The 72089-nt window shown below is 41.8% G+C and overlaps 1 long non-coding RNA gene across 3 annotated transcripts; it reads left to right on the top strand.

The window, feature by feature from the left end:
• Positions 1-17457: 17457 nt before the first annotated feature.
• On the top strand, positions 17458-63259 carry LOC123328555. 3 transcript variants are annotated; one of them, XR_006543449.2, is made up of 3 exons: positions 17458-18186; positions 56849-57173; positions 61196-63259. It is a non-coding gene; the product is annotated as an uncharacterized LOC123328555 (long non-coding RNA). The 3 variants fall into 3 exon arrangements; XR_006543450.2 differs by lacking the exon at positions 17458-18186 and adding an exon at positions 38411-38568; XR_006543451.2 differs by lacking the exon at positions 17458-18186 and adding an exon at positions 55256-56427.
• Positions 63260-72089: the final 8830 nt, after the last annotated feature.

The raw sequence follows: 72089 nt of genomic DNA, 5'->3' as shown, positions 1-72089 counted from the left end.
ATTCAAACAAAAGAATGCCCCTGAAGTATCTGAAAAGAGGCTTTTAGCACCATTCTTTTGGTGCTCTCAACCAGACGGAAGGTGCAAAAGTTGAAAAAGCAGCCACAACCTCTTTGGAGAAGCGTTTTGTGGATTCAACACAGTGATATTATCGCATCTATTTGTTGGACAAAGGACTTCATTGTATCACAAAATAAAACATGTTTCTCCTTCCACTTCCTGCTTTGTGATGTGTCTTCAAAAGTGAGCTTGCAAAAGAGCAGCCTGGAAACTTGGCAAAGGTGGTTTTTTTGACAAGCGCCTTCCCAAATATCTGATTGAAAGGGTTTTCAGACTGTTTTCCTGGCCTACTGTGCAATTTGCAAACGATCCCCTTTTTTGGTCAGTTGGGGGTGAGGGACTGATGCAAACCATTGAAACTCATTTCTGACATTTATAGACAAACCTCTTCCAAGTTTGTTAGTTTTCAGCACAGGCAGCAACTGAATGGTCTTGCCATCAATTATGGTTTTCATGTCAGGATGCCCAAATATCCTGGACCCCAAATATCTAGTTGCAGGGCTATTTTCTGCTTCTCCTCCCTCCCTCCCATTCCGGATCCCTCATGAACACCCTCCAAAGTCCTGGTAAATTCTAACTAGTGGTTAAATTCTTTATCTTCAAAGTTTGAACAGATTCTCAAGACACTGAAACACTGCATGACCTGAAGATGGAATTCATTCTTAGTAAAAATCTATTAATAGTCAAGGCCACAGATGGAGAGAACAAACTTGGAAACGGGGGCGTGGCAGGGGGAAATGGGAGTGTGATGAACTGCAAGACTGGGATTGACATATATATAATATTGATACTGTGTATAAAATATATTACTAACGAGAACCTACTGTATAGCTCAGGAACTCTATACTCCTTCCCATCCAAAAAAGGAGGATCCAAAAAAGAGAGGATATATGTATACATTTAGCTGATTCACAGCAGAAACTAATACAGCATTGTAAAGCAACTATACTCCAATAAAAATTAATTAAAAAATCTAGGCAAGAAATTCTCCCCAGCCAAGAAATCTGGAGTCAGGATGTAGGGTCAATTTCCCATGAGTGTAAAACTGCATGCTGCTAAGTCGCTTCAGTCGTGTCCGACTCTGTGCGACCCCATAGATGGCAGCCCATCAGTCTCCCCCATCCCTGGGATTCTCCAGGTAAGAATACTGGAGTGGGTTGCCATTTCCTTCTCCAATGCATGAAAGTGAAAAGGGAAAGTGAAGTCGCTCAGTCGTGTCCGACTCCTAGGGACCCCATGGACTGCAGCCTACCAGGCTCCTCTGTCCATGGGATTTTCTAGGCAACAGTACTGGAGTGGGTTGCCATTGCCTTCTCCAGTAAAACTTCGTAGTTTATCTCAAAAAGTTAGATAATGTATGAGTCCATTTACAGAGCATTCTCAAAATGACAAAATTAGAGATAGGTAGCAGATCAGTGGTTGCCAGGGATTAGGTAGGAAGGGTGTGACTCTAAAGGGATTGCATAGAGAATTCCTTTGTGGTGACAGAACAGGTCTGGATCTTAAACAGATCTACACACAGGATAAAAATGTCATGGGAGGCAAGGACATACCACTCCCCACCCCGCCCCCAAAAAAAGTCCATGCAAAGATTGGTGAAATCTGAAGAAAGTTTGTAGTCCTGTTAATTGTATCATCCCAGTGTTAATTTCCTGGTTTTGAGAATGTGCTGTAGATATATAAAATGTCAGTAGGAGCTGGAGGATGGGTACACAGAACCTCCCTATACTCTTTTTACAATTTTTTGTGCATCTATAATTATTTAAAAAGATAAAAAATTTCACCCCAAACTGTATATCATTATAGCATCTATCATGGGAGAGAAGAGATGACCCATCTTAATCTTAGGCGATTAAGAAATGAATGAGGTGAACAACTGAATAAATGAAGGATCTTTTGCATTACATTAGTGGAAATTTAAAAGAATCAGCATAATAGATGACATTTTTTAATACTTGCTATGTGTCAGACACTGTGCTAAGGATTTTAAGCATTATCTCATTTAATCCTCTTAAGGATTTTATGAAAAAAAGATAATTTAAAAGATAATTCTGCATATTTAGTAAAACTGTTGAGAAAAACATGGAAATTATGAATGACTAAAAAAAAATTGGGATATTGACTAAAACTGGTTGGTAGGAAGAGCAATGCTGTCATGGGGTGGGGAGGTGGATGTGTGGAGACAAAACAGAGGTTATATAGATATTTGTTGTATCATTGGTTCTATTTTTATTTTATTTTTAAAAATTGCAGTATGGTTGATCTACAATACTGTGTTAGTTTCTGGCTCAGAACTGTGGGTCACTGTGATCACTGGCCAGGAACCACAGCAGATCCTCACAGAGAGCCCCCTGCTGCTGCTAAGTCACTTCAGTCGTGTCCAACTCTGTGCGACCCCATAGACGGCAGCCTACCAGGCTCCCCCGTCCCTGGGATTCTTCAGGCAAGAACACTGGAGTGGGTTGCCATTTCCTTCTCCAGTGCATGAAAGTGAAAAGTGAAAGTGAAGTTGCTCAGTCATGTCTGACCCTTAGCATGGACTGCAGCCCACCAGGTTCCTCCGTCCATGGGATTTTCCAGGCAAGAGTACTGGAACTATCCATATGACTTCCAAATGAACAGGTGCAGTTGGGAAAATGAAATGGTTTTCCCTGTAAAATCTGGCAGCAGACTCATAAGTCATTAATTCCTCATCAGCCCCTGGCCCCGCATAGACATATAATCAAATCCCAATGATTCATATTGATGAAGGGGGCAAGTGTTCACACTTTCTTGTCCCAGTGCCTTTAGGATGTGGAAAAGAGAGGGAGCCTGGCAAAGGCACCCTAAATGTTAAGAGCTGCAAAGGGTCTCTGACAGCACTGGGCCAGCCACTGAATTCTGCAGATTAAGAAGACAAGTGTGGAGAAGCTAAGACTTATTCTGGAATCACTGCTGATGGTAACTTCAGCCATGGAATTAAAAGACGCTTGCTCCTTGGAAGAAAAGTTATGAACAACCTAGACAGCATAGTAAAAAGCAGAGACGTTGCTTTACCAACAAAGGTCCATCTAGTCAAAGCTATGGTTTTTCCAGTAGTCATGTATGGATGTGAGAGTTGGACTATAAAGAAAGCTGAGCACCAAAGAATTGATGCTTTTGAACTGTGGTGTTGGAGAAGACTCTTGAGAGTCCCTTGGACTGCAAGGAGATCCAACCAGCCAATCTTCAAGGAAATCAGTCCTGAATATTCATTGGAAGGAGTGATGCTGAAACTGAAACTCCAATACTTTGGCCACCTCATGCGAAGAGTTGACTCATTGGAAAAGGCCCTGATGCTGGGAAAGATTGAAGGCAGGAGGAGAAGGGGACGACAGAGGATGAAGTGGTTGGATGGCATCACTGACTCAATGGACATGAGTTTGAGTAAACTCCAGGAGTTGGTGATGGACGGGGATGCCTGGTGTGCTGCAGTCCATGGGGTTGCAAAGAGTTGAACATGACTGAGCAACTAAACTGAACTGAACAGACCTGAGCAGTCTGGATCCCAGAGCCCCAGACTCAGGACTCTCTACTACTCATGATACTTACTGATATTCTCTATCAGGGTTTAAGGGTGCTCACAGAGACATCCACAAAATAGTCAGATGCAAACACATGTGGGACGTTGGGAAAATAAACCAGGAAAACAAGATCAAGCTTGGAGTATAGCTTTTGTTCACTGAGTGCATTTTAAACTCTTTTCACAATACCAGGTGATTTTAGCTGCCTTACCCGTGTATGTCAGTTCTATGGAGAGGACCCAGCAAGTAGTTCCTTTCAAAGTATGTGACAGAACAGGGAAGTTTGGTGCTATTTGATCTTAATTTCTTTTAAAAAATTATAGAGGTAACATGTGACTATTTGGTCCCTGTAAAAGTTTGAACAGTACAGATGTATATAGAATGAAAAATGAAAGCACCCATTCATTTCTTTCCTGGATGCCAGTCTCTTCCCTATGGGAAACCATTGCTAACCATTTGGTTTTTATCATTCAGAATTTTCTCTATGTATTTATATATGGATATAAGACATACTTGTATGTAGTTTAAAAAAGGTAAAAGGATCCAGCTATTCATATTGTTCCGTGATTTGTTTTTTCTCTTGGTGTGTCTTAGACATCTTTCTGCCTGGGTCCATCTGGCCCTGCTTCCATCGTCTTTGTGACCGCATTATAGGACCTTTGTCATAACTGTCTTCAGAGTGATGGCCATTGGACTGAATCCAAATGAACAAGGATCATCGAATATTCTAGTGCTCGTGGCTTGGCGTGGGCCATCTGTGTGTGTTTCATGAAATCAGAAGTAGAAGAACCCATTGTCTGCATGTTTGACCAGATATTGTCAAGGTGGCCACCAAGAAGCCTATGATGAGTTACACTCCTACCCCAGTATATGTTTATCCATTTTTCCACATTCTTTCTAATAAATAAATACTCTCAATCTTTAAAGATTTTGCCATTCTGAGGGAAGAAAGGGTATCATTACATTGCTTTAATATTCACTTCTGTATTTCCTAGTGAGGTTGAATATCCTTTCTTATCTGTCATGTGTGTTTCTTCTGTGAATTACCTAATCATATCTGGTTTCCTTTTTAGAAATATCATTCTTACCAATTTGTAGGCACTGTTTATGAACAGAGAGTGACTTTATTATGGTGCAAATCTTTCTTGTTGGTTTATTGCTTTACTTTAAAGCGTGCTTATGGTGTTGTTTGCCTCAGAGATGCTTTAAATTTGTGAATCATCAAATCGGTAATTTTCCTTTTATGATTCATACATTTTTTGTTTGGCTTTGGAAAACATCCCCCAAATTATAAAGTTATTATTTCAAACTTTCTTCTGACAACTTTTTAGTAGTAAGATCTTTAATCTAACCAGGATTTAATCTTGCATATAGTGTAAGAATCTGACTTTATAACTTCTTCCCAATTGGATAACCATTTGTCCCAAATCATCTATTATGTAGTTCACCCTCTTATGGTCATAATACTAAATTTGCATTTGGTTGTGAACCTGTATTCAATTTCATTGTTTCAGTTCAGTTCAGTTGCTCAGTTGTGTCTGATTCTTTGCCACCCCATGGACTGCAGCAGGCCAGGCTTTCCTGTCCGTCACTACCTCCCAGAGCTTACTCAAACTCATGTCCATCGAGTCAGTGATGTCATCCAACCATCTCATCCTCTGTTGTCCCTTTCTCCTTCTGCCTTCTATCTTTCCCAGCATCAGGGTCTTTTCAAATGAGTCAGTCCTTTGCATCAGGTGGCCAAAGTATTGGAGTTTCAGCTTCAGCATCACTCCTTCCAATGAATATTCAGGACTGATTTCCTTGAAGATTGGCTGGTTGGATCTCCTTGCAGTCCAAGGGACTCTCAAGAGTCTTCTCCAACAGCACAGTTCAAAAGCATCAATTCTTTGGTGCTCAGCTTTCTTTATAGTCCAACTCTCACATCCATACATGACTACCGGAAAAAACCATAGCCTTGACCAGATGGACCTTTGTTGGCAAAGTAATGTCTCTGCTTTTTAATATGCTTTCTAGGTTGGTCATAACTTTTGTTCCAAGGAACAAACGTCTTTTAATATTAGGGCTGCAGTCACTATCTGCAGTGCTTTTGGAGCCCCCCACCCCCCCACCCCCCTGCAAATAAAGTCTCACTGTTTCCATTATTTCCCCATCTATTTGCCATTAAGTGATGGGACCAGATGCCATAATCTTAGTTTTCTGAATGTTGAGCTTTAAGCCAACTTTTTTACTTTCCTCTTTCACTGTCATCAAGAGGCTCTTTAGTTCTTCAGTTTCTGCCATAAGGGTGGTGTCATCTGCATATCTGAGGTTATTGATATTTCTCCCGGCAATCTTGATTCCAGCTTGTGCTTCATCCAGCCTGGCATTTTGCATGATGTACTTTGCATATAAGTTAAATAAGCAGGGTGACAGCTTTGACATACTCCTTTTCCTATTTGGAATCAATCTGTTGTTCCATGTCCAGTTCTAATTGTTGCTTCTTGACCTGCATAAAGATTTCTCAGGAGGCAGGTCAGGTGCTCTGGTATTCCCATCTCTTTAATCACTTTCCACAGTTGGTTGTGATCCACACAGTCAAAGGCTTTGGTGTAGTCAATAAAGTAGAAGTAGATGTTTTTCTGGAACTCTTATGCCTTTCCAATGATCCAACAAATGTTGGCAATTTGATCTCTGGTTCCTCTGCCTTTTCTAAATCCAGCTTGAACACCTGGAAGTTCATGGTTCATGTACTGTTGAAGCCTGGCTTGGAGAATTTTGAGCATTACTTTGTTAGTGTGTGAGATGAGTGCAATTGTGAGGTAGTTTGAACATTCTTTGGCTTTGCCTTTCTTTGGGATTGGAATGAAAACTGACCTTTTCCAATCCTGTGGGCACTGCTGAGTTTTCCAAATTTGCTTGCATATTGAGTGCATCACTTTCACAGCATCATCTTTCAGGATTTGAAATAGCTCAACTGGAATTCTATTACCTCCACTAGCTTTGTTCATAGTGATGCTTTCTAAGGTCCACTTGACTTCACATTCCAGGATGTCTGGCTCTAGGTGAGTGATCACTCCATCGTGATTATCCGGGTTGTGAAGATCTTTTTTGTACAGTTCTTCTGTGTATTCTTGCCACCTCTTCTTAATATCTTCTGCTTCTGTTAGGTCCTACCATTTCTGTCCTTTATCGAGCCCATCTTTGCATGAAATGTTCCCTTGGTATCTCTAATTTTCTTGAAGAGATCTCTAGTCTCTCCCATTCTATTGTTTTCCTCTTTTTTTTTTGCACTGATCACTGAGGAAGGCTTTCTTATCTCTCCTTGCTATTCTTTGGAACTCTGCATTCAAATGTGTATATCCTTCCTTTTCTCCTTTGCCTTTATCTTCTCTTCTTATCTCAGCTATTTTTAAGGCCTCCTTAGACAACCATTTTGGCTTTTTGCATTTTGTTTTCTTGGGGATGGTCTTGATCCCTGCCTCCTGTACAATGTCATGAACCTCCGTCCGTAGTTCTTCGGGCACTCTATCAAATCTAATCCTTTGAATCTATTTGTCACTTCCACTGTATAATCATAAGGGATTTAAGTCATACCTGAATGGTCTAGTGGTTTTCCCTACTTTCTTCAATTTCAGTCTGAACTTGGCAATAAAGAGTTCATGATCTGAGCCACAGTCAGCTCTTGGTCTTGTTTTGTCAGAGTTCTCACAAAACGTGGTCCACTGGAGAAGGGAATGGCAAGCCACTTTAGTATTCTTGCCTTGAGAACCCCATAACAGTATGAAAAGGCAAAAGATAGGACACTAAATAAATTAGTGGAGAAATAACTCCAGGAAGAATTAAGAGATGGAAGCAAAGCAAAACAACACTCATTTGTGGATGCGACTGGTGATGGAAGTAAAGTCTGATGCTGTAAAGAGGAATATTGCATAGGAACCTGGAATTTAGGTCCATGAATCAAGGCAAATTGGAAGTGATTAAACAGGAGATAGCAAGAGTGAACTTCAACATTTTAGGAATCAGCAAACTAAAATGTACTGGAATGGGTGAATTTAACTCAGATGACCGTTATATCTACTACTGCGGGCAGGAATCCCTTAGAAGAAAGGGAGTAGCCATCATGGTCAATAAGAGTCCAAAATGCAGTACTTGGATGCAATCTCAAAAATGACAGAATGATCTCTGTTTGTTTCCAAGGCAAACCATTCAATATTACATTAATCCAAGTCTATGCCCTGACCAGTAATGCTGAAGAAGCTGAAGTTGAACAGTTCTATGAAGACCTACAAGAACTTCTAGAACTAAAACCCCCCAAAGATATCCTTTTCATCATTTAGTATCATGTGAATAACACCCTATAAAATACTGATATTTATCACCTTGATATTTTTGTGCACTTGTTCCTTTATGTGAACTTTAGATACAGCTTTTCAAGTTCCCTTAAAAACACTGTTGATGTTTTAACTGGCATTTCTCTGAGTTTATAAATTAAGTATGAGATAATTGATATTTTATGAAAGTTAGTTTTCCCATTTATCTGGAAAAGCTTTTTTTAGTACTTTAGTAAAATAGTTTTTTTCTGAAGGTTTGTGCATCTCTTTATTTGGTTATTTCTAGCTATTTCATAGTTTTTGTTCCTCTGGACACTTTGAGATTTCATTGTAATTTCTATTAGTTTTTTTTTTTTGAATACAAAGCTAATTTTTTTTTTAATGTTAATCTTGTAATTCACTGCCTTACTGAACTTCCTTATTGTTCTCTATGTTTTTTGGTTTAATTTTTTTGCTTTTAAAAAAATAGCTAATGTCATCTGACAATAACAACTATTTTATCTCTTTTTCTCCAATACTTATTAATTTTATTCACCTTTCTTATCTAATTGCATTGATTTGAACTTCCAGAATAATTGTTGTGTAGCATCTTTCTCTGGTTTGAATTGTAATCAAATGCCTCTACTATTTCACACTGAAGTATGATGTTTTCTGTAACACCTTTTATCAAGTTAAGGAAATTTTATTTACTCAGTAATATAGTAAGTTGCAATAGTAAATGTCCTAAATTTGAACCCTCATTGTAGTTTCTGAATAAGCCCTACATTTTAATGCCATTAAATTCGATGCCAAACCCTACTTGGCAGTTTTAAATGGTTTATTAGTAAATAGAGGCCTAATGGAGAAGGCAATGGCACCCCACTCCAGTACTCTTGCCTGGAAAGTCCCATGGATGGAGGAGCCTGGAAGGCTGAAGTCCATGGGGTCACTGAAGGTCGGACACGACTGAGCGACTTCACTTTCACTTTTCACTTTCATGCATTGGAGAAGGAAATGGCAACCCACTCCAGTGTTCTTGCCTGGAGAATCCCAGGGATGGGGGAGCCTGGTGGGCTGCCATCTATGGGGTCGCACAGAGTCAGACACGACTGAAGCGACTTAGCAGTAGCAGTAATAATAAAAACAGGAAACAGAAAATCAAATGTTTTCAGCAAACATGCTCCTGCTGCTGCTGCTAAGTCGATTCAGTCTTCAGTCATGTCCGACTCTGTGCGACCCCATAGATGGCAACCCACCAGGCTCCCCCATCCCTGGGATTCTCCAGGCAAGAACACTGCAGTGGGTTGCCATTTCCTTCTCCAATGCATGAAAGTGAAAAGTGAAAGTGAAGTCCCTCAGTCATGCCCAACTCTCAGAGACCCCATGGACTTCAGCCTTCCAGGCTCCTCTGTCCATGGGATTTTCCAGGCAAGAGTACTGGAGTGGGGTGCCATTGCCTTCTCCGTTCAACAAACATAGGAGGTGGCAAAAGCATGATAGGCATCTTGCCTTGTTCAAGAGGAGCTTCTATGTATAAATTGTTTTTCAATCTTAAAAAATATTTAATTAAAACATTTTAAATACTTGTGTTTAGCATACATTTAATCTTGAGAAAAGTGGAACTATAACATGTTATTTCCAAACCAGTAGAGCAAAAAAGGAAACAAAAAACTTCTTTAATCAACAAAAGTAAAAGAAGAAGAAAAAAGAAAAACAGCACAATGATAGCTCATAGAAAAAAAGGGTAACAGGAATGAGGATGTTATCAAATAGCAGTAATCAAAATAAAGGTGGTTATATCAAAATAGTCTATTAAGTGTAGTGACACTTAGATTGAGTTAGAGAATAAATTCCAGTTATTTGATGTATACAAGAGTCACACACAATGACAGAGAAACATTGCAAACAAAGGATGGAAACAGTTATATCAGACAACTTATGACCAAAAAAAGATAGAAAGGTCAATATTAATTTCTAAGCAAATTAATTTCCAATTGACAGCCATCTTTTTTCCCTCTTTCCTTTCTCCCTCCTTCCCTTTCTCATTCACCTTCCCTTCACTCTGTCAGCTATCAATTTCCATAGAATGTTTGACAATACTTCATGGCACTATGTAATTTTGGATAAGTGCACATAAACAGACACACTTGATAGCTCGGATGTGTTTTCCTAGCGCAAATGAAATTCCTGTTTCTCTTGGGATCACTACAGTTCTGGTTGGAGGTGTTGGTGCTTCTTTTGGAATGAAGAACAGTTATGGGTCCCAGTGGACTAGACTTCCCTTTTAGGTCAACCAGTAGTTTGTCTTCAGATGAAGGTTACAATTTTCCCTTGGGGTAGCCTACAGTATTTAGGAAATTGCTTTGTTCTGGCCCCAGTACCTACTCTGAGAATCTCCAGTGTCAAAATGTCCATGTTATGGAGCTGTACTTGAGGTCAAAGCCAGCATCTGGCATTCTCCCTGGGCAGGAACACAGTTCTCCACAGTCTCAAAGGGACCCAGGCCTAGTCCTAGACCTTCTGTCCCTACTGCCTCTGATCATATGGTTGTTTACAGTTATTCCTTGGAGGACTTCTCACTGCCTTTATGGAATTCTGAGTTCTTCAGATATGTTTCCACTTGCTTTTTCTAGAAAATTCTCAAGGTTCTGATGTGTTAGTGGCCACTCTCTTGGCTTTTCAGCTCTGCTAAAATTTATTATGTTTGTGCACTTCTCAGTCACATCAATGGAATTTGGAGAATGTGACCAGGCAAACACTTTACTTCAGTCAGCCATTTGAAACCTTCATTTGATCTTCCTCACTCACTTAAATGTGTCTGAGATCATTTTCTGGGAAAACCATCTCCAGAATTTTCTGCTTTGTAATAAAGGGTCAGACAGCTAAAGCTACAGTAGAAAACTCAGTTGTTATCCCCACCCACAAATTAAAATGGCCTTATTGTTCAGAAATAAAAAAGAAGTATAAAAAGAAAATTAAAAAACTCTAAAATCCTAATATCAAACATATTCATGTTAATAATTTGATCTGAATAGTTTTGAGTTGTTTATATATACACAGATATATTTTTCTCCATAAAATGAGGTTGTAGTCTTCAGTACAGCTAATATTTATCATGCAGTTGGTATATATCTCAGACAGTTTGCTGAGATTTTAAAAATTATTTTTAGTTATTTTATTTAGTCAATTTTCTCACTCATCCTTTTAACAGCCCTTCACACTTGAGATTATTCATAGCTCCTCTTTTAATGCTCACTGAGGTAAGTAACTTGCTCATGTTCATCTAAGATCCCCACTTAAAAAAATTTTTTTTGGCTATGTCACACAGCATTTGGGAAGCATTCAGAATCTTAGTTGCTTGACCAGGTATCAAACCTGCAACACTTGCAGTGGAAGTGCAAAGTCTCAACCTCTGGACCACCAGGGGAGTCCCTTGTCTAACACTTTTAAGCCCTACATTCTAGTACTACCATAGGTATTTATATTGTTTTATACGTGTTTTGGAAAACAAATCCATGGATTTCTTTTTATGTAAGTAAAAATGTATCTATATCAGAAATTATAATTCTAATTTATTTTTCCAGAATAAACAGTGCTGTATTGCAGACTATTCACCAAGTTGTATCAAGCACTGATCAGGAGTCAGGCATTGTGTTGGGCACTGATGATAAGCCAGATGCATTCTCTGACAACATTGGGTTTTACATTCTAGTGTGTAAACGCTACACAATTACAAATGATGATACAAAAGACTCTTTAGTTACAAATGTGATCATATACCACTTAAATGTGGAATCTAAAAAAAAGGTACAAATGATTTTGTTACATGATTAAAAAGATTTTATAGCATTAATAAAAATTAAATAATAAAGTTTATTTTACCTTACAAAAAGCTGTCTATGATATGTGCACTTTAAAAACATCTTTAAACTGACTTATGGTTGCATTTTACTGTAACCAGAAAAAATATTCCACATAATATTTTTTGAAATTTGTGATTTGTCTTACAGATAACAACATAATCTTGTTTTTCAAATGTTCTATGCACTCTTTACTATAGTTTTAGCTTATAGTATTATAATCATGACAATTTCATCAGGTCTTCTAGTCATGTTATTAAAATCTTCCATATTGCTTATTAATTTTTTTGTATACAAAATTAATTAATTACCGATAAAGCTGTATTGAACATTCTCATTATAATTCTGGATTTGTTTATTGGTCAAATAAAACTGTACTAATATTTTTTTAAAAGGTATGTGAGAGATACAAGATTCTAGTGTATGCTCAGCTTGAGAGCTTGTCTGACCTGGGAGGTTTGAGCAGCCATCTCTGAAGAACTGACATAGTGGAGAAAAGTTTTGCTATTGCTTGCTGGGTTTTTTTTTGCCTCTATGGTTCAGTCTGTGAGATGGTGTTAAGTAAAATCCAATCCAAGAAGCCTTTGAGAATGATATTAACCTAAGGATGTTCTCACTAAGAATCCCTGGGATTAAGATCTTCTTGCTGTGTTCAAATCATCTGAATGAATTAAACATGTAATTGAAAGGCTCATCGTGTGCTACTCGAATGCTTGGCTGTACTAGAAATAAAATGAAAATGAAATCATTTTCTCTTTCAAATAAATATTATATATTGTGGGCTTCACTGGCTCCATTAGCACTATCCAATTGCACAGAGGCGATTATATTATTTATAACACATGCAGATACTAAGAGGCTCCTTCAACTTAAGGCAGATAAGCACTGTAGGATCATTTCCCTCCTTACTCAACTACCCAGAATTTCTTGTCGCCTTTCTCTAAAACCTATAGACTGGTGATTTTTTCAAGACTCCAGAGCAGGCAGTTATTTCCAAAGGCTGTTTATTTGCTCAAAATAATCCAGCACCATCATGAGACTGGAATGAGAATTCCTTGTACTCTGGTTGGGTCATGATTTTGTTTGCAGGTTACCCTTCTTAAGCACTCAGGGTGTGTTATCAGCAAATAAAATGCCTGTCAAATTAGTCACTGACCCTGCAATATATTCTAAAAATCTGCAAAGGGAATCCAGTTTTAAAAAGTCCATATCATCTTCCTCCACAATATGATAAAAATGGAAAGAATAGATGGCCAACAGGCACATGAAAAAATGTTCACTATCACTAACTATTGGTGAAATGCAAAAAACAAACAGACCCAAACCAACTATAATGAGGTACCACCTCATACCAGGTAGAAGGGCCATCATCGAAAACTTTACATATAACATATGGTAGAGAGGGTGTGAAGAAAAGGAAAACTCCTGCACTATTGGTGGGAATGTAAGTGTTAACAAAGATGAAATTTTACATGAAACCTGAATTTCCAGCTTCTCTGGGAAAATCAGAAAATCTGGAGACACTGGGTCGGCCTCCCATAAGAATACAGTCTTAGGTTTCTTTGTAGCATCTGCCTTCTTCATGTGGGCCTTTGCGCTCAAGTGTTCGAGTCCTCAGCACTCCTGATTGCGTTACTGGCCTTCCTTCCTGTCTGCTCACTGTGAGCGTTTGTGTTTGTAGAATTGAGAGACAGATCATCTTATAGTCTGTTTTTGAGTGTCAAAAGGTGCCTAAAAGTTATTGTTTCTTCCACTCTTATCTTCTAAAATTCAAGTTCAGTTCGCATTATTATAATCTATTTTGCATGTATAGCAGTTATAGTAATGACTGGAATACCTTTTAAAGCTATAAAGTAATACAGTTTAAAATGAACATTAAATCCCAAAACTTATATTTAAGCATCCATCTGTCATGATAAAGATGGAAGAGAAGTCAGCTAACTGTTTAATTAGAGAAAAAAATTCTCTATCTTGCACGAAGCTTTGAAAAAGAAGGCTATCCTTCAATTGTGGACTTAATGCTGACTCTATTTAGGATTTACAAATGGATTTGTTTTGGAAGAGGACTCTTCTTTACCAGAGCCCTTTCTGGAAGAGAATTTAGATTTTGGCATGAATCCATCCTTCTGTGGTTCCTGAGTTGAAACTCAGCTCTTTTGTGTAGCCATGATAAATCATTTGATTTAGGAGAGCCATCAATGAAAGTAGCTGCTATTTACTTTGCTAGCATTAGTAGAATACTAATGTGATGGCTTGGTAAGAGTCTGAAAAGGTAAGAGGAAGAGAAAAAGAATTTTCATATTTACTAAAGATTTAAAACTCAAACCAGAGCAGAATAACTTGTATTTATTTTCATTGACAGTCTGACAGAAGGAGATGTTTTAATTTTTTTTTTTTCACTCAAACTTTAGGATTAAAGAAAGGGGAAGTGATAATCAAGGGAAGCTGTGGAAACAGTATAGAGATGTTTAATAAAATACCAAAAAAAAATTTCTAGATAGGAGAAAGTCATTCCAACTTTGGAGTGAGGCAGAGATAGATGATAAGGAAGACAAGTGAAAACTTGAAGACCTTTTGAAATCTCCAATAGAACTTTAATCAGGGGCTGCAGACCCATAGCAGAAGATCTGAACAAGATTGACTTGAAATTGTGTGTATATTGTATGGTCATTACTTATTACAGCTAATTGGTGTTTACTGTTAGAATTGTGTTCTATGGGTTAATGCAATCTTGACACTCAACCATGGCTCCAGATTATTTCTTTGGCCCTGTTCACTATGATGCAAATCGCAAAAGAGGTTGTCTGCCTCATAGAATAAGTGCCACATAGCAATGCTTTAGCTTCTGACTTTTACATTTAGATTTTACATTTTAGGAGAACTGTTGCAGTCAATATGTGGATACTTGCTGAGAGAGTTTCCAGCAAGGAACCATGGATGTTGATTATAATAATGCTTTTGGTCATTAGAAATCAGCATTGAATGACTAAATCCACTAGGTGCACTATCAATAACAGTCACAGAAAGTCATGGATAGACAGACAATGACACAGATTCTGTCCATGAAACAAGCATATCTTTTTCTTTTTTTAAACTTTTAATTTTTTATTGGGATATAGCCAATTAACAATGCTGTGATAGTTTCAGGTGAAAGGTGAAGGGACTCAGCCGTGTATATACAGGTATACATTCTCTCCCCCCAATCCTCTGCCATCCAGGCTGCCACATAACACTGAGCAGAGATCCATGTGCTATACAATAGGTCCTTGTTGGTTATCCATTTTAAATATAAATCTAACAACAAAAGCCTGTCCCATTGTGGTGGATGCTGTGATGTACTTGCCTTCTTCAGGAATGAAAAGCTTCAATTTCTAGTTTGTGAGACCATTAATAGCAGAAAACCCCCAGTTGACAGCCCCCTCCTGGGTTTGTCTTGGTGGCTACTACTACACCCAAACTACACCCAAAGTTACCATCCTTCCAGGGGCGACACAGATCATATCCAATATCATATCCATGATATCCATCAAAGTCAGGATATAGAAAATTCTCCAAAACCACCTTCATTCTTGAGACTAATTGCAGAATTTGGGCATCTGTAAGACCAGTCTCAAGTTTAACAATTCACTAGAAGGGCTCACAGAACTTCTCGAAAGCTATTATGATCACGGTTACAGTTTATTAGAGAGAAAGGTTTTTTTTTTACAGTTTATTAGAGTGAAATGATTAAAATCATTCAGGATAGAGAATCATGGACAGAGTCCAGAAAAGTTCCATGTATGAAGTTTCCAATCCCCCTCTCTCAGTGGAATTGCAGACAGCACAAAATTCCCTAGCAACAATATGCGACAAAGCACAGGGAGAACTGCCAGACAGGTAAGCGTACCTGAGCCTTTGTGTTCAGAGTTTTTATTGGGACTCCATAACATAGATGTGGTTGACTGCCTACATAGCTGGCATCAGTTTCCAGCTCCTTTTGAGATCACACTGAAACCTTTTAACCCAAAAAACCTACCATAAATCACATTGTGAGACCATCTGCTGTGGCTTAAGGCTCTTAGGTAAACAAAAACTTTTATCAGGCAGGACATTACAAGGGCTTAGTTATGACCTTCCAGGAACCGAGGACCAAGGCAAGATTTCTCTTTGAACCAGGTTAATTTTTTTTTTTTTTTTTTTTTTTTTTACCACACAAGACATAAAGACCCCCTTCCCCAATTTGGGACAATTTTGAAGGTTCCTACTAGTTTCAGATCTCACTGTAGGGTGAGTTGAATCCTCCTTTGAGATTGCAGTGCAGCACAGCTTGTCCCTCTACCCAATCCTGGTTTCCTCTCTTTCCTTCCGTAGTTAAGTTGAGGATCAGCTCTTAATAATTCATTAGCATACTCTTCTCCACCTCAGGGACCACTTCAAAGGGAACCCGATTTGCAACAGTTGCCATCACAAGTGGTCAAGAAAGCAGATGCTGAAGTGAGATTTTAGAGCTAGATCTCTGGCTGCCCTGTTGCTGTTTAGTTGCTAAGCTGTGTCCAACTCTTTGTGACCCCATGGACTATAGCCCGCCAGGCTCCTCTGTCCATGGGATTTCTCAAGGAAGAATGTTAGAGTGGGTTGCCATATAATTCTCCAGGGCATCTTACAACCCAGGGATCGAACCCATGTCTCCTGCTTGGCAGGCGGATTCTTTACTACTGAGCCACCTGGAAAGCCCATGTGGGAGGAGGGTGCCCTCTCCACCCAGATGCTAACAAAAAGCCCATCACCAGTAGAAGGTAGAGAACAAATAATCCCTGGCACAAATAACAACATAGCGGTTCCATAGTTAAAACTTTGACAGTGAATTAGAATTGTATCCTGGTGGAAAAGAATGCAGTTAGGCACTTCCCTAGCAGTCCAGTGGTTAAGAATCATCACTTCCATAGCAGGGAAAGTGGGTTCAATCCCTGGTCAGGGAAATAAGATCTCACGTGCCACAGGCACAACTGAAAAAAGAAGAATGTAGTTACCAGATGTGATTTGATCAATCAGGTGCTGAGAATTATTGGGGTATTAATAACTATAAGATGATGGAATTGTGTGGCTATTGTTAACTGATGCTCTGGAAAAGTATAATAAGAAGCAGGTGATTAATTAGCAATTAAAAGCTAAGTAGGAAATCTAGAGGGCCTTCTTGATATCATACAGAAAGATTTTAATCTCTTTCAGGGGTAAGTGAAGGGAGGCAGCATTAGGGTGACCAACTATCTAGTTTACTTGGGACTTAGGAGGTTCCCAATATGTGGGGATATTCAGTTTTCAAACCAGGAATGCCCAGGCAGACTGGGACAAATTGGTCATCCCAAGTGATACAGAAAATAGACCACACTGAAGACTGCACTGGCAGAAATCAGTGCCACTCTTCGAGACCTACGGAGAAGGCGATGGCACCCCACTCCAGTGCTCTTGCCTGGAAAATCCCATGGACGGAGGAGCCTGGTGGGCTGCAGTCCATGGGGTCACTAAGAGTCGGACATGACTGAGCGACTTTCCTTTCAATTTCCATGCATAGGAGAAAGAAATGGCAACCCACTCCAGTGTTCTTGCCTGGAGAATCCCAGGGACGGGGGAGCCTGGTGGACTGCCGTCTATGGGGTCACACAGAGTCGGACACGACTGAAGTGACTTAGCAGCAGCAGCAGCAGATTCAAGACCTAAAGATGCAGGATGATCCCCATCATATTCCTGTTGTATTCATCAGACTGACTCCTGCAAAATCCAGGAAAATCCTGACGAATGATAGTAGACTACTGGAAACTCACCCAAATAGCAGCTACAATTGCTACTGGGGTATTTTTTGCCGAAGCCAATTGACACAAGCTTGGACACATGGTATGAAGTCATTTATCTGGCAAATTCATTCTTTTCCATTCCTCTTGAAAAGGAGAGGATCAAAGCCAGTTGATATTCACTTTCAGTGGACAACAGTGTACATCTGCAGTCTCACCCTGGCACTATGTTAACTCCTCCAGTCTCTGACATAGTATAGTCAAAAGAGACCTGGGCTGTTTGGTGGAAAGTGTATTGATTAATGTGTGTTCAGTCTACCCTGTTTAGCTGAAAGTCAGATCGTTTTTCTAATGGAGCTGTGGGAAGAGGAAACAGCTGCCTCCCGAGGAATGGGAATTTCCTTCACTGGGAGAGTCCTAGCATAACCAGGTGCTTCTTGTTATGGCCATTGCAGAAAGGAGCCATGTTTCTGATGGAGGGGGTTGGAACCATCAACCATCATATCTTCCGATTTGGAAACAGGGTGAAGAAGACTCAAGTTGGTGACACTGGGATGTAAACTTTGGAAAAATACCTTCAGGTGTTTATTTTTAATCAGAAGCCAAGATTAGATGACCCAAGTCCCCGTCATCTAATGGCATGAACTTAAACAGAGTGGAGAAGGTATGTCTGTCAGAAAAAGAGTTCATTCTTGGAAGTCTGCTTTGAGAACATTTCAGCCTCTTCAGGTTATCTCTTGGTGAATGCTGTTCATAACCTAATGTCATTTGGGCTTTATCTCTTATTCCAGTCACTCCTGTGGGGACCAGGTCAGTAAAGATTTCCAGCAGTGTCATGGGTACAACTCTCAGGCCAGTGCTATGCTCCCCATTGTGCATCTTTTCCTCTGCTGCAGTGTGGAGGTCCTTCAGAAATTGCTTGGCTCTCAAGCATGTGGATGCGGCAACTCTAGACCAATGGGCAATAGGAGCTGGTGGAGCAATGCTTTATCTCTTCCCCCTTGGTGGACAACATGGGCATCACACATGATCCCACACCCAGTCTTATATAACAGGGGCCAACTCAGTAATGCATCCTTATGTTGGCTCTTTCCTGTTCTTTCTTCCTTTCAGCTTGCTTCCAACTTCTGCCTCTTGAGGTCACACCTCTGGATAAACAACTTGCATGCGAGTGTTTGTCTCAGGCTCTGCTTTTGGGGAAATGAGCCTATATTCTGTAACATGATAAGGCATGTGTTATCTACCCAATCAGATGTTACGTAGAAGTATATTGTTAGCATGCAATCTCCACGGTGTGTGTGTGTGTGTGTGTCCTTCTGTGTTCTCACTTGTTTTCTAAGCTACATAAAACAAGGCAAAGGAGGTCAAGTTTTATTTTGAAGAAGACAGACATTTGAGGAATAGCACCAATGAACATTCTTTGGATTGGTCCTTATCGGTTAAGTGCTGTTATAAGTGGTTTATATGCATGATTTTACTTACTTTTTTCACTAAATCCTATGGGGAAGGTGCTATTATTGTTTCTACTCAGAGAAACTGAGGCTGAGGGAATGTTGTCAACTTTCTTTAAGTAGCTTGGCTGGAGAATAGTGAAGCTGGGAGGACATCTGATTCCATTGTCTGATGTCAGAGCAGAACTCTTAAATATGAAAAACCCCAGATGCAAATCAATATTAGGCCTTGTGGGGGTGATGAATGGGGTTTGATTGCCAACATTTAATGGGCAAGTATTAGCACGGGATTGTGTACCAAGCTGATTTTTCTCAGGAGCCTGGAGAGAGTTGCTAGGCTCTGGCAGCAGAGATAGCATTTCTCATTCTCCAGGCAGGTGAGGGTCAGCAAAATGGGGCCATTTGACCTTTTATCTGGCTTTATCTGATTGCTGGAAAAGGGTGAACACTGTGATATTTATTTACGGTTATATATAATGTTTATGATTATTTATGATATTTGTAAATAGATGGCTCTGCCTGGTAATTTATGGCTGTTTCTTGTGCTTTTCATCATAGAGACGGCCTTAAAAATAATTTCAGTTTGTCATTAGAGGACAAATGGTTGGTGTTTGCTATGTCAGTCTTCAAGTAGAAGCGGCTGGTGACACCTGGGAAAGAAAACAAATAGGATTAGGTAATTTACAAAAGTGCTTCATTTTTCAAAACCTTCTCACTTTCCTCACTTCTTTGTGTTATACCAAAATAGAATGTTTGTCTTAATTAGAAGAAACAGGTCATGACTCTGAAGGCAAACAGATCCATTATTCTTCAAGAAATGCTCTAATCCTCCAGCCTGAGGTCAGGCTGTGTGGATAAGGGGTACACTGGGGGAGGGGACTTTTTAAAAAACAACAACTACTGCTGAGCAAATATTTCCTTCTCCCCATGATAATCAGCTTCCAAAGCAACCCACAAATGTCTTTCTGGAGAGTATACATGGAACCCAGACCCCAGGCCCAGTCCTGGTCCACCTGCTCAAGCTGAAGTATTTTCGGTTTAGGCTCCTGTGATGACAGAAGTCATCCACACCGTATCTGTCCCCTGGAATGCGGCTCAGCAAAACCAGTGAAGGTGGGGTTTCCTTGTGATTGACTTTTGTAAAACATACAGTCATTCATACAGTCTCAAGTTTGTAACAGGCATGTAAAATTTTGTCACATGGCATGGAGTTATTTGCATGAACCAACTTTATTAGTTTCCTGGGACTCTGGCCCCAAATGAGAACCACAGTGACAAGAAATATAACTTAGGAGCTCTGTGTCCTTGCTCAGCTTAAGGAGGCTTTCTGAGCATGTACTGGAGTGACAGGTGATTGAAAGATGAGCCAGATACAGGCCATGCCTTCCAGAAGCTCACAGACTAATGGAGGAGCGTGTTAACAAATATACCCCAAATAACTAAAGCCTGAGAGAGAAAGAGTCAAATTTCATCACAGGTCGAGTGCTAGAGGAGCTTAAGAAGGAGCTTATTTCCATCTTAAGGATCCAGGAAGGCTTTGTAGAGTCCTTTGGATTTAACTTGAAGGGAGGATTGGATTTGAACACTCAGAGGTTGGGCTGGGAAGAACTTTCCAGAGGAAGGGTACAGTCTGTGCAAAAGCAGAAGTGAGCAAACATCAGTGTATGTGTGGACAGCAGTCTGAGAGCAGTGCAGAGTCCAAGGAAATGGGGAAAGAGAGTGCAGGGATTGATTTGCCCATTGGATGAGGGATAGTTGAGGAGCCGTGTAGATAAATTAATCCTTTGAGAGCTGGAGCTGTGAACTGTCCAAGGTCACATGGCTGGCAGTTGGCAGTAGGGTGGATTTCAGTCCCAATCTCTTGGTTCTTAGTTCATTAAGATTTTTCTTCCTCTCTTTATATTACAAAGGGTTTCTAAACTTTGCTTTTCTACCAGCTTTGTGAATAGGGTTACTCTTGCTTTTCTTCTACCCTCATTTATCCATTAGGATACCAGCAGGTCTGAGCCAGTAAGGCTTTGGGAACAGGCATGTGTCTGTGTCTGGAGGTATGTGTGTGTGAGAGAGAAGGATTTGCGTACGTGCGCCTCTGCTTGATGTCTCTGTACTGAGGCCAACTGTGAATCACCTTTGGAATTTTGTTAAGTCAACTTGACATGGGCAAAAAGCCAGCACAAAGAATTTTACTTTGCGCTAAAGTGTTTTTATTTCTGGGTCTAGCTGGAGATCAGGAAATGGGGAGTGTTTCATTGACTAGGAAAGCCCTTTTTTGGGTGTTGGCTGTGTACTACTTTAGAGGAGAGATATAGACAGAGAATGAAGAGACCTTAGAGGTCACCTGGCGTAAAGCTTTCCATGACAGCACGTGGCTTCCTCACACAGGCTGGGATGTGCTTCTTAGGGCCAGTCCTTTGGTCAACAAATAGCAATTGAGAGCTTAGTATTTGCCGGACAGGCATGTGGCAAGGAGAGAGTGAGGCCAAACTAGCCAAGTGCCTAGCAAAGTGGAGACACTCAGTTCAGAAATGGTAGTTTCCATGTGGAGGGTGCTTCTGGAGGCTGAGAAACTTGGTGTTCAAGAATATTCGGGTTGGAGAGGGTCAGTTTCCCAGGACTTCAGCTCTGAAGATTCCCTTCTCTCTCAAAGCCCAGGTTTTCAGCTGATATCATCGTTCTTTTACAAACTTAGCAACCCGGAAAAACAGCTGGAATTGCTCCAAAACCCAGAGCCAGTTTTTAATTTTTCTGTTAAACCTTTTCTATGTTTTGAAATTTTTCCTTTGGTGATTATTTTAAATGGAATCACTACTTGTTTTTCCTTTTTCAATTGGTTTTGAATTTAGCATTTCTTTTAGTTTCCCAGTTTATCTGTTCAGTTCAGTTCAGTTCAGTTGCTCAGTCATGTCCAACTCTTTGTGACCCCATGAACTGCAGCACGTCAGGCCTCCCTGTCCATCACCAACTCCCGGAGTCTACCCAAACCCATGTCCATCAAGTCAATGATGCCATCCAACCATCTCATCCTTTGTTGACCGCTTCTCCTCCTGCCCTCAATCTTTCCCAACATCAGGGTCTTTTCAAATGAGTCAGCTCTTTGCATCAGGTGGCCAAAATATTGGGGTTTCAGCTTCAACATCAGTCCTTCCAATGAACACCCTGGACTGATTTCCTTTAGGATGGACTGGGTTGGTTCTGTTACAAAGTACCAGTGAGTGGTTTAAAATGACAGAAATTTATTTTCTCACAGTTCTGGAAGCTTAAGGGGTCATGTCTCTTCCTTGCTTAAATACAGCTTCTGGGGGCTCTTGACAATCCATGAGATTCCTTGGTTTGTAGGTGCATCACTCAAATATTTGCCTTCTTATCACATGGCCTTCTTCCCTGTGTATCTCTGTGGTCACATAGCCATCTTATTAATACAAGAATTCCAGTCATTGGATTTAGGACTCATCCCAATCCAGTCTGAACTCATTTTAACAGAACTAGTTATTTCTACAAAGACTATTTCCAAATAAGGTTGCTTTCTGAGGTCCCACATAGATATCAATTTAAGGTGACATTCTTTAACCCATTTCAGTAATCATAAAGGGATTTTGGGAAAGAAAGAAGGGTCATAGTAAATGATGAATTCACATTATTGTTTTTCTCTTGCTTTTTATCTCTCTGAACTCTAGATTTCCTGAGGTGGCTGTAAAGCTAGGCTCTAAAGAGTTAGGGAGTTGGTGATATAAGATCACTGGCATGTAGGGAATGGGGCCAGGAGGGCAGATGTCCAGGATGGGCAGTGACATTGACTAGTTGGTTTTGACCAAACTTCAGTGATTTACTATGGTTCATTTACCCCTGTCCAGAAGGAGTTAAACAAGAGTTCTGGCATGGCTCTGATCATTTATGACTCATGTAAATTCAAACAAATCAGAAAATCTCTCTGAGCCTATTCCCCACTTGTGAATTAGGAATAACAACAATACTTGCCTATCCTACCTGTGGAGGGTGTGGTAAAGATTGAGGGAAGGGAAACATGAGCGGTCCTTGCCTGCTTACTGATGATCACCTCTATGCATCTAAAGTCAGGGTGACCTTTCAAAAACATACTTCAAATCCTTTTACTTCCTTCTTTTAAACCGTTTAATTACTCCTTAATATTTAGGATAAAGCCCAGACTTGTCAGCATAGCTTAAAAGTCCTGTAGAATCTGGCCCCAACATACATTTTCAGAGCCAGATTTCTCTAGAAGTTCTAAGTTCAGTTCAGTCACTCAGTCGTGTCCGACTCTTTGCAACCCCATGAATTGCAGCATGCCAGGCCTCCCTGTCCCTCACCAACTCCCGGAGTTCATTAAGACTCATGTCCATCCAGTCAGTGATGTCATCCAGCCATCTCATCCTCTGTCATCCCCTTCTCCTCCTGCCCCCAATCCCTCCCAGCATCAGAGTCTTTTCCAATGAGTCAACTCTTTGCATGAGGTGGCCAAAGTACTGGAGTTTCAGCTTTAGCATCATTCCTTCCAAAGAAATCCCAGGGCTGATCTCCTTCAGAATGGACTGGTTGGATCTCCCTGCAATCCAAGGGACTCTCAAGAGTCTTCTCCAACACCACAGTTCAAAAGCATCAATTCTTCGGTGCTCAGCCTTCTTCACAGTCGAACTCTCACATCCATACATGACTACTGGAAAAACCATAGCCTCGACTAGACGGACCTTTGTTGGCAAAGTAATGTCTCTGCTTTTCAATATGCTATCTAGGTTGGTCATAACTTTCCTTCCAAGGAGTAAGCGTCTTTTAATTTCATGGCTGCAGTCACCATCTGCAGTGATTTTGGATCCCCAAAAAATAAAGTCTGACACTGTTTTCCCATCTATTTCCCATGAAGTGATGGGATCGGATGCCATGATCTTTGTTTTCTGAATGTTGAGCTTTAAGCCAACTTTTTCACTCTCCACTTTCACTTTCATCAAGAGGCTTTTGAGTTCCTCTTCACTTTCTGCCATAAGGGTGGTGTCATCTGCATATCTGAGGTTATTGATATTTCTCCCTGCAATCTTGATTCCAGCTTGTGTTTCTTCCAGTCCAGCGTTTCTCATGATGTACTCTCTGCATAGAAGTTAAACAAGCAGGGTGACAGTATACAGCCTTGATGTACTCCTTTTCCTATTTGGAACCAGTCTGTTGTTCCATGTCCAGTTCTAACTGTTGCTTCCTGACCTGCATACAAATTTCTCAAGAGGCAGGTCAGGTGGTCTGGTATTCCCATCTCTTTCAGAATTTTCCACAGTTTATTGTGCTCCACACAGTCAAAGGCTTTGGCATAGTCAATAAAGCAGAAAGAGATGTTTTTCTGGAACTCTCTTGCTTTTTCCATGATCCAGCGGATGTTGGCAATTTGATCTCTGGTTCCTCTGCCTTTTCTAAAACCAGCTTGAACATCTGGAAGTTCATGGTTCACGTATTGCTGAAGCCTGGCTTGGAGAATTTTGAGCATTACTAGAAGTTCTACCTCTTCCCAATTACCCTTCTCTGACTATTCTAGCCCACACCTGAGAGCTCACTTATATCAGTACTTGATTATAATTTGTCTTGAATTATTCTTTGATTCTTTCTTGTTCTTTCATGTAGGAAAATCTAATCAAATGAAATATATCAAAGCACCATCAATAAAAGCAGCAAGCTCTAGCTGGGAAGTGTCACTTGATCAGCTCTTATTTTGGTGTCACATCCTTGCTCTTTCTCTTCATAAGCTTGATCTTGTGGAGCACTACCTGAAAACCATTTCATGGACTTTAGTTCTAAATGGCAGAATTGTTCTCCCTTTCTCAGACAGCATTAAAATTATGTAAAGAGTTAAAAACTAAAAATGTATAAAAACTAAAATTAATAAGTGTGTAAGTGAGTAGTGATGGTTCATAAATCTCAACAAATCTCTAAAAGGCAGAAAACATTTTGAGACTTGGCTAGTAAAACAGAGTGAATAAAGTTTAGCGTACTAATGTGTACTTGGATTTTAGTAAAAGGAAAACACCCATTGCCCAAAAAATCTATCGGGAGGCTCTGTCCGTGAAAGTAGCATTCATGTCAGTAGGACTGAAAATGGAATACAGATTGGAGCTCCATGCAACTGTTGACATCACTCCTGCCATCTTCCCTGTGCAACTCAGAATAGCCCCTTTTCTCAAGATGAACATTCTCTAAAGAAACTGAACACAGTCTTTGGAAGAGGACTAATGTGAGGATTACTGCCCTAGGTCAAAGCTCTCTTCATTATGGAATTGAGGAGTCTCCAGATGTAATGGCAGGTTCCCCCCTGGTTCAAGTAAAGCAAAACCTGCTGGTTGATAAGCCAAACCTTATTCACAGACCTGGTCAGCTGTTCTACTGTTTCCTTCTTAAACATGAAAAGATACTTGATGATTATCAAAGTCTTGAGCAAAGCCAGTAACTTGAAAGGGAATGGCTAAGAGAAACAACAAGAAATAGAAATAATTCAAGAGACAGAGGAGAACTTAAAAAATTAGCTTCTTCACAGGGATTTAAGAAACTTTGGTATTCATAAAACAAAAGAGAATGTTATAAAAAGGAAAAAAGAGATAAAATAAGAAAGAGCTTGTGAAACATAAATGATGATTGCCAACAAAATAAAGATATATATAGATGTAAAGATTGGGAGGGGGAATGAAGGAAATCTCTAAGAACTTAGAGTATAAAAATGAAAAAGAGAAAGAAAGAAAGGGAGGAGAGAAAGAAATAATTAGAAAGAGAATGAAAACTTAGGAGGATTAATACAGGAGTAGTATCCTCTGAATAATACACTGGCTTTAATAGGGGTTTCTGAATTTACAGAGGAAACCAGAGAAGAGGAAATTATTAAATAAATAAGAAAAGAAAATTACCCAGAACAGGAGAAAGATACAAGTCTTCAGATTAAAATGATGTTCTAAGTATTGAGTGCAATAAATTAAAAAAGATCCTCACCAAGACAAACAATCATAAAATTTTGTTTTATTGGAAATAAAGATAAGGTCTTAAAAGTTTCCTGAGAGGAAAAGCAGGCAATTTAGAAAGGAACAAGAGTCAGTGTCTTAGTTTGTTCATGCTAAGTCACTTCAGCTGTGTCTGACTCTTTGCGACCCTGTGGACTGTAGCCCACCAGGTTCCTCTGTCCATGGGATTTTCCAGGCAAGAACACTGGAGTGGCTTGATGTGCCCTCCTCCAGGGAATCTTCTCAACCCAGGGATTGAACTCATGTCTCTTACGTCTACCTGTGTTGGCAGGGAGGTTCTTTACTACTAGTGCCACTTGGGAAGCCCATTGTTCATGCTACTATAACAAAATGCAAGAAACTAGGGTAGCTTATAAAAACAAACATTTATTTCTCACAGTTCTAGAGGCTGGAAGCCCAAGATCAAGGGGCTGGTATGATCACATTTGGTGAGACCCTCTTCCTGGCTCATAGTTGGCCCCTACTCATTGTATTTCCAAAGTGGTGGTAGGGGGCTAAATGCACTAATTCTATTCATTAGGGCTCCAACCCTCATGACTGAAGCAACTCCCAAAGTCTCCACCTCCAAATAATATCACATTGGGCATTCTAATTTCAATATATGAATTTGAGGGAGACACAAACATTTCAGTTCAGTTCAGTTCAGTTCAGTCACTCAGTCGTGTCTGACTCTTTGCGACACCATGAATTGCAGCACGCCAGGCCTCCCTGTCCGTCACCAACACATTACTTACACTGCGTTAAAAAAAGACATATATACACACAAGGAAAACTGCTGGATGACCTTTGAAACTTGCTTTTAGCCCTCAATTTCAATTATAATTAGCTGAAATTTCAGCTCAGCTGAATATAACTGTAATTAAAAATCTCAACTGCCTAATGGCAGACAATTAGCTGGAGCTGTCAGGAGCCAAAAAGAATGATGGGCAGCTTGAAGATTTTGCTGTAAGGCTTGGCAGCAAACTGCCAAGGATTCCCGCTCCCTGATTCTGCCTTCTTGTCTTCTAATCCCAAGGAGACAGCAGGATTTATGGCAGAATCCTTGGCTTTAGACTTCACTGCAGACCTCCTTCAGGTCTTGACTTCACCACTTATTGCCGATGAGACCTTGGACAAATTATTTAACCTTTCTGATATTTTGTCAGCTGCAAAATGGGGATAACACCTGCTTTGAGGTATAATAATAAATATTGAATAAAATAAATAGGTGATGATCACAGCATAGTGCCTGGGACACTGTAGCTATTCGATCAGTGGCAGCTATCAGAGAGAAACAACACTTTTATGGTTAAAACACTATTCTGGAAAAATATAGGGCCTTTCCACTTGATGAAATTTGAAACATTGGTGTGAAGTCTTCTGTTCTAGCCTTTGGAATCCGCTTGTTAGGAATAGCTAATAAGCAACACCTATGTTACCAATCTCACCCATGGCAGACATAGCTCATTGATCTCAGTATTCATTTTTCTTTTTTAAATTGAAGTATAGGTCATTTACAATGTTTTGTTAATTTCAGGTGTACAGCAAAGTGATTCAGTTATACATATATATGTATATACCTGTATTAGTTTTTTTAAAAAATTGAAGTGCAATTGATTTATAATGTGTTAGTTTCAAATATACAGCAAAGTGATTTAGTAACATATATGTATACATATATACATTCTTTCTCAGATTCTTTTCCATTTTAGGTTATTATAAGATATTGAATAATTAAATATGGTTCCCTGTGCTATATAGTAGGTCCTTGTTTTTTAATCTGTTAATCTCAGTATTCTCATTTGCTAGATTTGAATGTGGCTGAAGGATCTTTTTCAGTATAACTTTGAAGATAACCATTAAGAATTAATCAAAATTGGAACTTGAGGTAAAAATCTATTTTTTTTGTCTTTGCTTAGGTAGATAACAGATCTATTAAGATGACCAGTTATCTTTTTTATTTTTATACAATTTTAAAGGCTACTTCGGAGAAGGTAATGGCACCCCACTCCAGTACTCTTGCCTGGAAAATCCCATGGACGGAGGAACCTGGTGGGCTGTAGTCCATGGGGTCGCTAAGAGTCAGACACGACTGAGCGACTTCACTTTCACTTTTCACTTTCATGCGTTGGAGAAGGAAATGGCAACCCACTCCAGTGTTCTTGCCTGGAGAATCCCAGGGACAGGGGAGCCTGGTGGGTTGCCATCTATGGGGTCGCACAGAGTCGGACACTACTGAAGCGACTTAGCAGCAGCAGCAGCAAAGGCTACTTTCCATTTACAGTTATTACAAAATATAGGCTATATTCTCCATGTTGTAGAATACACCCCTGTAGCCTATCATACACCAATGCTTTGTACCTCCCATTCCCTCACCCTTACATTGCCTCCCAACCCTACCCACTGGTAACTGCTAGTTTGCTGTCTGTATCTGTGAGTCAGCTTCTTTTTTTGTTATATTCACCAATTCTTTGTGTTTTTTAGATTCCACATGTAGTGATATCATACAGTATTTGCCTCTCTCTATCTGACTTATTTCACTAGGGCAATGTCCTACAAGTCCATATACATATACACATGTATGTCATTTCCTATATATCTTAGGTCAATTCCATATCCTGGTTATTGTAAATAATGCTGCTATGAACATTGGGGTGCATGTATCTTTTTGAATTAGTGTTTTTTTGATATATACCCAGGAGTAAAATTCCTGAGATCAGTCATCTTGATGACTGGGTGTCCATATGGTCACATGCAGGCAGCAACATGCGTCAGTTTTCTCTGTTGATATACAGTGATTCCCCCATTGGTGCGTGGAGCTTCATGGACAGGGTTGGTGTAGAAGGGCTTCAGTGACCCTGTGGAAGCTAGTATGTTTATCTAAAAGTTCATCATTAGCAGAGTAGGAACCTTGGGGGGATGAGGATAAAGTCCTGATGATTGTAGGATCATTATGGAACTGTTTGGGCTACAAGGGGATACATCACAGGTATGTTCTCAAATGCACTTCATTTCAATGACTGAAACTTTCAGAAACCAACCAAATTCTTAGTTATATTAACTACTTTATTACTGATTCATCAAATGTTTGTGAATTTCTTTGCTGGGCTGCTTGCTTTCCATGCACTCTTCTCTCCAGGAGACTACCTACAGAAGGGGTGGACCAAGCCCTTTAAAGTAGCTGATCCTTAAGTCTATAGAGTAATTTCCCATTCACCCACCCATGATAGCTTCTAAACCATCATACCCAGTTTACAGACACATAATTCCATAAGATTCCATGCAGGGGAGATAGGGTGGGGAGGGAGGGCCTATGGGTGGTGGACTGGTGGAATCTTTTGCAAAGAGTCAAAGCTGCTGCTCCTGAGGTTAGAAGAAGGCATGATTTTGAACTCACAAGAGGATGAGCGCTTTGGGCTTGGGATAGTTGTCCTTCCACTGGTGTTTATTTAAATATTATGTAATGGCTGCCTGGGCTTCTCCGATAGCTCACACGGTAAAGCGTCTGCCTACAGTGCGGTAGACCTGGGTTGGGAAGATCCCTTGGAGAAGGAAATGGCAACCCACTTCAGTATTCATGCCTGGAAAATCCCATGGACCGAGGCTACTGGTAGGCTACAGTGCATGTGGTCGCAAAGAGCTGGACACGACTGAGCGACTTCACTTTCACTTTCAACGGCTGCCTCCTCTTTGCTTTCTCTGAGAGAAAAACAAACACAATCCAAAGTCGGCCCCTGAACCCTGTGACATTAGAACCAGAGAGAGTCTTCAGAGGAGCAAATTTGATCTGTTACAGATAGATCTGAAGCAAAGTGCACTCTGCCCCCAGCACCCCCATCCCCTGCACACATGCCTGCCTGGTTGGTACAAAGGCATACACTGGTGTGTGGTTCTCTTTTGTGCATCTTCTCATTCCTGGCTTTCAGATGGACTGCTCTCCAAAAAGGAAACAACTTGCAAGAGGAAACACACCCACACCATTCCTGTTGGGGCGGGAGGGTTGTGTGTGGGTGGAGAGAAGGAGAGTGTGAAATCCAAAGGATGATTAAGAGAATTTGACAAAGAAAACGACTTTTTCCACCCATTTAACACCCACATTAATCCACTTGGATGATCAAATGCAAAAGACAAAGAGAATTACAACCTTTTCCAGTCCAAGAAATAATAATTATTCAGAGGAAAATCTTGGCAAAATGAATAAACCAAGCAAAAAGAGGAGGGGAGAGAGAGAGAAAGAAGACACACACACACACACACACAGACACACACACACACGTGCACACACACAGAGATGGGAGAGACAGATATTGAAAGAAAAAAAGCCAACAGTTGGGTCTCTGTTTGGGCAGGCTTTATATGTTTCACCCTCTCTCAGTTTAAAAGTAAAAAACAGAAAAGAGTCAAACTGTTTATATGAACCAGCAATGGAAAACTAGTGATTGTGCTAATCCTGATGTCCCCTTTACAGTGGCTCTCTGCCAGTTTCCTGGCAGAAGTCGCAGAGGTCAGCTGAGGAGAGAGTAAATTCTCAAGGCTGTCACGTGGCAGCTGTGTCATTCTATACAAACTGCTCCTATTTATGTGCTGGGTTTTATTTTTAAAAGCTCTGCTGTCCCCTGGTAGAAGGAGGGAGTAGAAGCGGGAAGAGGTAACTTGTGAACAAGGTTAGAAGCAGAAAGTGAAAGGAAGGAGAGAAAGAAAGAGGATGGGTCCAATTTTCTTGGAAAGCATATTGTATTGTTTGGCTTGCCTGGCTCTGTTCCAGGGGCTCAATTGAAAGTGAATTTCTCTTATTGAATTCCATCCAGAGATATCATAACCTCAAAAGGCTACTATTACCCAGAGGGCTTCAGATGGAACCATTTGTGCGTGACTCTTGAAATGCAGGGAGTCAAAATTGTCATTCGACAACACGAGAGCCGTCAGGCCAGCTCCTTTCAGGGTGAGGGGGACTGTTGACATAATCTGGCCTCTGGTCCCCTTCAGAGCGACCAGTTTCTCTGCTTCTCAGGCTGCTTCTTCTTTTTTTTTTTGGCTTGGCAGGTGCAGCAGCAAGAAAACCGGGGAGTTTCACAAAAACGGACGAGAACAACAACAACAAAAAGGCTCAGAGTGATTTAAACATCAAACGCCTACCCCGTGCAGGCAGAATAAGGGGCCACAGGTCACTGTACAGGCCTTCAGGGCCCTTGGGACTAAGTTTATCTTTTTAACCAAAAGAAGCAGTGGAAATATTACAACCCCCCCCCCCCCCCCCCCAACTAGTAGAAAACCAAATACAGTCTCAATAAAGATACTTGAAGAAGAGCAAAGGCTTTGGGAAAGCAAATCAGAGTTGTCTTTCTGGTTTGTATGGATAGTTTTTTTTTTTCCTTCTTTTGAACCAGAACAACAGACAGCTATATGCTGTGATAGTGGTTTCTCAAATATTTCCCATCCTGTCATCTCCCGTTCCTTCTGTTTCTCCATCCCCTCATTCCTCTTTAACTGCCTCCTTCCATTCATGGCAGCTTGGATTCCCTTTTCTTTTCTCCCTTCCTTTCAGCATTAAGTAGTGGGAGTTGCTTTCCGAAGCTTCGCCCTGATAATAAACCTCTTGTGTGGTGACCCCACTTATTCTTAGATACACACAACCTGTTTTGAATGGGGCTATGGAGAGAAACTCAAATAGAATTAACTACTCTTTTCAGAAGTTGCTGAATACAAGCTTTGGTTCTCAAAATCAAGTTTCAATGACTGGTTTCTTTTGAACAAAGTGCAAAGGAATTCAGAATAATAAGTGTAACAAGATGGAGAAAATTTTATTCACCAGTATTCTTGAAGAAAACACCGTAGGCGTTTGGGAGAACTACTTTGATAAGCCACTTCGGCTGGGGATTAAGCCCCCAAAAGATGCTCAAGTAACAAAAGACAGTCACTCCACTGCCTCGGAAGGAGGGTGGGTCCTGTTACTTGGAGAGTCCTTTGTTTTGCTGAATTCGGTGGAGTTTTGCTGAATTCAGTGGGGTTTAGTAAGCCAGCATGGAAGAGGAGGAGGGAAGAACTGGAGGCCTGAGAGAAGAGGAAGTTCGAGTTGCAGGGTGTGGAGGGGAGACAATCTGAGAAAAGGAGAGAGGAGACCGCAAAATGAAATGCCACAGGCTTCACAGCTAGGGTGGGTGGGGGGACTGAGTTTATTTGTTTAATATTTTAATTACAAAATTTTGAAACATATTTAAAAGTAGACAAAATAATATAATGAATCTCCAGGTACCCATCACTATGCATGGACAGTTTCCTTTGCATCTGTATCTTCAATGTACTTCTTCCTCTCTCTCTTTTTCTTTAAATGTACTTTTTTTTTTAAATGCTGGGTGGTCGTCATGGCTGCGTGGGCTGTTCTCTAGTTGCGACGAGTGGGGGCTACTCTCCAGTTGCAGTGCGTGGTCTTCTCCGTGCAGTGGCTTCTCTTGTTGTGGACCTCGGGCTCTAGGGAGCATGGACTTCAGTAGTTGCGAAGTGTGGGCTCAGCAGTTGCGGCTCCCAGGCTCTACAGCACAGGCTCAATAGTTGTGGCACATGGGCTTAGATGCCCCCGGGGTTTGTGGAATCTTCCTGAACCAGGGATCAAATCCGTGTTTCCCACATTGGCAGGCAGATCCTTTACCATTGAACCACCAGGGAAACCCTCGCCTCTCTCTTTTTATTTTGAAGCAAATCCAAGGGGAACTTGGAAGGAAAGAAGTATTTTTTAAAAATTTATTTTATTGAAACATAGTTGATTTATAGTGTTGTGTTACTTTCTGCTGTACAGCAAAGTGATGCAGATTTATACATATATTCTTTTTCATTTTGGTTTATCACAGGATATTAAATATAGATCTGTACTATATAGTAGGACCTTGTTATTTAATCATTCTATACACAATAGTTTGCATTTGCTAACCCCAAACTCCCAATCCGTCCCTCCCCCTTAGTAACCACAAGTCTGTTCTTTATGTCAGTGAGTCTGTTTCTGTTTGGTAGATAAATTCATTTGTGTCATATTTTAGATTCCACATATAAGCGATATCATATGGTATTTGTCTTTCTTGTTCTGACATACTTCACTTAGCATGATCATCTCTAGGTCCATGCATGTTGCTGCAAATGGCATTATTTCAATGGGAAGAAGTATTTAATAGGGATTTTAACACAGCTTGCTGTAGTACGTTCTGCCTCTTGCACAAGCATGTGCCTTGGTCACTATTGTTTATGTGAGTAGATTCATCCTAAAGGAAACCACGGACACACTGTTCTGACTAGGGATTAAGCAAAGCAAAAAGTCACAACACACGTGGACCCAGGACCTGGCTGATGAAGAATTAGCTGAGAGACCTAAGTTGTATAGATATTACAGATTTTGGCTGAAAAGAAAAATGTGATCTAAAAACAAGATGTTAAAATATCTATATACAAGTTTCTTTTAAACTTTTCTACTTGCCACAGATTTTAGACACACTTTCAAGTGTCTATCTACAAAGTGGCTTGATGATGGACAAAGAACACTTGACTGAGAGTTAGACTCTTGTATGACTTAGTTATGAGCTATTGGGCAAATTGCCCATCTCTCCAGGTCCATTGTTTACTCATATCTGCCCTAATTCTCAGTGTTATTTTGATTGTCAAATTTGGGAAATGCAGGTAAAAATGTTTTAAAACATGGTGCTTTATCAATATGAGCTATAGCATTAATGTTATTGAAGAAGGCAGGGCATGATTCTCCCATCAGTGCTCAAAGCCAAAAGGACTCCATCTTTTAGGTTCTCTTAAAGGATTCATGTGTTAGGATCTGAAGTCTTAACAAAAGAGTTAAGTTATTGGTTTTACCGTTAGAATATGCTTTTCTGAATGCCCTCATTTGTTGTTCAGTTGCTCAGTTGTGCTCGACTCTTTGCGACCCCATGGACTGAAGCACACCAGGCTTCCCTGTCCTTTGCCATCTCCCAGAATTTGCTCAAACTCATGTCCATTGAGCTGATGATGACATTGAGTCACTGATGATGTCCTCATTTGATCTTTGATTAAGAAAGTGAGAGTGAAAGTCGCTCAGTTGTGTCTGACTCTTTGAGACTTCATGGACTGTCCATGAAATTCTCCAGGCCAGAATACTGGAGTGGGTAGCCTTTCCCTTCTCCAGGGGATCTTCCCAACCCAGGGATCAAACCCAGATTTCCTGCATTGCAGGCGGATTCTTTACCAGCTGAGCCACAAGGGAAGCCCCTTTGATTAAGAACCATTTCTTAATTTTTGTGTTGTTTACCATCTAGAGAGGCTGGGAGTGTGCAAAAACAGCAAGCCTTGGTACCCTTTGTTTGAATAGTTCTTTTGGTCTCTTTTCTTTTGCATTTTACTATAAGCAGCAAAAAGAAACCTAGAGGCCCCTTTAACATTATGGCTGAGAATCTTCTCAGCTAGATTATCCATTTCATTAGTTACATGTTCTGCTTTCCACAGTACTGCAGGTGACAGTGTTGCTAAATTTTCTACCACCATATCTTAGTAAGGCTCTCCTTTCCCTCACTTTCCTAAAAGAGCTTTTTATTTTCTCTACTAGTAGCCTCCTCACATTCCAAAGTTCTTCAAACAGTGTGTTCAAGGTACTTTAAGCTCTCACTAACAATCTATTCAGAATTTGATAGCTTCGTAGCTTCTGATCACTCTCTGGATCCTTCTTGTCACTCCCCTATTTGAGATTTTTGTTGCAGCTGAAATTCATTTCCAGGTGCCAAAATATGTATTAGTTATTAAGGCTGAGTAACAAATCATCAAACTTAGCAGGTTAGAATAATAAACTTTTATTACCTTGCAGTTCCTGTGGGTCAGGAATCTGGGAGCAGCCTATGTGGGTGCTTCTGGTCCATGGTTTCTCACAAGGCTGTAATCAAGGTGTCAGAAGGGCTGCAGTCACCTGAGGGTCCACCCAGGCCAGAGCACCAATCCCTGCTATGTGGGCCGTAGTGCGGCTCACAACGTGGTGGTTAACCTTCCTCAGAACAAGTGATCTAAGAGCACGAGAGAGAGGTACCTTACCGCCTCTTATGACCTGGTCTCGGTCACACAGTGTCGCTTTTTCCTTATTCTAGGCATTAGGAGTAAGTCATATAGTCCAACCCATACTCAATGAGAGTATGCACAGAAGCATGAACTGCTGGAGGTCATGACCATTTGCGGGCCGTCTTGGACACTGGTGACCACATCTATTGATACTATAAGCTGGTTACTACAGTCAGGTCATGTGATCTCCTGGAGACACCCACAGTGAATGAGATGTTATCCTTGTCTCTAAGGAACTCTGAAGGAAGTTCAAGTTGTGGGGGATACAGGGAAGTAAACTGGAAGTGTCACAAGTACCATGACAAAGATACAGGGAATCTGTGAGCAATGCGGCAAGGTGGCCTAACCTAGACCAGAAATGAAGGTTCCTGTGTGGGTGAGAAAGAGGGTTCTGTGGGGGAGAATCAGGGAAAAGTAGGGACAGAAGATAGAAGACCCTGAACACCAGGCCAGGGGTTTTAAACCATGCTCGGTGAGTGATAAGGAGACACTGAGGTCTTTGGAGTCAAGATTGTTTGAATCTAGATAATAGACGGTCAGGTCTTCCCAGGTCGGACACAACAGAAACGACTTAGCACTCATGCAATAGAGGATCAATTCCCTCCCTGCCATCTTCGTTTCTTAAAAACATAATGCTGAAACAGGTTCCTTCCTGCCTACATTTGGAAGGACCCAGGAAGAGAAGGATCTAGAATGTAGACCTCAGGACTCAGAGTTCTGTGAGCCCCAGTCAGACCATGGGCTCTGTGTAACAGGTACTGAGTCCTACTCAGGGAAAATACTCTCATAGGCTCAGTATTTTCACTGCTCATCTGATTACTGTTTAGCATCTTGTCTGATTAATGGAGCTTGCAGATGTTTGGCAGGAGAAGTTAATCAGCTATTAATCACCATAGAGTTTCTCTGTAGCTTTTCTGGAAGAGTATCCGTGTTCTAATTGAAATTGTAGTTGTTTCCTGAACTTGGGTGCAGAGAAGGGCCAGAGGTAGACAGTCGTGGGTCTCTTGTTGGGAAGGTTTGGCACAGGTACCTTGGGGTTTTTTTGGCTGCTGTTAGAAGAAGGTAACTTATTTTCCCAAGCTCATGGGTGTCTAAAGAAGGCAGCCTTCAACTAGAAGAGAAGAAAAACATGGGCCATGTGGTTCTCTGTGATGAACCACAAATTGAGCACTTCATACGGTCCTAGCTCTAGCTCTGCATCTATGCAGCCACACCACGCTGGACAGATGTTTTAACTTCTTGGGACTCAATTCTCTTATCTTTAAAATCAGACATTTTGGGAATTTCCAAAACCTGTTTCTGTAGACCACATGTCCCAATGGCTGCTTTAATGAACACAGAATTCCCAGTTAAATGAGTTTGGAAACTCTATATACTACATATGACTCTCGGAGAGTCATGACAGACACCAGTTTAACGAAGAGTGAAAATGTTGTGGCCAAAGGCCAAATAACAAAACAAAAATATGTTTCACCTAGCACGTACCCAAACGCTTTTGATCACAGAACCCTTTGTTCATTAAACATCTAGAAACACCAGCAGATTGTGTTCCTGACTCTGTTTTTCTGGTTTCTGATTCAATTTCATTACCAGCTTTCAGTTTTCTCTCCAGAAATATTCTTGTGGGCTCTTTACTGGCAAACTTCATAACCAACCCACCTGCTTCTCAGCCTTAAGATGGTCTCCTGGATTATAAACTGAGGCTCACATCTGATTTCCCTCCCCTACTGCTAACCTGTGGTGACAGGGGCTTGGGACCATGTCTCTAGTCTGCTCAGCTCCCACCCTGCCATCCATTCCTTTGTGTGGTAGCAGAATACCATTTGGCCAGGATTACCTTTTATTGTATAAAAAGGACAGTGTAATTTGGTGAAAGCTGGATATGAAGATTATTTGAAAAGTTAGCCTTGTGACTTTTGAGGATCAAATTCTGATTTTTAAATGACATCCTCATCTTGTGAGTTCATTGTTTGATTCAAGATACATTGACTGCCATAACTCTACCATTCTACAAAAAGAACACATTTATTTCTGTGAGTTAGCACAATATTAGACTTTAGGGGGTCTTACTCTTTTCCTTTGGATACTACTTGTCATCTTGGAATTTATTGTTTCAATCTAAAGCAATACTGTAGGCTTGCGGCTGGAATATGCCTTTTCAGAGACTGAATGTAAATTGCCAGAATGAGGCAGCAATCTATGTAACTGTTAAGTCCTATTAGTCATGTTAAAGACCATTGATTTTGTGAGAAATTAGCTAAAACTATAGAGATCCATGTGAAGTCAAAGGTTTGCAGAAATATCCAGTGGCTCATCTTCTTTGCTAACTTTCATGATGAATTTTAGGACACGAATTCTCAAGGAGGAGGAAGAGATTAAGGAATTATCCAAGTCTTAGGTAACAGTATCTGGTTACTAATTTTGATTCAAGCCAGTTCTGAGTCATTTATAATTCTTGATAAATATGGTGGAGCTGGATGTCCAATTACTTTTTGAGCAAGAAAAGTCTGTTTGATCATAGGCATAAAATCTACCTAAGCATGCATTGTGACTGGTTCATATTCTTAAACCAAATTTATTATTGACTTGGTTATATGTACTAAGAAATAAAACTGATGACCATACCATAATGAGATTATCTGTTAACCAGCACCCCACAACTTTATATTCACATCTCTTATATTTTTGCTGTTTTTCTGAGTCATCAGGATTCCCTGAGCCCACTGTTTGCATGCATACTTCTGAGGCCAGGTTTCTTTTTGGTATTGAAATATTAATGTAATAAAAATTTTTTAACACTATTGGAAAAACTGTAGGGGAAACAAAAATTCCTTCTACCCTTCTGGGTTCTGTGACTGGCCTAGAAATGAAACTGACATATGAGAGGGAAACAGGAGAAAAGTATACAAATTTACTTAATCTTTTCACATGTAAGTGGGATTCTTCAGAGGGAAAGTGAGGACCCAAAGTAGCTGTCAGGCTCCAAAGCTTACCAGTGAGTGATAAATTATAGGGATGTGACAAGACAAAGAGGTTTGGACCAGAAGGAGTAAGGGTGGAACAATGATCAGGAAATATATGGGGAGGAACTAATGGAAGATATAGGTTGTTACAGGAGATTTTTTTGGTAGATCCATTTCAGCATGGACTCTCAGTCTTTGGTGATAAGGATGTTTTCTTCTGGGTTCAGGGCATACCAGAGCCTTTCCTGCATCTGCTGTTTCTCAAGTGCCTCAAAATAATCAAGATGCCTAAGTGGCATATTTTGAGGATGGTGGGCAAGTTCCAAACCCCTTCGAAATCCCACTTTATGCCAAATGGTAGATAAACTCATTGACCTGGACTGTCTTCTTGAGCTCTGCAGAAGTCACTGGCTTGTCAGCATGGATGCTTACCACAGTTATTGCATCTTCATGAGACTCTCATAGAATCTGATAAAGGATTTGGGCCAGATTGTCTCTGAGTTCCCCTGTAGCTCTACCATTTTGCAACTCTGAAAAGAAGAAATACCAAAAACTACTTTACTTCATTTCCAGAAAGCAGGTAAGAAATTGGCCTTAATGTGATAACATAAATGATTAAATTAAAACTTCTCTTGAAAATAGCAGTTTCAAGGTCCTCTTGTCTAATTGCTGTGTCTTGAGCATCCATTTGAAATGGTCTCTTGCCCTGGTATTTCTTGTAGCAAAGTTGTCCCTGTTATCAAGGGCTTTGGTATCATGCCACACTTGGGTTCAAATTCCATCTTACTGGCTTTGTGACTTACAGCTGGCCTCTTAACCTACCAGAGCCCCAGTTTGCTCCTCTGTAGGAGGAAGTGGACAGCTCTGGCATTTGCCTCCCAGGGTTGCTGGGAAGATTAAATGAGTCAATCTGTGCAAAGAGTGAGCGACTTCACTTTCACTTTTCACTTTCATGCATTGGAGAAGGAAATGGCAACCCACTCCAGTGTTCTTGCCTGGAGAATCCCAGGGACGGGGGAGCCTGGTGGGCTGCCGTCTGTGGGGTCTCACAGAGTCGGACACGACTGCAGCGACTTAGCAGCAGCAGCAGCAGTGCAAAGAGTGCAGCCTAGTGCTTGATACAGCGATGCTCAAATTCCTGATTTGGGGACCACAGAGCCTCTGTCTTTACCCTTTGTTGTGTGGAAACTTAGTTTGCATTTTGTTCAGGTTGGCTGCTCCGGATTGGTTCCCCTCTGGAGCCTTGAGTCCCCATCCTTGTCATTGTCCTAAGCCTCTGCCATAGCTTCTTCCACTATCCACCGTCTACACACTTGCACACATTCACATGTTCCTTTTGCTCCTCACAAACCCTCCTATTGCTTCTTGAAGGTAGAAAAACTCTCCTGATTATCCTGAAAGCATTTTTCTCCCAAGTACTGGTTACCAGTCCTTCTCCCTGATGAGACTGTGCTTTTCCCAAGAACTGAAGTTTGAACAATTGGGACGGGCTTGGCTTCATTCCGTCTCTCCTTTTAGGAAGCATGGAGGTGATGTGAAGGCAACTCTCATTTGTGGATACTGTGGCCCAGAGAGGGATGATCTATGTCAAGAATGCATGGATGGATGGAATGTATAATGTCTAGAGTCAGCTTCATACAATATCTGGAGTTAGCTTCTCTGGTGGCTCAGATGGTAAAGAATCTGCCTGCAATGCAGGACACCTGGGTTTGATACCTGGGGGAGGGGAGGAAGATCCCCTTTAGAAGAGAACGGCTACACTTTCCAGTATTCTTGCCTGGAGAATTCCATGCATAGAGGTACCTTGTGGGCTACAGTCCATGAAGTCGCAGAGTCAGACACTACTGAGCCACTCACTAACACTTCCACTTTTAGAGTCAGCATAACTCATACTGATATGTATTTTTTTTTTTTTCCTAAATCAAGAGTTTGGTCCAGAGATTTTAATTTTTTTTTTTTTTTTAATTTGAGGCTGTTCAGTGCCAAGCAGATATCACTGGGGTGGTGATACTATCAGAAAAATATCTTTCTTCCATAGCTGGGATTGCATGTGCATGCTCAGTCGCTCAGTTGTGTCCTATGCTTTGTGACTCCACAAATTGTAGCCTGCCACGCACCTCTGTCTATGGGATTTTCCAGGCAAGAACACTGGAGTGGGTTGTTATTTCCTCCTCCAGGGGGTCTTTCCAACCCAGGGATTGAACCTGTGTCTTCTGTGTTTCTTGTAGTGGCAGGCAGATTCTTTACCACTGAGCCACCTGGGAAGCCCTTACTTGGGATTGCTATGCTATGCTAAGTCACTTCAGTCGTGTCCGATTCTGTGTGACCCCATAGACGGCAGCCCACCAGGCTCCCCTGTCCCTGGGATTCTCCAGGCAAGAACACTGGAGTGGGTTGCCATTTCCTTCTCCAATGCATGAAAGTGAAAAGTGAAAGGGAAGTCGTTCAGTTGTGTCCGACTCTTCACGACCCCATGGACTGCAGCCTACCAGGCTCCTCTGTCCATGGGATTTTCCAGGCAAGAGTACTGGAGTGGAGTGCCATTGCCTTGGGATTAGGTGAACCATTTTTTTCACTAAGGGAGCACAGAGAAGTGGAAGATCAAAGCACCTCCATGCTGAGTCCTTTTATATGGACCACGGCCTCCCTGGCCCTGGTAAGAGCTGGATAATGTCTCTGCTGATACCTAAGCCAGAGGATCTCAGGCACTGGGATTTTATTACTGAGCAAAATAGGCATCACACAAATTTGGCAGTTAACAGTTAATTTTGCCAGTAAGGATATTTACAAAAAAACAAAAGCAAACTGAGAAAGCAAATTTTAATTTAGAATCACAGTCACTTCACAAAAGAAAGAACTTCTTAATATCAAAAGTAAGACAAACATAATAGCACTCTCCTTTAACTTGAATAAATTTAGCCTTATAAAGAATTGATTACAGTGTCCTTATTTTTTAAAATATGCCCTGAACTGGGAAAAAGGTTGGTACGAACTAGCACCTGTCCATGGCCTCATGTTTGAGGCATGCAAGGACACCAATAAGTGCAAGGAAGAAAATGATTGAGATGAAATGAATAAATTAAACAGAAGTTCCACTGTGTCTTTTAGATAAAGTAGTATTCAAACTTTCATCTTGTTATATTTTGAGTCTCCAGTTCTTATTGCTTGATTAAAATATTTCGGAATAATGCATTTAAAATAGTGAGATAAATTCATTTTCCATTGACAAAAAGGCCAGTGGCTTTTCTTCACTTTATAGTAGGATGATTTGCTCAGAACGCAGTTGGCCTCTGCAGTCCTTATTCAGAGAGTTCTTGCCCATAGCCTGCTGGTCCCATCTGCATGCTAATCATTTCTGTAATTGTTCTCCCCAGCTCCCGTCAAACCTGGTAGGAGGCAGCTCTGAAATTAACTAAGGTTTGCAGGGTGGGGCCATGCCAGTTGGGGGCCGGGTCACGTGGGCATTGTGGAGCTGTCTGACTCTCCACTGCACTCTGCCCTATGACCCCATAATGGAGAATTCTGGTCAGTGTGCAGGTAAAATAGCCTTGATTGTAACACAGAGCTCATGGTGCAGGTCAGCCAGGGGTTATTATTGTCAAAATGGAACAAGAGAAGTTTAATTTTGTCTTATGTTTAGAGGAAAGTAGGAGCGATGCTAGTGACCAGGCAGCTGGTTGTTGGGTTATATATTGATATTTAGATTGTATGCCATAAAATGCTTCTCTCTATGAGGGTCACTAACATGCTGAGAGGAAGGAGAAGGGGGAGAGAGAGAGAATAAGAATGTTCCTAATTTTAACCAAAAATCTGAACACAAGGGGAAGAGCAATTGTTGTATTTACTCATGTATTATAAAGTGAGACAGCTCCAAGGAAACACAGACATCTCCAAGGAACCACAGATATCTCTTATTCTTACTCTCAATTTCTCCAAAATGGACTAAAGATTCAGGGAAGTTTAATGACTTGCCCAAGGTCATACCCTTGGAACAGGGTATGCGTGCTAAGTTGCTTCAGTCGTGTCTGACTCTTTTTGACCCTATGAATTGTAGCCCACCAGGCTCCTCTGTCCATGGGATTATCCAGGCAAGAATACTGAGTACCGTGCCCTCCTCCAGGGGATCTTCCTAACCCAGGGAAGAAACCCATGTCTCTTATGTCTCCTGCACTGGCAGGTGAGTTCTTTACCACTGGCACCATCTGGGAAGCCCCTGAAACAGGGTATAGAGCTGCACTACCCAAGATGTTTGGAGAAGGCGATGGCACCCCACTCCAGTACTCTTGCCTGGAAAATCCCATGGATGGAGGAGCCTGGTAGGCTGCAGTCCATGGGGTTGTGAAGAGTCGGACACAACTGAGCGACTTCCCTTTCACTTTTCACTTTCATGCATTGGAGAAGGAAATGGCAACCCACTCCAGTGTTCTTGCCTGGAGAATCCCAGGGACAGGGGAGCCTGGTGGGCTGCCGTCTATGGGGTCACACAGAATCGGACACGACTGAAGTGACTTAGCAGCAGCACCCAAGATGGTAGTCATTAGCCACACATGGCCATTTAAATGGAAATTGGTCAAATAAAATGAAAACTTCAGTTCACTAGCCACATTTCAAATGCTCAGTGGCTACCATATTGGACAGCACAGAAAGAACATTACCATGGCTGCAGAAAGGTTTATAGATAGTGCCATTCTAGAGACTCTTGGTCCAAGTTCTTTCCATTATTACACTAAGATTCCTTCTCTACCTTATGTACTCAAATCTGTATGTATAATTCTTGTGTACAGGGGGAAATGCATATTTTAACAATAATTTAAGAATAAAGTCAAAGTCTCCTGTTCTTGCCCATCTTTGAAAGTAGGAGCAACTTGAGTGATTTTCATAACTTTTCTAGGACTGGCACTTACCTGTAAGCATTTTTCCCATCCTGCAGAACTATTAGAGTCTGGTTTAGCAATGTGGTTGCTTTGACTTCAGGGTGCAACTTTTCCTTTAAAGCTAATATTGATCTAACAGTGAATTCTTTAGAAAACTCATACAGCTCCTTGAGGAAACATTGGCCAAGGTGGTATGGTGTCACAGATGTCTGAGGGCTTTAAATTAACACCGTAAATCTCAGGATTATGGGGGGGAGAATGAGCAAGTTTATTGAATGTCTCCCATCTGGCTGTGTTTCAGGCACCGCCTGACTGGCAAGGGGAGTGGTAGGTATGAGAGCAGAAATTCAGGTATCAGAAAGTATTTAATCAGGAGTCTGTTTGGAACCTTTACCAAGGGACTCTATTTCAAATGGACTTTTCTTATTGTGATCAACAATAGGACATTACGCTGCTGACAGCGGCGGGCAGCACAAGCCCAGGCTGTGGAGCCCACATTGGCGTGAGGCAGGGCTGAAGGGGTGAGGTTACGTGGATAGCATAGGTTGAGGAGTCCTGAATTCAGGGACAAAATAGCTCCCCAGCAGGATGTGGTTAATGAGATATACTGTCCCCTGTTCCTATGGCAGTTAGGGTTTGCTACTGCCTGTTAGGTGTAGGCAGCCCAGAATCTTAGGGTGTTGAATAACTGGGGTGAAAACTGTGTTCTATCTGACTAGCTTAATCTCTGTCTGTTATTTCTTACACTATCCAGGACATGTGATAGTATATATACATATTTTCAGAGCAGTGTAGAATCTCAGTGTTAGAAACTTGAAGGTGACATTGAGATGGTCCATGGGCTTTTATAACTGTGCTCCATGGACCAGCAGCATTACGTGAGGGCTTAAAAGAATCAGTTTGGGCATAAAGATTATTTTAAAGTGAAAACATTTGACATCTTACTTGAGCTTTTCTTATCTAACTAAACTAGAGCTTCCAGAAAATAGAGCTGCCATTAACTCCCCTCTAAGGATGTTCCCTTTGAAGTCTAGGTAGGAGACAGACAACTGCCCATTCCAATTAGCATTAAAAAAAGCCCCAAGAGAACCATTCATACTTTCCCATTGAAGCCCTAACCTTTCCTCTGCTTTTTTTGTTTGTTTGTTTGTTTTTAAGTTGGTAAACCAACTTTTACCTTTAATTATTCATTGGGCTACTCATCCCCTATTTGATTCAGATAAGGAAACCTAGATGGTTCATTCAGCCTTTTGTCCCCAAGGTAACATCATGATGCCTGGCCTTAAAAGACCCTTCATGAGTGTTTTCTGAGTGAATACATGAGAAGTAACTTTCTGGTAATAAGCAGAGGTAGGAGATGAGTTGCCTGGCTACTAGTCCAGGGCCTTTTCCTTTAAATAAGGCCAGAAAATCATGATAAAAAATAAGTGTGAAAAAAAGAAAAAATAAGTGTGTGTCTGAGCAGAGATTTACACTGGTTCATGATAAATCCACTTTTTTGGCAGAAGAGCCATTCTGAGCCCCCAGATCCTGTCTGTGGTAGACATCAGTCAGGGCTGTTCCTCAGTACTTCTGGTTCTTTCCCTCCAGGCCCCTGGTGAATGGCACTGCCCCAGGCTCTTGAGGTTAGGCATGGCCATGTCACTCACTTTGGCCATTGAGTGGAAGTGAAGTAACTGAGCAGGGTCCTCTGGGGTCTTCCTGGGACAGACACTCCCCACCTTCCAGTATCCTCTGCCTGTTTCTTGTTTGTAGAAAAGCTGAAACCATCACAATATTGTAATTATCCTCCAATTAAAATAAATTAATTAATTAAAAAAAGAATTAATGATTGAAAGAATGCGAATGCATTTTGGTTATTTTTCGTCAGTTGTTGGAAATTTGGACAATTTCTACTTTTTGGCTATTATGAATAATGCTGCTGTGAATATTAGTGTGCAACTCTCCATTTGAATGTATGTTTTCATTGCTTTTGAGTACATGTCTAGGGGTGGAATTGCTGAGTCATGATACTTAATATTCTGAGGAACTATTGCCCAAAGTGGTTGTATCATTTTGCATTCCCATTAGCAATGACGGGGCTCCAATTTCTCCACATCTTCACCAATGCTTGTTATTATCTGTCTTTTTGATTATAGCTATCCCAGTGCATGTGAAGTGGTATTTCATTGTGGTTTTAATTTGCATTTCCCTAATGACTCATGATATCAAGCATCCTTTCATCATTTCATGTTCTTAGGGGCCATTTAAGTATATTCCTTGGAGAAATGTCTGTTCAACTCTTTTGCCTGTTTTCAACTGGATTATTTGGTTATTTCTTTTATTGTTGAGTTATGCAAGATGACTTTATAGGTGGGAGATTCATTTCAGTAAGACTAGATTTTAGGTTTTTAATCCATCAAGGAGAGGGTACCACTTCTATTTTCTGTAGGGCTCTGAGGGCTGGTTAAATTTGCTGTATATTTACTCCCTTCCTTGAGGTAAATGCTTGAAAATAGGATAAAAGCCAGGGAATTCTAAGTTGAAATGGAGAAAGGAAAAAAAAAAGATTTGGGAAGTTTACTCTGCAGTGAAGAACTTTGTCATTAAAAAGGTTTTGGAGCTTTCTTCTCTTTGCAGAGAAAGAAGCCTCTTTTAGGATTCATAACATTTGCCAAAGGGGAAAAAACTTTTTTTAGAAAAAACTTTTCCTCCCTTTCCCTTCAAACAATTCTTTGCGAGACTTGTGATTTGTTCGTTATTGCCTTTAATGGTTGAACTCGATACAAGGGTTGAAGGTTTTAAGTTGAATCAGTCATTCACCTCCTGCGGAACAGATTCCGTCTTTGTTACCTGGACCAAAGCCTAGTCTTGCCTCCCGACTATGCAAATCTAAAGCAGATAAATGTGAGCTATCAGGAGCCAATTTGCTGGAAATCTTCCCCTTAGTAATTGGCTTCATATTTCAGCTCTTAGAAAAAGTCGTGTCTCATTATCACCCCTGCCTTCTCCCCTAAGGCCAACAGAGAGAGAGGTAGGGTCCACTGGCGACAAAGAAGGGGAGAGAATGAAACTGCGGATGAATTATTGTTTTTTTTCTCTCTACTGGCTTTATTTCCAGGTGCCCCTTCTCAGTCATGCTTCTTCAGAAAAGCATCTCATCAGCTGGCTGGGGCCTCCTTGGCAATGGTAATCATGTCCTTCCCACCCCAGGCTCACTTTAGCAAGATAGGAAGTGACAGGCAGGGAGACCTTCTGCTCCTGAGTTCTTGGGAGGGGTATACAGAGCATTATATCAGACACTGCCATCAGGCTGGCTCTTTGGGGTTGCATTAGGCAGTCAAGCATTTTGCTGCCTGCTGAATGTCATCTCATTTAACATTTTGTTAAACAGCTTCTAAAGGTCTTAACAATATGACAGATGGGCCATTGACTAGGTACTTAGGAGCTAAGTACCAGTTTGGCTGGGCTGGATTGTGTTTATTGTTCATTAAGTGTTATTTAAAGAACCCAATCTTGATGCCTCCCACCCCCTGCTCACCCCTCAATGCACACTTTCTGCGGGACACCAGGGTGTCACATTAGAGGCCTATTTCTATAGAAAAGCTCAGTGGAAAGGAAAGGATGGAGAGAGGCTCAGGAAGGAGAAGAAATGAGAAAACAAGTGGAAAGAAGTAGAAGGAGGCAGAAAAAAGGATGTGTGTGTGTGTGTGTGTGTGTGGTAAAGAGTAGCTGGAAGGGGTTATGGTTCAAAGGCAAACGTAACAGCCAAATGAGACAGAGCTAAGTGGATTTCTTCTGCAGATGGCAGGCCCTGTCCCTCTTGGCTTTTATTCCAGAGAGGGTCACCCTCCACCTTGTTCTCAAATTCAGAAGGAGGGAAGAGGGCTCTGTGCACTGAGAGTTGCTTCTTCCACTGACCACAGCCAGCATTATCCTTGTTTGTATGGCTATTGTCTTCCCAGGTCACTCAAGTGGTGCAAAGACACAAATACTCTTCACCTGTGTTTTCCCCAAGACGATAACAACGCCTGGTATAGAAGAAATACTGTGTTACTTGTTTTTGATTGATTGTGAACTTACTCTGTGCAGCACAGTCAGGTCTTTGCAGTTAAGAGATAAACTGAGTCATATGAAAAATTTTAGTTTATTTGAGCAAAAATCAATTTGGCTTGGGCAGCACCAAACTGGAAATGGGTAGGAGCACTCCAACAGCAAGAGCCAGGAAAAGCCTTTGTTGATTAAAAAAAAAAAAAAAATTGCACAACGTTAGATTTGTAGAGTTGTGAGTTGTTTTATTTGGGGCAAAATGAAGACTGCAGCCCTGGAGACAGCACCTCAGATAGCACTGAGAAACTGCTCAGGGTAGGCAAGGCGAGGAGCTAGGATATAAAGGAGTTTTGCAACAAAGGGCAGGTAGTCAGGAATGTCAAAATATTAACTTAAGAAATCAGATATGTCAGGTTAAGGAATTTAGCACTTTTTTATATATGTGAAGATGCAAGAGTCTGGGATTACTGAAATCATTCCGTTGATATGCACATCAGCTATCTGGGGCCAGAATCCTGTGTTTTCACCTCCTGAGTTTCCTCAGGGCTTACCTTAGGGAGTGGTTGCAGGGAGTGGCCGCAGTCTGATGGCTACTAGATGGCAGGTATTCTTTTCAGCCCCGAGTTTTCTCAGGGCTCACTGGCTCACACTGGAAGGCTGCAATGGCGGATGACTGTGACATCCTATGTTTACTGATATAGCAGGAAATATTCCATTTCACCTTATATAGAGAAGGTACAGAAGCAAAGAAAGGAGCCTTTTGATTGGCTATAGCTTGTGATGGCTGGTCCTTAGATTTTGATTTCATTACCTTGAGACATTTGCAGGCTTGGATTTTGGTTGGCTTACATGGGTCATGGAGAGGGGGCTGAATATGCAGAAGTGAGAGAATGCAGAAATAAAGTAAAAGCAGTCAAGAAAATAATATTTCAGCATCTTAGTTCATCCTCAAGGGATATATGTAACAGTCTGACACATATCTTTGAGATGTTCTGCAGGAACTAAGATACCCCATCCAGGAGGAGGGTGGTGACCCCAAGCTGACCACAAGCACATAGACCCCAGGTTGGTTGGAATAAGATTCCCCAAATATCACCCTATTACCTCACTATCAACCAATCAGGATTAAGTCATTCCCCTTGTAATCCTTATTCCAACTGTTGCCTTTAAAACTAAGCCCTTCCCTGAAAGTCACTGGGGTTTGGGTCTTTTGAGCATGAGCTGCTCATACTCCTTGCTGGGCCCTAAAGTAAATGCTATACTTTCCTTCACCACAACACAAATTGGCTTTGCTGTGCAGTGGGCCATCAGACCCATGTTTGATCTGCTTAACTGCCTAAAAGAATTTATATCTGGACCTATACCAAGAAGAGAACATTATCAGAGACAAGTTTTTATGTTGGAAAGATTTATCTGTGCGGCAAACATTTGTTTACCAAACATTTTGTTTTTCTTGTCTTTTGTGAATTGTCTTTATTTTTGAAGCCTCAGATATTTACCTGCTTCTTAGTTCAGGATGGGTATATAAAACTCCATGATATATGGAGAGAGCCCTCTGGGAAGGTTAGTACAGTGACCTGGAGCGAGGGACAGAGAGCCTGAGCCAACAGAGAGGAGGGCAGGCCTGAACTAACCAGCACTGACCTTTGGAGATCATGCTGGTTCCTACTGACATGTGTTATGCTAAAAACATATTCTCATATTTGCCAAATCAGATTCCATCCTTTTGATTTGGGGAAGCTAAAAAAGTCACATCATTACTGACTTCCTTCTAGATTCACTAGAAACCAATGAATATTTATTGGATAAAATAAATATATTTTCATCAAGTAGAAGTTATTCACACGTATTTCAGGGGATAGTCTTCTCTGAATAGGTTTCTGTTGCCAGCTTGATTGTGCTTTCTTGTGCTCAGTCACTCTGTGGTGTCCGACTCTTTGTGGTCCCATGGACTGTAGCCTTCCATGGAGAAGGAAGAAGACTTCCTTCTCTGTCCATGGAATCTTCAAGGCAAGAATACTGGAGTGGGTTGCCATTTCCTACTCCAAGGGATCTTTATGACACAGAGATGGAACCCTCATCTATTAAATCTCCTGCATTGGCAGGCAGATTCTTTACAACTAGTGCCAGCTGGGAAACCTGCTGGAATGATTGGACTCAAATAAATATTCTAAGAATTTACTAAGACAATGTCATAAATTGAGTAGAAATCACATTCCCATTTCCTTTCAGTTTCTTGTGACTAGGAGCTTGAGATGTCAGCTTGAAAATCACGTTTTATAATCTCTTTGTTAACTGATGGGTATTGTGCTGATATTCCTGTCCTTTGTGAAGTGGAATTCTTCTTGGTGGCTGAGTTTAACTTTTATCTGTTGGTGGACAATTCCTTTCCTCCCTTCCAGAAAATTTTTTTTCTTGTGGACATTCTTTTTTTTTTTTTTTAATTGAGTGTAGTTGATTTACAATGTTGTGTTAATTTCTAATGTACAGCAAAGTGATTCAGTTATACATATATATATATATATGTGTGTGTATATATATGCATTCTGTTCTAATATTCTTTTCCAACATGATTTATCACAGGATATTGAGTAGAGTTTCCTGCACTGTATAGCAGGATCTTCTTGTCTATCCATTCTATATAAAATAGCTTATATCTGCTAACCCCTACCTCCGACTCCATTTCCCTTCCATAATTATTAAGTGCACCCACCAACACTTAAGGCTCAGTGTTAGCTCTGTGTTGAATATAAAGAGATATCACAAATATGCCCTAACTTTAAAATGCTCACAATTTAGTTAAGGCATAGGCACAGAAAGAGTTAAATAATAGAGTAAGACAAGTTGTCACTCAGCACAGGCTGAACTTGCTATGAGCTCACAGGAGGAGATGGAGGGATGCTGTGGCGAAATGATGTCTCAGGGTAAAGGCATTCTTGAGGCTGGCCTTGTGTGGTAAGGGTGGCTCTTGGTTTGCACTTTTCACACTGTGCACTCTCCTGGAAAATCCAGACAGCAAGAGCTATTGCTGCTCCAACCCAGAGGGCTTGAGTGGCCTCTGCAATTTCCGTCTTCCATCCTGCCCACTGCAAGGGTTAGTGTGTGCTCTTGAACAAGTCCTCTACTTGGTTTCCAGCTAAGGGACACCTCAGAGGACAGCTGGGCACTTGCTGTGGGCAGATTACATCTTCAGCATTTTTAGAAGCTGAAAAACTGGGTCGTCCTGCCATAACTGAGCTGGGGATCTGGGAGACTGGCCTGGAAGCTTGTTCTGAATATATTACATATGTGTCTTCTGGGTCAGAGTAAATTGGGCCCTTAAAAGACAGCCAACTTTCTGGGTAATTAACACAGTTTTGTCTTGAGAGGTATAACTGAAATTTATGGGGAGAGACATCCTGACACATTTTTTGTGAAAAGGGGCAGCTCAGAATAGACTTTGGTGATTCACCATACAGAGGTGAGAAGAGAGACTTATCCATGGAAACTCACAGTGAGAGTCCCTCAGAAGGTGGTGGGTGGTTCTAGGACCTACTCCTTCACCCCCCCACCTCCCTGCCTGAAATCAGAGAAAATAACTTTGATCTCAGACACCTTGCCAAGATTTGCCTAAAAAGCAAAATTAACTGAAAATTGACTGAATTGGCCTAGTGCAGAGAGAAAATGGGTGAGATAGAAAAGAAGTGACTTCTTTTTATTTAATGTGATAAAAATCAAATGATTGCTTTTTGCATATTATTGTCTGTACTTTCTGGGTTTATACTTAATACTTCACTCTCTTTTCCAATCTAGTGCCTCAGAGTCTAAATGACATGCCTTAGCTGTTGTCCTGACACACAATCACAAATTCTCAATTTGTAAGCTGAGTTAGAGCCACAGCCCACATGCATGATGGCCCATAACATTTAAAAACAAAATTTAAAATGATGCCACTTTAAAGCTGGACTATTTCTATTGCTAGACTATAAAGACGAAGCTTCTGGAATGCTTTGAAAAATCAAAAATTAGCAACACTAAGTCTGGTGTTCTGGCATGGAAATAATTATCCTGAGCTCAAATGTCAGCTTCTCTGCTTCAAGGGGACAAACATTCCCCTGTGGAACACAGTATCAACCAGGCCCTATTGTCTGTTTTATCTAGCCCACTTCACCTACGTAAATGACCTGTCTGACGTATGTTGCTATTTGAGTTTGTGACCTTACCTCAACCAAAAATACAAAGTCCTTGGTAAAAAGGAAAAAGAAAAAGGCACAGTCTAGAAAGAACTTGCAGCATCCCTTTGAGACTTACCTCTGCCCTAAAACATAGATGTCCTACTATCCATACCGGATGCAAAATAAATGTTTGAGATTGTCTGATGTTTTTGGCTCAGTCTTCAAAAAGGACAGATGGAATGTCCCTGTACTTCCAAGGGCATGAGTCTGGGACTATGGCTTTCTTAGAGAAGGTTTAAACCCTTGAGCCCTGTTTGGCCTTGGCCAGTGAAATGGAAATAGGCAGCCATGGATATGTGTCATTGTCTTTCCCCTACCGTTCTTAAAGTCTGAAGAGTTCTTTTAATTATCTTTTTTTCTCTAGCCCAAGATCTTTTTACCTCCCGGGTATGTGGCTAAAGGAAACGAGTAGGGCAAGATCCTTACTTCAGCTCTCAACTGCCAAATGACATATGAATCTGATGAATTTTCCTATTTGGCTTTATTCAAAGTATTTCATGGCCTCCCTTTCAACTTTCTTTTGCTTAAACTTTGGATCTGAAATAACAAAATATTACAGTTGAGGTCTGATTATTGCCCTTTAAAGTTTTTTCTTTTTTATTCTTTTCTATGACCAGGCTTTACAAAAAGCTATTTTACTCTAAGAAATTAGGTTTCTGGTTATCAAGAGTCCTAAATAGACATGAATTACAAGAACGTCCTCTGAAAACCCCATGCAGCACTTGTTTCATTAAATTCCATGAAGCGACCTTAATTTAGTGGAACACTGGATGGGCTGTTCTTTTAACCTATTATCACTTTGGCCAGGCCCATAAACCATATTCATGGATGATTCCATCAAGAAAGACAACAGTGGGATTAATATTATTTCAGGATACAGTAAATGCCACAATGATGAAGCTGTTTAAGATCTGGTGCTCACGGTGTCACACTGAATGCATTGACATTTACTCTGCTATCACTTCATTTCCAATATTCCTTCCAAATCAGCCGATGCTAATACTTCAGCATGTGTGCAGAATATAATATGGGCGGGGGTGGGGAGACTGAGAAGGGATCGCACAAGTCCTCTGCCTTTCTTTTTCCTTTTGGTGTTGAGTGCGGAACTACACACGGAGAGTATCTGACATGCAACGAATCCCACAGCGTCTATTGTTAGGATTGCAGAGGGTCCCAGGAAGTCAGCTTTCTCCTGTAGTTGGATCAACAGAGGCCGTGATGCCCTTCTTGGCTGTCACTGTGCCTGTGACATGAGTTTGATGTGAACCAAGGACGCACTGGTGGGTGCTTTTGGCCTGCATGGTGTTTTGGAACTGAGCACACACGAGAATTCAAATGTTTATAACATCATATCATTTGGAAACTCTTATTTGTGGTATAATCTCCTTGACCCTTAAACTTGATGTGCCTGACACCAGTATAAGCCTAATGATACTGCATGTCTGAAAGCTCATGGGTGATTTTAAGGAATCTCTTTTAAAGAAACAGCAAAGAGATTACCCAGAATAACTTTACTAATGTCTAGTTTCTCAAGGGATCCCAGTGCCTAATTTTGAAAGTGACGTTCTCAGGGTTGGAAGGAAATTGGAAGACTGTCTAGTTTCTGGTTCTCAAAGTTTAATGCGTGTACAAATCACTTAGAAGACTAGTTAATTCTAATAAACTAGAGTCTGCTGCTGCTGCTAAGTCGCTTCAGTCGTGTCCGACTCTGTGCGACCCCATGTACTGCAGCCCACCAGGCTCCTCCGTCCATGGGATTCTCTAGGCAAGAGTACTGGAGTGGGGTGCCATTGCCTTCTCCAAACTAGAGTCTAGGAGATTCTAATCCAGTAATTCTGGATTAGGGCTGAGAAGCTGTATAGTGTCTAACATCCAAGTCTTGTAGATGGGTATAGGATCTAGTCCAATCATCACCTGTATCCTCTTATGATGAGCATTTAATATGTGTTCAAACCTGTCTTAAAAGGAGGTACTCATATTCTCTTAAGGCAGTCTGTTCCATCTTTGACTGATTCTGAATATTGTATTGCACATTACATATTGCAGCCACTGTCCCACTCCTAAGACCTGTCAGTCACTGGCCCTGGCTTTAGTCCTTGGTCCTGTTCATACATATGGCAAGGCAAGAAAACATTTCTCCTATTGAAAAGAGGGAAACTTGTTAGGTAGAGAGAGATAGCTGACTCAGGAGTAGTTTTTGTCTCTTGGGGTTCACAATTCCTATTGACTTCACTGCCCTCTGTTGGCCCCTAAAGTCTCATGCTGGTTCTTGGTTTGGTTCCCATACTTTGTGTCCTAATTAGATGACATTTTCCCATCTTTTGAACTATAACATTGCATCAGATCAGATCAGATCAGTTGCTCAGTCGTGTCCGACTCTTTGCGACCCCATGGATCGCAGCACGCCAGGCCTCCCTGTCCATCACCAACTCCCGGAGTTCACTCAGACTCACGTCCATCGAGTCAGTGATGACATCCAGCCATCTCATCCTCTGTCGTCCCCTTCTCCTCCTGCCCCCAATCCCTCCCAGCATCAGAGTCTTTTCCAATGAGTCAACTCTTCGCATGAGGTGGTCAAAGTACTGGAGTTTCAGCTTTAGCATCATTCCTTCCAAAGAAATCCCAGGGCTGATCTCCTTCAGAATGGAGTGATTGGATCTCCTTGCAGACCAAGGGACTCTCAAGAGTCTTCTCCAACACCACAGTTCAAAAGCATCAATTCTTCGGCACTCAGCCTTCTTCACAGTCCAACTCTCACATCCATACATGACCACAGGAAAAACCATAGCCTTGACTAGACGAACCTTTGTTGGCAAAGTAATGTCTGTGCTTTTGAATATGCTATCTAGGTTGGTCATAGCTTTCCTTCCAAGGAGTAAGCGTCTTTTAATTTCATGGCTGCAGTCACCATCTGTAGTGATTTTGGAGCCCAGAAAAATAAAGTCTGACACTGTTTCCACTGTTTCCCCATCTATTTCCCATGAAGTGGTGGGACCGGATGCCATGATCTTCGTTTTCTGAATGTTGAGCTTTAAGCCAACTTTTTCACTCTCCACTTTCACTTTCATCAAGAGGATTTTTAGCTCCTCTTCACTTTCTGCCATAAGGGTGGTGTCATCTGCATATCTGAGGTGATTGATATTTCTCCCTGCAATCTTGATTCCAGCTTGTGTTTCTTCCAGTCCAGTGTTTCTCATGATGTACTCTGCATATAAGTTAAATAAACAGGGTGACAATATACAGCCTTGACGAACTCCTTTTCCTATTTGGAACAAGTCTGTTGTTCCATGTCCAGTTCTAACTGTTGCTTCCTCACCTGCAAACAAATTTCTCAAGAGGCAGATCAGGTGGTCTGGTATTCCCATCTCTTGAAGAATTTTCCACAGTTTATTGTGATCCACACAGTCAAAGGCTTTGGCATAGTCAATAAAGCAGAAATAGATGTTTTTCTGGAACTCTCTTGCTTTTTCTATATATATATAATGTGTGCGTGTGCATCATAAAATACAATTTTTCCTCCCCCATTATAAACCCATGAAGGCAGAGATTGTGTCTTATGCTTCTTCAAATTCTCTCCAGTGCTTTGCACGTACTAAGAGCTCAAACCATGTGTATAATTTGGAGTAACACATAGAAACTGCTTCAAGGAATTTGTAGCAGTAACACAACAAAATGTGAAGACAATAGCACAGTAAAGTGTCACCCCAGCTGGCAGTGCCACAGGTGGACTCAGAGAAAGGAGGAGTCCAGTGCAGACAGGAGCAGAGCCAAAGGGCTTTGTGAGCAAGGGGAGAGGAGACATACAATTAAATTGTCTGGACATAACTCATATTTCTGTGAAGGATTCTGAGGCTAGATAGGAAAAGACACTAGTGGACAGTGTAGGAGTCATATGGTTCTTTCCCAGGAAGTTGGGGGAGGGAAGAGCTGTATCTTGGACGGATTCAAGGCAGAAGTCAACACACCTTTTCTAAAGTTCTGAATAGTAAATATTTTAGGATTTGTGGACAATGTGTAACTACTCAACTTTTCTACCGCAGTACATGGACCATATGTAAGTGAATCGGCATGGAGGTGTTCCAAAAAACTCTGCAGACATGAAAATCTCAGTTTCATGTAATTTTCATGTGTCGTGATGTATTGTCCTTGTTTAGACACTTTCAAACAAACTGTTTAAAAATGTAAAAATCATTCTCGGCCTGGGGCTGTACTGAAAAAGGCAATGGGCTAGATCTGGCCTGAGCTGTGGTTTGCCAATGCCTGGTTGATGGCCTGGGTGTCCTAGTTGAATGCTTCACCAGCAAGGATTCTGGGGAGGGGTGACTGGAGACAGATACCACCCCTCAAGAAGGGAGTGGTCAGTAGCATTCAGGAGAGAGTGGTTGTTTGAGAAAAATGTGTGATGCTGAGTGAGATGTTATTTTACAGGTGTGGCTGGTTCCCCAGAAGCTATTTCCTTGTGAGAGTGAGCTTATCAAGTGAGGTTATTCTCATCCTCTCTTCCGCTCCTCTTCCTATTCCTTATCTTCTCTTCCATAACATTTCTGATTCCACTTTTCCACGGTGTCATTTTTCTATCTTGTCAAGTTTCCTATGGCATCTCAGGCTTTTAGAATTTTGTAAATAAATTTTGTTTTTCCTTACAAAAACATTCCTGGTATTGGAATATGATCACCATCCTTATCTGATGAAATTAAGCTTTCTATGTGTAATATGGACATAAGAAATGAACCATCTGCACGAAATATTTGGGAAAGCATGTACCTTAGGGAGGAAAAGAGACAAATGCGTGTCCAGAAAAAGTACAACTAACCAGCTCTGAGACTTGGAAGAACCACTTTCTTCCAGGAAGAGAAGCAGGGCAGAGAGACGGAGTTCAGTGTGGGACGTGTGAAGCCTGCATGGCCTGGATGAAGTTTGATAACCAACCAGGAGGACATATTTATTAGGTTGTCAGATGATCAGATCCAGAATCTGGGACAGAGATACAGATTTGGGAATCATCAGCCACTTTTGCAATGGGGTGAGCCTCTGTGTCAGGCAGGAGAGGGGCTGTGTGATTTCTGAGCTAGGTCATAAGGTGATATGGCTTCTGACTGACTTTCTGTCAGGGAGTGGTCACCCTGGAAGTGTAGCTACCATGTGGAAACGCAGACCACATGGAGAAACCATGCACAGGTGTTGTGGCTGACGTTACCCAGCTACAAGCTCAGCTGCAGCCAGCATCGGCTGCCAGGAATGTAACAGAAGTAGGCTCCAGATGATCCCAGCCCCCAGTGTCTAAATCTTCCAGCTGAGAACCCAGCCATCAAGGAGCAGAAGGTTTGTCCCCTGTCTACTGTGAATTCCTGGCCCATGGAATTCATGAGTGTAATAAATGCTTATTTCATTCAGTGCTAAGTTGGGGGTAATTTCCATAGTAGTTGGGAAGGTTGTGTGGATAAATGATATTTATGAATGTGTATGTATAGGATCATTTATACACACAAATAGAGCCCAAGACCCTAGCACTTCCTGGGTGGGGAGAATCTCATATACCTTTTCCCCTTCTTTTGTGCAGTCAGATAAGCCAATTCACATTAAGGCATCAATAACTGATGATTGGTTAAAGGGTGGAGTTTCAGGCAGGGTGACAATTGACTAAGCACAGCAATTTGCAGTGGGCTTGGGTTGAGGCTTCTGGGAACCTTATGTCAAATCCATGCTGGCTTTCTCTGATGTTTGTCTTTATTCCTTGTTGCAGTTGTCTACAACTCTCAAGAAGGGACTGAGTCTCCTGCAGTGTGCCAGTGAGGCAGAAGCCACCAGACGATACTAATGGCAGGAAGCCAGGGAAGAGAACAAGGAAAGGACCCTCCCTCACAAATGGTGTGAGACATAGAAGGAGGGAACTTGGGAAATGACATGCTCCTCCTTCTCGGAATCCTGGGCCACATGGGTGCATGGGTGAGTGTCACCTCTGAGGTGGACTCAGGTCTTGCACCCACCCCCATGACCCCTTTCCCCTGGGGCTACAACAGAAGCTATCTCTTCCATTCCTGTCCCCTTTGTTCCTGTCCTGGAGTCAGGTAAGCCCTGGACAGTTCCTGAGTTGGAGGTGTCTCTGCCTTTTACAAGTAAAACTTGATTCTCATGAAAGATAAGAAGAACAAGAACAGTATTATAATCACCTCTTTTTCCTCTGCCTCCTTTTCCATCCTCTCTCCCCATCCTTTCTCCTGCACTTTTCTCCTCCTTTACACTTTCCTTTCTTTTCATTCTCCTTCCATTCTCTTCTTGCCCTTATCTCACTTGGTCACTTCTTCCTTCCTTCCTTTCTGTCTTTTTGTTGTTGTTATTATTGAGCTATTCAGCATGTGGAATCTTAGTTCCCTGACCAGGAATTGAACCATACTCCCTTGCACTGGGACCATGGAGCCTTAACCACTGGACCACCAGGGAAGTCCCTACTCCTTTCTGTCTTGATTCTCTTTTCAAAGCCATTTATTTTAATTTTGGCACAAATGGTGGTAAACTGAGGCTGGGGGACACTGGTTGCCAGTTTGGTAACAGGATCATATTTTCACAGTGGCTGAGATGACTCTGGAGGGGAAAGTAGACAGTCGGTTTCGTTGTTGTTGTTGTTGTTGGAGAGGGTGGGAGTAGAGGGGAGGGGAGGAGGATGTGGAATCAGAACAGAGGAGAGGAACTTCCTAGCATCACTAGAGAAATAGCCTGCCAGTAGGAGTCCCAGCCTTCTGGGTCTTTATTGGATATAAGAATTCTCTGGTGAGTGAGCTGGAAAGGTCCTGCTGAAGCTAGACACAACATAGTTCACGGGCACTACTATGGCCTTGCCATAAATGTTTCTCTGGGGCATCCTCTGGGAAACTCAGCCACATGGATTGCTGTTGAGCTTTCAAGTCACCTGCTCAGGGCAGGTCTGTGAAAAGCACAGAAGCCCAGGCTTCAAAAATCTTTCTGATTATTTTTCACTTCTGGGTGCTTGATGGAGCAAAGAAGGAATTCTGGCTCCCTAACCTCTCTGGAGTCACAGACTAAAAGCTATTTGCTGTGGGATGGCTACTCAGAGCCAGCTCAGTCTCAACACAACTGAACTGGCTGCTTGAATAGAGCGATAATCGAGGTCTATTTTCAGCTCTGCTCTTCAGCTTGGTCTAAGCCATGCGGTCGATGGGTTTAGACTCTGGCTTCTCAGCATCAACTTGCTTTGGAGCAGGCGAGGGTGGTTCTGGATACAAGTATAGAACAAGCCACCCTTACCCACTTCCCATTATGCTGGTTAATGAATGGATTTGGTTATTTGCAGTTGGAACTGGGTTTTCTTCCCCTCCACTCTGTCTTGAGCCCCCTCCCCAAGCTGGGCTCATCTTCTGTTGCCCTCTGTCACGGAGCAGGTCAGAGCTGGACCAACACATAGTCAGGAGCTGGGTGGTGTCATCACCTCCTAACACTGAATGTCACCCCCCACGCCCACCACGGTCCTCTGACAAATGATGCTCTGTGCAGCGGGCCAGTTGTAAACAGGGCTCTAGGTATGGGGAGTGACGGTGATGGGTTAGGCATTTTTAGGTTTGCTTTGTTGTCTGTTTTGCCTTTTTAAGACCATGAGCCTTTGGAATTTTTACAGCATTAATGATTTGGCTGAGCGCAGTGGTCTGCCTCCATTTGGTGGGCTGAACTGGTGAGGAACCAGCATCTGACTGAAACTGATGAAAGACCAGAAATTCAGAATCACATCCTGATCCTTTTGGCTTCAGTTTAGGGTTCTTTAAGGTCAGCTGACAGAGTGCTGCTAGGCCAAGAAACAGGCTTGAGTTTTGAGCTTAGGGCACAGTGCTCAGGGGTGGGGACTGGGGGAGGACCCAGATGCTGAAACCTCTTTCTCATGAGGTGGCAGGGGCAGGGATGTGGGTCTCAGGTGGAAGCAGTGAGGTTTTGCATGAATCCTTTTCTGATTGGCTCTTAGGTCTTTTCTCCTGGGGACACCTATGGTCTTTGCTTTCTTTCTGACAAGATCCCTGACCAGGGAGCCACAGGCCTTGCCCCTGGCTGGCAGTGGAGCCGGATGTAAACAAGCAGAGGGCAGTGCTTGGTATCAAACATTATGTTTACTAAACAAAACCGACAAGTTCTCATTGTTCCGTGAGGAAGCCCTGCAACTCTCAATCCCCTGGAGCTGAAAAGGATCCATTTTATTGAGCTCTGTAATGACAGCCTCGGCTGGAACAGCTGGGTAGTTTGTATTAACTCTAAGAGACTCTGGAGGACAGTTTTTCTTTAGAAAAATTATGTTTTTCATTTAGCCCAACACCAGCTTGTCTCAGCACACCTTCCTGTAATTGTACAAAGAGTGATACAGTCGTAGTCCAGGCTGTTCTGCCAATACTGAGGGTGGCCAGAGTTAGCAAATAAGAATAGGGGACATCTAGATAAATTCAAATTTCAGATACTTTTCTAGTACAAGTGTGTCCTATGTAATCTTTGGGACAGACTGTTACTGAAAACATATTTGTAATTTTGTTTACATTTAGATTCAAATGGGACAGTCTGGATTTTACCTGGCAATACTTGATACTTTACTAAACATCCATGATTGCATACCTGTAGTGCTGAGGAACTCACTACCTTTCAAAGCCATCATTAGACAATTACTAGAAAGCTCTTCAATGGCACCCCACTCCAGTACTCCTGACTGGAAAATCCCATGGATGGAGGAGCCTGGTAGGCTGCAGTCCATGGGGTCGCTGAGGGTCAGACACGACTGAGCGACTTCACTTTCACTTTTCACTTTCATGCATTGGAGAAGGAAATGGCAACCCACTCCACTGTTCTTGCCTGGAGAATCCCAGGGACGGGGGAGCCTGGTGGGCTGCCGTCTATGGGGTCACACAGAGTTGGACACGACTGAAGCGACTTAGCAGCAGCAGTAGCAGTAGCAGAAAGCTCTTCTGCACATTAAGATGACAGTCTCATACACCTGCTCCTCATGTGAATTTCTGGAGCCCCTTGGAATATGCCTAATTCATCTGTCATGTGCCAACCCTCCAAATGTCTATGGATAGCTCTGTGTTACCTTGAAATTGCTGTTCTCCAGCCTGAACATCTCCTACTCTTTCAACTTTTCCTCAAGTGGTGTGGTTTCAGATCTGCTGGTGAATGTGCTCTGGCTTGTTGAGAGCCTTTGTAATCAGATGGGATCTGAAGGCCTGAATAACGATTCCAACTGACATGGCTTTGTGCCTGTTGTCACGAGTCTATGTCTCTGGTGCCAGGGAAGTTCTGGCCTGAGCCAGACTTTGGCACAGATCCTTTCCTGAAACAGTGCTGCTAGATTTCAGAGTGGAATGTAGGAACCACTGGAAAACTGAACACTCCTTACTATACAATGATTTGTGTCCTCTCAGAGGCTGAATGTTGAAATGTAATCGCCAGTGTGATGGTATTTGAAAGTGATCCTTTGGGAGGTGATTAGGTCATGAAGGTGGGATTAGTCCCATGAATGGGATTAGTGCCCTTATAAGAGACCCCAGAAAACTCCCTTGGGCTTCCCAGGTGGCTCAGTGGTGAAGAATCCACCTGCCAATGCAGGAGACCTGAGTTTGATCCCTGGGTGAAGCAGATCCCCTGAAGGAGGAAATGGCAACCCAGACTAGTATTCTTGCCTGTAAAATCCCATGGACAGAGGAGCCTGGTGGGCTGCAGTGCATAGTGTGGCAAAGAGCTGGTAATGACTGAACAACTGAGCATGCATGCAGAGAACTCCCTTGCCTTTTCCACCTTGTAAAGGCACAGGGAGAAGATGTTCATCTGTGAGCCTGAAGCAAGCTCTTAGCAGACATCAGATCTGCTAGTGCTTTGATCTTGGACTTCCCAGCCTCCAGAACTGTGAGAGAGAAAATTCTGTTGTTTATAAGTCACCCAGTCTGTGGTATTTTTGTTACAGGAGCCCAGATAGACCAAAACACACCAAACTGACAGCCCTATTCTCATTTTAGGTGATAGTTGGTAGTTAGGACATTAGTATTACCAAAAGTCATGCCAGGTATTGATGAAAGAGACCTACTAACAAGAATACTTTCTATTTCAGGTCATATGGAGAAGGAAATGGCAATCCACTCCGGCACTCTTGCCTGGAAAATCCCATCTATGCAGAAGCCTGATAGACTACAAGTCTGTGGGGTTGCAAAGAGTCGGACGCGACTGAGCAACTTCACTTCACTTTCACTTTCAGGTCATATTGGAGTTGTGAATAAAAACATCAAGCTTGTCTCAGAGATTTGCTACACCGATGGGTTGGAACTTTGGGAAAGTCACTTATATCTCTAGCTTTCAGCATCATCATCTGAAAAACAAGTTAATTCTTGAGTTTATTAACTGAGTTAATTCTCGAGGGCAGAAGTGCATCTTCCAAAGCCTGTAGTCATGGCTATGGGCATGTGAATCTGACTGGAATAAAATAGATTTGAAAAAAAAAAAGACAAATAGTATTACTAGTTCTAGACCTAAATAACTCTTTGGTTCTCAGCTTTCCTTGCACAGGAAATGGTTAGAAAATTAAGTGCTGTTTACCTGTACCCGTTGGTGCATGCCTTCGAAATATTTATGCCTGGTCCATGTCAAAGCAATACAGAAATGGGATAGTTTTTAGAAACTTTTGAACCTACTTGACGTTGTTGTGACATACAACTGTATGATCAGTGGGTTGTTTCCTTGAATAGGGTATGAACCAGTCTGGGTGCTATTGAACTTATGGGTGGTGAGTGGCATATGACATGAGTTATGTGTCAGTCGCTTGAAGTAGAAACTTGTCTTGGTCTATAATTGTTTAGAAAAAAAAGGAAAAAAAAAAGTGGGTTTAATACCCAGTTAGATTGAGGCAGAGCTTCCTTACTGTCATGTCATTCTTGAATTACAGCTGTGCCTAGGTGTTGTGCCCTTGACTGTTGGGGCAGCTGGGAGAGGCCTGGGCCAGTTTGGGACCAGTCAGTCAAGTTGCTTCTGGCCATGAGTAATTAATGTGCTCTACAAATATTACCATTTCTATGTGTGCCATGAAGTGAATAAGGGAGAAGTGAATAAGCTGGAAATGTTACCTTTTCTCCAAAAGAGCAAATAGACAAAGAGAGGAGACTGGGATTATTGTTTCTTCAACCACAGCCTCCAAGTGAACTGGCCTAAGCTAGAGATCCAAACTGAAACTGTGCTCCCAGGCAAAAATGCACAACTTTTCTTCTATTAATTAATATCCATTAATACCTATTTATCAATACCTTTTAATATCTATTAATTAATTAATACCCATTAATATCTATTAATACCTCCTATCTATTAATACCTTTCTCTTATATTTAAATTGAAGACTTCCCTGGTTGCCCAGTGGTTAAGAGTCTGCCTGTCAATGCAGGGGGCACGTGTTTGATCCCTTGTCCGGGATGATTCCATATGCGGCAGAGCGACTAAACTCCTGCACCACAACTACTGAAGCCTGGGCGCCCTAGAGCCTGTGCTCCACAACGAGAGAAACCACCACAATGAGAAGCCTGTGTGCTGCAACTAGAGAAAGCCTGTATGCAGCAACGAAGACCCAGTGCAGCCAAAAATAAATAAATACATAAATAATAAATTTAGAAGGAGTTCCTTGGTGACCTAGTGGTTAGGCCTTCACTGCTGTGGTTCAGGTTCAATCTCTGGTTGGGAAACTGATATCCTGCACGCCATGCGGCACAGCCAAAAAAAAAAAAAATAGTAAATTTAGATTTATCATAGAAATATATGCACGTCTCTTAAAAGCAAGCCGTACAAAAGTAGAAAACATGAGTCACCTGTACCTCCCTCCCCAAGTCCTGTTCAGGTTCCCCGGAGGTAATTGCTTTCAAACTGGAGCTTCAGTATTTATGGAAAGAGGATCCCACAGAGAAATGCCCCGATTTCCCCACGGAACTCCAGTGGGCACGGTGCCGGAGGCACTAGCACCGTCATGCTCCACTGGGAAGGTTCCAAGTCTGAGCACATAGCAGTCGGACCAGGGGCCTCCCCAAGGCCACCTCACCCATCCATCACAGTCAGGCAGCTCCTCCTTGCCCTGGTTCTTCTCAAACCACCCTCTCTTCCACTCCTTCTCTGCAGAAGTCCAGAGGTTTAATCTCTGACAAAAAGGAATCCGAAGGATTTTGGACTCTGGGATTCTGGATGCAGCAGACGGAAGAGGTGAAGCTTGGGCTGACAACTAGAGGGTTCTGGGAATGCCTATACACTAAACTGTGCCACCCCAGGCCTTCCCTCTGATTTGCTATCAGAATTATCAAAGCTGAGGTGGCCTAGCAAAGGGGACCATCAACAGAATGAAGAAATAACATATGGAATGGGAGAAAATATTTGCAAACCATTTATCTGATAAGGGGTTAATATCCAAAATATGTAAGGAACTTATATCACTCAATAGCAAAACACTATACCACTCAAAAACAAACAAAAGCCCAAACAATCTGATTAAAAAGTGGACAGAGGGCTTGAATAGACATTATCCAAAGAAGGTCAACTGATACATAGGAAGATGCTTTGTTGTTATCGTTCAGTCACTAAGTCATGTCTGACTCTTTGTGACCTCATGGACTGTAGTACCCCAAGCTCCTCTGTCCTCCCATGTCTCTCAGAGTTTGTTTAAATTAATGTCCATTGAGTCAGTGATGCTATATAATCAACTCATCCTCTCCTGCCCCTTCTCCTTTTGCCTTCAATCTTTCCCAGCATCAGGGGCTTTTCCAATGAGTCAGCTCTTTGCCTCAGGTGGCCAAAGTACTGGAGCTTCAGCAACAGTCCTTCCAATGAATACTCAGGGTTGATTTCCTTTAGGATCACTAATCATCAGAGAAATGCAGACCAAAACCACAATGAGCTATTGCCTCACATCTGTAAGGATGGTTATTATAAAAAAGAGACAACAAGGGTTGTATCCTGGTGGTGGGAATGTGAATTGGTTTATCCACTATGGAAAATGGCATTTAATTTTAAATAGAACTACCATACAATCCACTTAAGTCTACTTCTGTGTATTTGTCCAAAGGAAATGAAATCACTGTCTCAAAGAGACATCTATACCTCCATGTTCATTGCACTATTATTTACAATAGCCAAGGTATGGAAACAACTGAAGTGTCTATCAATAGATGAACCGACAAAGAAAATGTGGTGTACACACACACATAGACACAAACACGTGCGTATGTGTGTGTGCATATATATATATACATATAAATAATGTCTGAAATATTACTCAGACATGAAAAAGAATGAAATGCTGCCATTTGTGACAATATGAATGGATCTTGAGGGCGAAGGATGAATACTGTATGATCTCTTATACATGGAATATAAAAAAGTTGAACTCATAGAAACAGAAAGTCTAATGGAAGTAGGGGAAATGGAGAGGTATTGGTTAAAGGGTGCAAACTTCCATTTACAAGAAGAATAAGTTCTGAGGATCTAATGCACAGCATGGCAACTATAGGTAACAATACTGTATTGTATGTGTGCTTGAAGGTGGCTGGTAGAATACATCTCAAATATTCTCAACGCACATACATATGCGCACACACATATAGGAAATTATGTGATGTGATAGATGTGTTAACTAACATTATTATGGTAATCATTTTACAGTATACCTGTAGCAAATCATGACACTATACTTTTTTAAAAACTTATTTTTATTTATATATTTATTTTGTCTGTGTTGGGTGTTTGCTGCAGGCTTTTCCCTAGTTGTGGTGAGCAGGGGCTACTCTCTAGCTGTGGTTCAAGGTCTTCTCATTGTGGTGAGCTTTCTTGTTGCAGAGCATGGGCTCTAGGGCATGCAGGCTTCAGTAGATGTGGCCTACAGGCTTAGTTGGAGAAGGCAATGGCAGCCCACTCCAGTACTCTTGCCTGGAAAATCCCATGGATGGAGGAGCCTGGTAGGCTGCAGTCCATGGGGTCGCTAAGAAGTCGGGCATGACTGAGCGACTTCACTTTCACTTTTCACTTTCATGCATTGGAGAAGGAAATGGCAACCCACTCCAGTGTTCTTGCCTGAAGAATCCCAGGGACAGTGGAGCCTGATGGGCTGCCGTCTCTGGGGTCGCACAGAGTCAGACATGACTGAAGCGACTTAGCAGCAGCAGCACAGGCTTAGTTGCCCTGTGGCATATGGTATCTTCTCAGACTAGGGGCCAAACCATGTCCCCTGATTATACTCCAGTGACCTTCGGCTGTCAGCAAGCTCCGCCGTCCTACACAGCACTTCCGATAGGCTTTCAAGTGCCTCACACTTAAATAGCCAAGGACCATGAGCTCTTTGAGTGAGTTTTTCAACTTGAAGGATAGATGCTGTAGTAGATTGATTTCATTAATTGTCCCAATTAATGACCTGTCTTCATGTCTTTTGCTCTGGGATTTCTGCTATTAGCCTGCTAGAGAAATATGAGAGGCACATGCGGCAGAGTCAAGACCACCAAATCCAGGCCATCCTAGCCCAGCCAGATCACAGTAGTCCTGCTAGAGGAGCACCGGTACATGAATGTGCCCAGCCAAGAGCAGCCAAGTCTGATTCAGCTGACTCATAGACCAGAACTGCCCTTTCTGAGGAAAGCAAAATGCTCTGACATCAAATCTCTAATTTGTTAGTGTGGATGAATTCATCCCCTGCCTTCTCCTTCTGCACCATCCAGCACCATCCCTCTACTGCTTGAGGTCTAAGAACACTCCCTCACGTGCCTCTGTAGGTGTGATGCTCTGGGTCCCATCCAAAGGAGAAGAAGAGGCCATGGACAGAAGTCAGGAAAGGCAGATGCCAGACAGGGCTTGCTGGACACAGTTTTATCCTCTGGCTGTTTGATGATGATCTCATCTGGCCTATGGCTCCTTGGTATTTCTGTCCTTGAGTTGGTGAGAATGCCAAGTGAAATTAGATCTTGAATTCAAGTCTAAGCCTAGGGAAACTCTTGGGTTTGTCTGTAAGCTGGAGGCAGAGGAAATTGTGAAGTGGATAAAAACTCATCTACCACACTAGCCCCAGGCTACTCCTTTCCATGGCCCTTATTCTCTCCTTCTCTCCTGACCTTTTCTATCCATTTTCCCTTCCTTCCTTCCCTACATTCAAAGTACATACAACTCTCACTTTCCACCAGTCTCATTTTAAGAATCTACTGAAACTCAGGAAACATTTAAATGTTACCTTTCTCAGTTTGTCTTACAATTCAATCTTGTTTCTAATTGGGACTTGAGTCTTTTCACTATTTATTTATTTATTTATTTTTTTTAGGGCTGAGGTCCCTTCAGAGGCTTCAGAATAGGATCTTTCCTGACTTTTCCATGTTCAGGGCCTCCAGGGGTCCCTATGCTTGTGCCCCGCCCGTCTTTTCACTATTTAGAAAAAAAAATTTCTCTAGAAGTTGGAAAGCCTTTTGGGGAGGATGGGGTTTTTCATTGAAATGCTAACCTGTGGCTAGATTGCTGTGGTCGAAGCCCCGTGTTGGCACTTTTCTTTTGCCAGAAACATTCTTAAAATGGTCATGAGCTCACTGGGGACTGGAGAGAAAGTAAATAAGAAAATTTCCTTGCAAAAGTACAATGTGTTTTGCAATTTGGACTCGTTCTCTGCTGATATTCAAACAGCATTCAGAGCCACGCACCATTACCTGAGTAACCATCCTTGAGTTGGCATTTTAGGATCAAACAGGATTCAGAGGAATAATTTCATTCTTTCCTGGGCCTTTGCCAGCTTTCTGAGAGATGTCTTCCTCTTTTTGATACTAAAGTAGACCTTACAGTCTCCTGGGATGATGAACTCTAATAAATCAGTAGTCACTGCTCTGGGCTTTACAGATGAAGCAAAGGGACAGTTGAGGTAATTGTCTGAATAATATGGGCAAAACAGCAAGCTATCCTCAATGGACAGCAAAAGTTGGAGTTACTGAAATAGAACAATGCACCAAAACTACCCAGTCCCACTCTTTCTTTTAGGGGATACTCAAATGTCCCTGTTCGCTGCCCTGGGAATGGGGCACAGAAGAACTCCATGAATGTAATAACAATAGCTGATACTTATTGGGCTGGTGTGTGTTCTAGGCACTGTATTAAGCATTTAAAATAGATCTCATTTAGATGTTGTCATAATTAGCCTATTACCACCCCCACTCAGCAGCTGTTGGACAGGAAGCCAACAGAGCTTAAAAGGACTTGGGTGAGGCTCACAGCTGGTAAGTCGCAGAGCTGAATCAGCCAGTCTGACTCCAAATCCTTGCCAACATGAAGCCTCTTGGTGGGATGATGCTCTGAGGATACTGACATGCAGAAAAATTGTGATTGGTACAAGGGAGATTTGTTTCTTAGTGGAAGAGATGAACTGTATAAAAATCACTTTCTAGCTGGATGATATAAGGCAAGAAATGTCCCCTTCTTGGCCTGAGATTCCTCAGGGGTAAATGAAAGGGTGGACGGGATAATTTGTAAGTCCGTCTCAGGTCTCACTTATGTTTTTTAGAGTGGTCTGTGTCTGTGATCCTCAGTGTTCATTTCCTGAGCTCTGATTGAAGCTCAGCTTAGCACTATTTGAGTCCAGCTGTTCTGGCAAGGAGGGATGAATGAATGGTCAGCGTAGGCTGAGTTTTCTTGTGGTAACAAATAGCCTTCAAGTCTCAGTGCTCTTAACAACCCAGCATTCGCTGTATCTCATGTACATCTGTGTCCACTTCAGGTGTCTGGGGACACAGTAGTCCTCCAGAGTCAAGACTGATGAAGCAACTACCATCTCTAACATTTTGGGTCACTCTGACTATGGAAAAGAAAGCTCTGGAAGGTATTAACACTAGAAATTAAATGCTGTGGCCCAGAAAATGACATAGGCTATAGTCTCTCCTAACTCATTAATCAGAACTAGTCCCTTGGGCCTGTCGAACCATGGGACTGGGGGTGGGAATAAAAGGTACAATCTTACCATCTACCCAAAAGTGCAGACAGCTGGGAATATTTGGAGAATATTTGGAATATTTGGAAACCAGTATTTTAATGACCACCTAAAATTCAAATGGAATAGTGTCTTTTAGAATCCTTTGTGACTGGGGAGGAGAGCAAAGTCAGGCAGACAGGGCTGCTAGTATTGCATTGTGGTCAGGAGGACAGGTTGGACAAGAGAACACTTCCTTTTCAATGAGATAATGGAGACTGGGTTGGGGGTGGACATGGGGGTAAAGAGAGGTCACTCAAAGCCAGATTTTCTCTAGGGTCACCTTGATCACATTCCTTCCTTTACTGTTTCTTGTAAACCACTAATTAAGATAACTAAAAATGTTACCATGAGCTAAAGTCAACATCAATTAAAAATCCCATATATATTTCACATGAAAACACATGGCCTTCAGACATGTGTGATTTTCATCAGACCTCCTCATCTGTTTGTCATTTAAGGTTCAGGCCATGTTCAATATTTCTATCAAATGCTGCCTGCTGTAGATGAAAGCCTGGCAAATAACTGTGCAAAAGAAACTTTCTGAAGTTATAAATAATCAAATGCCCATGGGGGGTTGACCTCATATACAATAATACACAGAGTAATGATCAGAGCTCAGAGGGAAATGGAGCTCAACGATGGCCTTCTTGGTAAGGAGATGGGTGCAGTGTTGCTTACAATAACATGAGTGTCATTTTCCTGACCCCCTCATCCTCTGGTAGGAGTAGGACAGAATGGAAGAGAGAGGGAAAGAAGCTGAAACGGTAGGGACAGTGAAGTGTCAGGGTGTTTAGCATTTCACTCTCTGGTGAAAAAAGGCCAGATTTGCAGTATTTGCCAATTTTGATGGTGTAAATACCCTCACTGTGCCTGAATTTCAAGGTACCAAGATGATGGAAAACAATAGAATGGGAAAAACTAGAGATATCAAGGGAACATTTCATGCAAAGATGGGCACAATTAAGGACAGAAATGGTATGGACCTAACAGAAGCAGAAGATATTAAGAAAGAGGTGGCAAGAATACACAGAAGAACTGTATTAAAAAGAACTTCACGACCCAGATGATAATGATGGTGTAATCACTTACCTAGAGCCAGACATCCTGGAGTGTGAAGTCAAGTAAGCCTCAGGAAGCATCACTACCAACAAAGCCAGTGGAGGTGATAGAATTCCAATTGAGCTGTTTCAAATCCTAAAAGATGATGCTATGAAAGTGCTGCACTCAATATGCCAGCAATTTTGGAAAACTCAGCAGTGGCCATAGGACTGGAAAAGGTCAGTTTTCATTCCAGTCCTAAAGAAAGGCAATGCCAAAGAATGCTCAAACTACCGCACAATTATACTCATCACGAGTCATGTATTGTTGAAGCCTTGCTAGAAAAGTAATGCTCAAAATTCTCCAAGCCATGCTTCAACAATACATGACTTGTGAACTTCCAGATGTTCAAGCTGGTTTTAGAAAAGGCAGAGGAACCAGAGATCAAATTGCCAACACCCATCGAAAAAGCAAGAGAGTTCCAGAAAAACATCTGTTTCTGCTTTATTGATTATGCCAAAGCCTTTGACTGTGTGGATCACAGTAAACTGTGGAAAATTCTGAAAGTGACAGGAATACCAGACCACCTCACCTGCCTCTTGAGAAACCTGTATGCAGGTCAGGAAGCAACAGTTAGAACTGGACATGGAACAAGAGACTGGTTCTAAATAGGAAAAGGGGTACGTCAAGGCTGTATATTGTCACCCTGCTTATTTAACTTATATGCAGAATACATCATGAGAAACGCTGGGCTGGAGGAAGCACAAACTGGAAACAAGACTGCCAGGAGAAGTATCAATAACCTCAGATAAGCAGATGACACCAGCCTTATGGCAGAAAGTGAAGAAGAACTAAAGAGCCTTTTGATGAAAGTGGAAGAGGAGAGTAAAAAAGTTGGCCTAAAGCTCAACATTCAGAAAACTAAGATCATGGCATCTGGTCCCATCACTTCATGGCAAATAGATGGGGAAACAGTGGAAACAGTGTCAGACTTTATTTTGGGGGGCTCCAAAATCACTGTAGATGGTGACTTCAGCCATGAAATTAAAAGACACTTACTCCTTGGAAGGAAAGTTATGACCAACCTAGAAAGCATATTAAAAAGCAGAGACATTACTTTGCCAACAAATGTTGTCTAGTCAAGGCTATGCTTTTTCCAGTAGTCATGCATGGATATGAGAGTTGGACTATAAAGAAAGCTGAGTGCCAAAGAATTGATGCTTTTGAACTGTGGTGTTGGAGAAGACTCTTGAGAGTCCCTTGGACTGCAAGGAGATCCAACCAGTCCATCCCAAAGATCAGTCCTGGGTGTTCATTGGAAGGACTGATGTTGAAGATGAAACTCCAATACTTTGGCCACCTGATGCGAAGAGCTGACTCATTTGAAAAGACCCTGATGCTGGGCAAGATTGAGGGCAGGAGGAGAAGGGGATGACAGAGGATGAAATGGTTGGATGGCATCACTGACTCAATGGACATGAGTTTGAGTAAACTCTGGCAGTTGGTGACGGACAGGGAGGTCTGGTGTGCTGCAGTCCATGGGGTTGCAAAGAGTCGGACATGACTGAGCGAGTGAACTGAACTGAACTGAAGATGATGTCATTGAACATAGATTTGGAAAGAAATATGTAACTGGCTCTTGTAAGTCAGTACCTCCATATTGCTGGCTAAAGAAATTAGGATGCTTTCCTGTTTCCTGTCCTTTACTCACCTCTAGTCCCAAAATATGATGTTAGGAGCTTAAAGGCAGGAAGCGTAGAAGACAGTGGCAAGAGGGAAGCAGATCTAGCGCTGAGAAATGCTGATGACTCCTGGATTGTATAGTGTCCTAGGTCTGTAGCAAACTGGGTGGCTTAGACCAACAGAAATGTATTCTTTCACAGTTCTGGAGTTCCGACTTCTGACAAAAACGTGTTGACGGGGTTGTGTAGAGGAAGAAAACCTTTTCCTTTTTTCTAGGTTCTTGGGCTGGCCTAATAATTAAATTGGCATAAGACAGATTTGCAAAGAGTTGGACACGACTGAGCGACCAAACTGAACTGAACTGAAGATGGATTAACAGGAGGAAAAAAAATTGATTTTGTGGGTATGGGAATCCCAAATGTATGGGAGCTTCAGACAGGCAATTGAGGTTTATATGCCAATCTGAGCTAAGGAGAAGGGGGTGGGGGTCTGAGACTTCAAAGGGGAGGAAGAGAATTCACCAGAAGATGGGAAGAGCAATATATGGTAAACAATGTGTGCCATGCCATACGGATAAGTCTTTCTGATGTAAAAATTTATCTCTGGTAATAACTCTCTTCCTTGTACAGGCCCCCTATCTAAATTCTTTCAGGCAGTTAAAGGAGGGGTAAAAAGCCCTTCCTCAGTCTGTTGGGCCATAATTGTCTTCAGCTCAAAATAATTCACATGCCCAAGTAGCACATTCTGGGCAGCCTGCCCTGAACCCCATCAGTTGGTTCTTTCTGGGGTCTCTTAAAAGAGGAACCATCCCACATTTCTCCTAGCTTCTAATGACTGCTAGCAATCCTTATCATTTCTTGGTTTGTAGACATATTCCAGTCTCTGTCTCCAGCTTCACATGGCCTTCCCTGTGCACCCCTCTGTGTCTTCTCCTCTTCTTATAAGGACACCAGTCATTGCATTTAAGGTGGACCCACCCTAGATTCCAGAGAAGGCAATGGCACCCCACTTCTTGCCTGGAAAATCCCATGGACGGAGGAGCCTGGTAGGCTGTAGTCCATGGGGTCGCTAAGAGTCAGACACGACTGAGCGACTTCACTTTCACTTTTCACTTTCATGCATTGGAGAAGGAAATGGCAACCCACTCCAGTGTTCTTGCCTGGAGAATCCCAGGGACGGGGGAGCCTGGTGGGCTGCCGTCTGTGGGGTTGCACAGAGTTGGACACAACTGAAGCGCCTTAGCAGCAGCAGCAGCAGTAGCAGCACCCTAGATTCA

Source organism: Bubalus bubalis, chromosome 12 (genome assembly GCF_019923935.1).
Source record: "Bubalus bubalis isolate 160015118507 breed Murrah chromosome 12, NDDB_SH_1, whole genome shotgun sequence".
NCBI lineage: Eukaryota > Metazoa > Chordata > Mammalia > Artiodactyla > Bovidae > Bubalus > Bubalus bubalis.
Note: the sequence above shows the minus strand (reverse complement) of the source record. Positions and strands in the feature narration are given on the sequence as shown.